A 72,089-nucleotide genomic window follows, 5' to 3' on the forward strand; every position below is an offset into this window, starting at 1 on the left:
AGCGAGTTGTAATTCCAAGTCATCCTTTTTATGCACCAGGGATCTGGCACTGGTGAGATACAGGCTCGGTAGAGGTGGCTTGTGTGGTTGTTTCTTTAGCCTTAGCATAACACCGGATCTGTGGCCCCGCTTCTGCTTCCTTTCCCTCCTCCGTCTGCGCCATTCCCTAGACCTGACAACAATCCACGGAGAGCCCACTGGTCTCGTTATGTTGTCTGGGATGTTGTGTGTGTGATGAAAAACACTCGAAACAGATGTCTGGCACTGGACACCAATGTCTATAAGGTTCTGACGGGTGTAGCGGATGTTCGCAGAACCGATAGTGCACAACCAAGCAAGAAAAAAGTACAAAAACAACAAAAAAGAGCACTGAAAAGGAGAGCCATGAGCCGCTGCGACCATGCACGACGCCATTCTACCTTCACACATCATGAGGATGGAAATACTTCCGGGCTGGGCTGACTAGATATTTGAATTCCCCATCTGACCTGGAAGTGCTAACAAGTCATGTGGATGGAAGAACAGATGCATTTTCGGGTCAGGCACTGTAAAAAGGACGGCTGGGAACACAGTCAAGGAGCCAGAGTCGGGAGGAGGTGGACAACACTTGCTGGGAGGTGCGGAGGAGAAAGAGAAAGAGAAGAATATTGTGTATTGGTGATTATTTGCCTGTTGATCTGTGGCTGTGGTGCTTGGAGGGCACTGCACAAGAAGAAAAAGAAATAGAAATACTTCTTGGTACTTTTACCTTGTGTCCTGCGGCTCTGTCTGTTGGGTTTAAGGGGCCACAGTGACCCCTAGCGTCCACAACATGTATTGTGCACAGGCTGCATGGTAGTGCAGAGTGTGAAAGTGCCACCTCATTGATATTGAATACCATTTCAGCTCTTTGCTAGGGTACCATCTGTTTGCATGTTCCCCTTGGGTTTCTGTCTGAAGACATACTGCTAGATTGATTGGGGGTTCTAAGCTGATTGGATATGTGGATGTGATTCCAGGGATGAACTAAGTTTTCACATTTTGATCTTGCATCCTCCTTTAACCCTAAGCAGCCAAAAATGAGTTTGCAAAATTGATAGAAATGTATTGTCTTATAATTGCACAAACATTGTGCAAGTCTATGAATCTTGTATGTCTTGTAATGGACCGGCACTAGTCCAGAGTTAGCTCTGGTTTTGTGCCCTTGCATCACAAAAAGACAAAGCTGGAAAATATATTCCAGCATTAAATCCTGAGGCCCTTCTAAAAATGTAATTTGCCACCCACCCTTTCTTCCCTTCATTTCATTGCTTCAGACAGCAGGTGCCTATCTCAACAGCACTGGGATAAAGCAGAATCCAACCCTGGAAAGAATGCTAGTCCATCACACCCCCAGCCACTCATCCATGTTTAGAGCCTTATACAGCAGTTCAGTCCAAATAATGACTTGAAATGGCGCTTTATTCTGTAAGCTAAATTCTTAAGCCTTTGAAAGTAACTTGGAAGTTAAGACAATGTGTCTTTGGTAAAGCATTTTCATTCAGTTATTCATGCAGGGTGTGAAGAAAGGAATGAGAAGCTGAAGATGGTGTGACCTGAATTTAGAAGACATGCTAAAATATCCTTGGGATAAAGAAGAAGCCTTTGAGCAGTTTCTAGAAGCGTTCAGAATACAACAACACTGTACTGAGTAGTTTTAAAGTTTAGGAGATAATTTATAGAAAATAAAATTGAGAGATTGCTGGTCAGTTAACTCTTGTGTTTTACAAATCTTGCAGCTTCTGCATCAGAAATGGAGATTCAGTTCATCATTTTCCAACTTTGCTCTCTTCTGAAATCTGAAGCAGTATGGTATAGACTTGCTCAGAGAAAAAAATTATTTGTAAAGCTTAATTAAAGTTGTATGCCAAAAAACAAACATGACCTCCTATCCAGTAAGTGTCTCTTAATGCTCAGCTGTTGGGGACTCAAATCCTTAGCAACGGCAAATATAAAAGGCACTGCTGCTAAGCATCTGAAGATTAAAGGATGCAAATGTTTACATTTCAGTGTGAATTTATTTTTTTTAGCCTCCCCCAAACACGACCCCTGGCTAAGTGCAAACAGAAGAGAAATTCTGGACCAGGTAGACAATGTGTTTTAGTACAGGGTTATCTGGGTTAGCACACAAAAAGCAAAATCAGGAAAGGTCACAACATTCCATGGCCAGAGGAGTGAGAGAAGGGCTGATGTAAAAATGGTTAACACGCACATTTCTAAACTCAGACACACTCCTGTTTGATGAAGTAGGATACTCCGGGTTATAGCGTCCTGTAGTTCTTGTTTCAACTTAGCTGTATATATAAAAGAACACTTTTTATTAAATCACAAGCATGACTTGCTGTGACAAATTCTAACATGTAAAAAGGTAAACCACCTGGAACAAAGCAAAGGAGAGTGAGCAAGAGAAGACAGCATTACCTGAGCTCCACGACTTTTCTGCAGAGTTTTTATTTTTTTTTATAAGAGTGGAAACTGTCAAGAAGGTGGCAGCTACAAAGACACTGAAGTCACTCCGTGTCTATCAGAAGGCTTTGTGGTTAAATTATTTGAATTAAGCATAGCCCAAATAATAATAATACACTTTTTAAATGTACTATTATTATATGACCTGTGCTTACATCACACTGTAAAAAAAGAAAATGTGGAAACCACCTATGTTTTTCACACTACAATGATATTTCCTTAGAAGTCTTGACTTTCAATCTTAAATGAATGCATAACCCGGTGTTGTGCTTGTGGTCTTCCAGCATCAGTTCCCTTAAGTGCCTAATTTGTGTGTGTATGGTCTTTGAGGTGGGAATCAAAATCCTTGTGAATGTCTACCGCTGCACTATTAAAAGTTTCCTGACCGGATGCATCACTTTGTGGTCTGGTAATCTGACTTACCAAGACTGCCAGCTCCTCCACAAGACTGTCCATACTGCTTCTAAAATCATTGGAGCTGACCTTTTACAGTTTCATACCATCTACTCCACCCAATATCTAAAATAATATATATATATATAAAAATATTTTTTAGAAACCACTCTTATATTAAGTTAAAAAGTGTACTAAAAAGTAAAAAATAAGTCTCTCATAGATCACTCGTAAAATAAAAGCGTGGATGCCTTTCATCAATCAATAAAATCTTAGCAAAAGTATTTTTATATATATATTATTTTTTAGTCTTGGGTTTGTTTTAGTATAATTTTGTAATCAATATTTTAATACTTCCTTTAATATTTCTGTCTGTTACTAGCTCCATCTATTGGTGAAATCTTGAGCTATTCTTCATATGAAATTTTCATTTCTTAATTAACATGGATTAATTGATCAATTAGTGAAACTGATTATTGATTCATGTATTGTCATCAGAAGTGAGTAAGTGTGCAAAATGTCAATTCATTTGGACAAAAGGAAGTGGGTTAAATATTGATTACAAGATTTGCACCAGACAACAAACAGGTGAAGTTAAAAGAAGCGTGGTAATAAAAAAAAGGATTGAATGTATACATCTCAGATGCCAGCCTTCCAGCCCTCACCCCCTGTTTTCACTTCTGCCTGCTAGTAAATGCCACCAGAGCCTCCCTCCGTTTTAGGGACAGTTTTTTCCCTCAGGCCATAAGGTCATTGAACATTCAGATACCTGATCTTACCTGCCATGAACTGTAACTACCTGCTGTTTAACATCAAGTTACTGCTCTCGCCCCGTCTTATATATCGGAATGTCTGACACCTTATATTCCAAATCGCAACCTCAGATCCTCAACTGAGTGTCTCCTTAGAATTCCAAGAGCAAAACTTAAAAGAAGTGGTGAGGCGGCCTTCTGCTGTTATGCACCTAAAATCTGGAATAGCCTGCCAGTAGGAATTCGCCAGGCTAATACAGTGGAGCACTTAAAAAACTACTGAAAACACATTACTTTAACATGGCCTTCTCATAACTTCACTGTAATTTAATCCTGACACTCTGTATATCCAATTCATTATAATAACTATTCATTCAAAATTTGTACTAACCCCTACTCTCTCTTCTGTTTCCTTTTCCGGTGTCCTATTGGTGGTGGCTTGTGCCACCACCATCTACCCAAAGCACCATGATGTTCCAACAATGATGGATGGATTAAAAGCCAGAAGTCTGTATAACCATCAGCATCAAGTGACTCCGTGAGAACCCTAACTACAAAGAGGACTATTTCATTTATGTTAGGTAGAATGCCCAAAGGGGACTGGGCGGTCTCGTGGCCTGGAACCCCTACAGATTTTATTTTTTTCTCCAGCTTTCTGGAGTTTTTTTTTTGTTTTTTCTGTCCACCCTGGCCATCGGACCTTACTCCTTATTATGTTAACTAAGGTTGTCTTATTTTAATTTCTTTTTTGTCTTTTATTCTTTTTTTCTTCATTATGTAAAGCACTTTGAGCTACTTTTTGTATGAAAATGTGCTATATAAATAAATGTTGTTGTTGTTGTTGCTACCTGCACTTTTTTTTTTCTACTTTTTTAAATGTTGTGCGATCTATATGTCTGTACAGTTCTGTTTTGCACTATGGACATAAGGCCATTTTTTTGTATTTATTTATTCAAACATCTTCTTTCTGCATGCAGATATCTCCCTGCACTCTCTCACCCCCACCCCAACAACCTTTGGAGAAGAATTTCACTCTGCTCTCACAGTGTGTGTGACAATAAAGGTCCGATCTAATCTAATCTTTGCACATTCTTCCTGAGTATCTGTGGGTTTTCTTTACACATCAGCAAATGAACTGGTGACTTTAAGTTAGCCCAATATGAGTGGGTTAGTGCATGTGGGTGGATGTGGTGCAGTCGACTGGCACCCTGGTCAGGATTGCTTCTTGTCTTGAACTCAGTGCTGCTTGAACATGTTTTGGCACAGCTAACCCTCAATGGGTTTCATTGGTTTGATAACAGATCATTATACAGTATATACAGGAATGATCCACTTCAACAAAGTCAAGTTTATTTTACATAACACCATCTTATTTTGTTCAGCTTTTCCTTTTAAAGTACAATAAAATCTATCTATCTATCTATCTATCTATCTATCTATCTATCTATCTATCTATCTATCTATCTATCTATCTATCTATCTATCTATCTATCTATCTATCTATCTATCTATCAGTTCTTTTCATCAGTCCACACTGTGTGCTTTGTCAGTTTAAATGAGTTACATAGCTTTGCGATGTGAGTCATTAGCAGGGACTGAATCAGCAATCCATTGCTTTACACATTTTACTATTTTGAGTTATGCTCTTGATCTATAAAACAATAAATCCTTTTTTATTGTTCTTATTTGCTTAAAATGCATCTGATTATTTACCAATAGCTGTGTGGTCCAGTGGCTGACATGTGGGACTGTGAACAACACAGCTGCCCATTTAATCCCCGCTACTGACTCAGTGTTTCTTATCCTGCCAGTGCTGACATTGTAGAAATAGTGACACAATTGTAGTGAATGGTGCCCAGTGACAGGGTGCGGTGTTCACAAAACTCAAAAAGCACAGGAAACTTTGAACAGGCACAGGCCTAGTTAAGAGTAGGAATCTGGAAGGTGGAACTGTAAGCATGGCTGGATCTACCATTAGGGTGACTTGGGTGTGCACCCTGGGGTCCTGCTCACAAAAGCATATGTGAGAAAAAAATGCTCAGTAAAGGAAAGGTTTATGTTTTTACTGACGGGCACTCACAATAACCTGTGTTCTGGCACACAGATCTACATTCTTAAAAATAAAGATTGCCAGAGTGACTCTTCAGAGAGATATCATAGGGCAGGGGTGGGCAAAGTCATTCCTGGAGGGCCGCAATGGCTGCAGGTTTTTGTTCCAACCCAATTGCTTAATAAGAAGCACTTATTGCTCAAGAAACACTTCTGCTTCATTTTAGTTATCTCCCTCATTAAGATTTTGAACCCTTATTGCTTATTTAAGTCTTAAACAGCTGCATTCTCTGTTTTTAATTGCTCCTTATTAGCAATAAGATGCAAATGACAAAAGAAACCAGTAGTTATCGATTTTGCTTGTTACCCTTTACACCTGTGTGTATTTATGGTGCACTATTTGGTTTAATTAAATACTTGGAAGGAAAGAGAAGAGATAAAAGTGAAGGATTGAGAATTACCCATCTGTTTTACACTTCAAAGTATTTGGATGATATCCTTAGAATGGAAAAAAAAATCTAGGATATGAGAATGACTTGACATAGCAGAGTTAAAGCACTAACAAGCCATGAAATGTAATTATCGGCAAGGATTGTTTTCTAATTAAGCAACTGGGTTGGAACAAAAACCTGCGGCCACTGTGGCCCTCCAGGAATGACTTTGCCCACCCCTGTCATAGGGGAACCATTTTTGTTTCCAAAAAGAACCATCACGTGAAGATTCCAGAAAGAACTTTCAAGTATTTAAATTGGTAACAGGTTCCATAAATAACCATAAACAGATGATAATAGATTTGTAAAATGCCACTGTGCTCATGATCTTAAAAGAACTCTTGCCCTATACCATAACACAAGCTAAATTCAGATTGATCTGGGACTACTTAGCACTTAGCTAAACAAACTGGCACGATGGACTGAATTGTCTCTTCTCATTTGACAAATTTCTTATGTTCTTATGATTTGTTGCATCCTGCTAGATAGCCTACCATACATTAAAGATTTCTGTGTTGTCAACTAATTAGGAGCTTTTACAAAGCCTAAAGAACCAAATTCATAACCAAAGAACCCTTTGTCATATAACTGTTCAGCAAAGAACAACAGAACCCAGTAAAGTGCCAGTATTTTGAAGAGTGTTCCTCACTCCACACTTATAAACCCATCCAATCAAACCTAAATAAAAATGTGAGTGGATGGGGCACAATAAGAGCAAGCGTCTAATAGGTCATTTTTATGAGATCATATATTGATGTGTTGCTGTGCAGAAAAAGACAAAATGGATGGTTATTCAAAAGAGAGCCTGGTATGCTGTGAAATTAAAAATTCAACAGATAGAAACAAAGCACACTATTTTCTTGTAAAGTATACCTGACGTTTACAGCTTATATCTAGCAGTCCTAAAACACTAACTGAGATATGAACAATACTGTGGAAGTCAACGAGACCACTGCAGGAGATTAGATGCTCTAAACAATGCTAAACTCAATCAAAGGAATCCATAAATGGTCTTTTATTTTATTTTGTGCAAATATGCAAAGCCAAACTGTTCAGTTCCATATCATTTTTTTGTCACAAGGTAGCATAGAGCTTGTGAAAATGTTTAATTAATATTCTCTAACTATCAGGAGAAAGTTAATTTCTAACAAATATAATGTTGACCCATCAATTTGTTTCATTTGTTGTAATGCACTAATGAACAGCAAAGGAAAGTGAAGTCGACCTGATATAAAGTTTTGGAGGTTTTTCTTCTACTTCAGGGCCTGTACATGATTTATTGGCATACGTGATTTTCATATTTTGTGAGTATATGCGTCTGCCTGCTGGGGATAGTGAAGTATGGGAGACCCTGGAGCCTATGGTGGTCTTAATCTGGCCTTGATTGTAGGGCATCAAAATATATTTAGGAAAAAAAGGTTAAACTTTATTTTCAGGCTGAAAAAGGAAAGAAGGTTAAACACATACTATTTTGGCTATACAGCCTGCATCAGCAACTGAAAAGAAAACAACATGTAACATAAATAGGTGGTGAAGGTGGAAAGAAAGCCAGGGAAGATGAAAGGAAAAAAGGTAAGATTAAGTGAAAGAAGCAGCCATTAGACAAGATGAAGGGAGAAATTAAAAAAGTTAGTCATTAAGACTTGGAGAGATATGTAATCCCAGGCTGAGAATGAGTTTAGCGTCTTCTGTCTTTCTTTGAAAAGTATGTCTGAAACCCTGTAAAACAACAGAAATGGAGAGATCAGTGTGGCTATAATCAAATGATGTGAAGTGATCTACAATAGGCTTGGCAAGGTCTTTAATCTTAATGTGCTCCCTGAAACAGCCTGTAGCTGTCTCCATGTCTCACCTATGTAGATAGCTGGGGACGTTCTACACGAAATGCAGCAAATAAGATTTTTAGGCTGGCAAAAGGCCTGTTGTTTAATATTAAATTTACCAAAGGGACCAGATACAAGGGTATCGATGGTGACAAATTTGCAGGTAACACAGCAGCTCCTGTTACAGCTCAAAGTGCCCAGTGAGGATGTGACTCTCCTCTATGAAGTGAGCTGCAGACGAGAATTTGGTGTAGGTAAGGCAGTCGATGGAAAGAGATCAAGGATGGACGAGGACTAGGGAAAATGGGTTCCTCTGAAATGATCAATTTGCAAAATTGGGAAATTGTGTTTGATGACCTGTGGGAGACACAGAGTGTTAGGGTGGAATGGGAGGACCACCGGGATGCAGGTTTCATTATTAGAGTTCCTCTTAGAGCGGATGTTACAAGGTCTATTCCTGGCTTGATTGAGGGCCCTGTCCACAATATGAGAAGGGTATCCTTATCCGGAGAGCTTCATTATAGAAGTTAACTTCATCAGAAGAGCTGTGAAAGTGGTGGAGAGTTATTATTATGCCAGGAATGGCAGGAGCTGTAGAAAAGGTAACTGTGTGAGCCAGTTGCCTTGTAATAGACAAGAGGCTTTAAATCTTGGAAAGATGATGGAAAGACTGATATCTCAAAATAGATGTGTTGTGGTGGAAATGCTGACTGTAAACTGGACAGATACTAGAAACTAGTAAAATTTTCAATGAATTATTGTAGCTAGCTACTGGAGCAAGAACAGTACCGACACAATTGTCGATATATCTTTTGTACAGGTCCGGTACAAAATGTAAAAATCAAAATATAAGAAGCAAATAAATATCCATCCATTGTCCAACCCGCAGAATCCGAATACAGGGTCACGGGGGTCTGCTGGAGCCAATCTCAGCCAACACAGGGCACAAGGCAGGGAACCAATCCTAGGCAGGGTGCCAACCCACCACAGGACACACACAAACACACCAAGCACACACTAGGCCAATTTAGAATCACCAATCCACCTAACCTGCATGTCTTTGGACTGTGGGAGGAAACCGGAGCGCCCGGAGGAAACCCACGCAGACACGGGGAGAACATGCAAACTCCACGCAGGGAGGACCCGGGAAGCGAACCCGGGTCTCCTAACTGCGAGGCAGCAGCGCTACCACTGCGCCACCGTGCCGCCCGCAAATAAATATGCTGTAGTAATATGCTAAGTCAACACCTAAGTTTCATTAGCTGACTTCAAACTTTACAACATATTATGAGCTGCATCTTACATGTTTTCAGGTATTCTTGAAAAGTTAACCAAGCAAGATGCCTTCAGTTTTTGTGCACATTGTTTGAATGCTGCAGAGATTAAAGCCATACCCCACATAATAGCATCAAAACAACTATATGGATGTGTTAATTTCTCAAAATAGTATTCTAAAACCTTGTTCCAGATAGCAGTTTCTCAGAAAGGTTTGTTGTAATGTAATGTATGCAACTAACTAAAAGCACCACAGTTTAATCTTCCTAAATAAAAGTAATTCTTGTATTTTGTTTTACATTTAAATATAATTAACTCTGCAATAGGTATAACTTTATACCACTATACTAGTCTGCAGTTCTGGAGAGCAGTTTCTCAAATAGGTGGATTGTAAAGTAATGTATCCAACTAACTAAAAGCATAGGTTGATTTCCCCAAATATAAGTAATTCTTGTATTTTATTCTGTCATTAAATTCAATTAACAATGTATAAGTAGAACTTCATACTACTATACTATTTCGTACATGTTATGTGTTTCTTTTTTTGATCCAAGACATGGCGTGCGGAAAGTGAGAATAGCTTAGAGGCATCCTGCGCAGCTTTAAAGATGACAGATCTTTCAAGGGTGAAAGGTTTACACTTTAGGCGGATTCTCGGTTGTTCCTGCCTACATTTGTCCTCACTCCTCCAAAAGGCATCGCGTGAGTCATTTCCTAATTCCCTGTCCCGCGGATGCGAGTCGTCGCTGAGCTCCCGTGGCGCTGCGCTCGAGTATACAGTCGCGCCGCACTTCACTCCGTCCCTCCTCCTCTCTCGCAGACAGAACAATTGGCTCCTATCACATTTTGCTGTCGATTGAGCAAACCAACCTGTTACTCGTTTGCACAAAGGGTGTTGGCATTTGACTGAACAAACAGGCTATCCCGCGGACAAAGAAGGTCGTTTCCTGGTTGCACGTAAGCGCTCTTTTATTTTTTTAACTGACTTTGTAGTAGTAAAAGTTGTTTCTGGTATATTTTAGTTTTCTTTTTCCTATAAATGCTGATATTAGCATTGTATGTTTGTATGGTACACACAGATTACTCCTGGAGGTTACGTTTGGAGCGTTACTACTACCCATGGAGATAACGTGCGATGTACCGTAGACACCCATCTTATTTTTTTTTGGCCGTTCCAGGCCTGCTTATGAGACCTCGTGTGTGATTTGCGAGAAACACCCCATGTCGTTTTTAATTCAAACGTTTACATTATCTGACATTGAAAGTCCCTCCAAATGTCACTTACTACATCTGTTGTGCCCTTCTAAAGTGGGACTAGTTAGCTTTCTGACTGGGCGTCTACCCCGATTTTGACTTGAGCTAACTGTGCTTTTCATTGGCGCCGTGCGAATCTACAGCCACATCCCCACTGGGGAATTGGGACCGTCTGCGAGTGGCTTCACTGGGGATTAGTCTCCTGTGTGTTTACATCCTTTCAGGATAGTTTGCCAGGCGAGTATGAAATATCAAGATCACCCGGCGTGTCTTCTAAAACCGAACTTTTAGTGATAATATAGAGGAGATGAGCGTGCTTGTTACCGGCTGGCAACCCCACCTCTCTGCTTTAAGGTTCTTCGTCTGTCTGAGGAGGTAGTGCCTTTACGCAACCTTAAGAGAGTTGGATGGCTGTTTAATAATAACTAATTTCATTCCTTCTCTCTTAAATTCCTTAAAAGTCGGAACAACCTTGATATAGCCAAATTGTGCAATTACTTTTGAATGGCTCTTTAATTGTTAGAACCAATTTTCTTGTAATCTAAAAAATACCGATTCTTTATTAATAGTTCCTGATTGTGATTATTAGATCATTTCGTTGATCTCTTGTGTTATAAATAATGGTTTCATAAAGAGGCGTCTAAATGACGAAAATGGTAACATTTTTAACTTCTTGAAGACTCTGCGCACTTTATGTAAAGCGCCGTACTTAGCCTGCCTCAAGTTCGCCTGCTAATGTACCTTTCAAGCAGCCACAGCAAACAGTTGCTAGGCACGTATTTGCACAGCTTTGCTAACCTGTTCAAGTAAACATCCACGGAAAGGCAGGTAGATGATAAATCCGTATTTGATAATGAAATAAAAAATAAAATTAAGCGTGTCACCCAGTGACTCACGATTATGACTTTATACTATATACTACGTAAAGTGGGTCCGCATCAAATGCAATGTAGGGCATTTAAGAATATTGCTTGCAACAAATTTTAACTTTTAAAAAAAGTACCTTTTTGTGTTTCGAGTACGGATTTAGCTTTAGGTATATGTAACGTTTCATATTCAGTGTGGCAGACTGGCAACGGCTTCCCGAATGTAGCGCTCGCTCTTTCGGTGGGCATCTCAACCCGCGTCCCTCCTCCTGGATCGGGCGAGCACTCGCTGCGCTAGCTTGTGGGTGACGCGCCTTTTAGGTGCGCTGATTTGTTTACATAAGTGCGTACTGCTAAAATGCGGTTCTGAGTCTATTTAGTTTACCGGCTCGCTTTCTTGTCAAAACCTTTATTTTCATTATTTAAACAATAAAAGTATTTTTTTTCTTTGTGGCTGTGCGACAGTAAGTAGTATGGTGATCAAAGAGAGTTTGATGTGAAAAGGTAATCGCTTGGTCCGCGCTGAAGACTATGCTTGAAGAAATAGTCCGCTGAGAATTGTGACTGATTTAACGCAGAGATGGGGATTAACCAGATATCTCATAATAGATAGAGGGTGCTTCAATAGTTCTTTCTTAATACCCCCAAGAGGAAATTCACACGTCGACCTGGCGGGCCATGCTGGCTGAAAATAGTTGATTGCTTAATCATAAATTCATCACCGCCAGTACCATCTTATTAAAATTTATGGCTTGCTAGAATTGTCATTCTTGTAGTTTTTTTTTCCTTTCAAAAGAAATAATTCAAATAATTTGCAGCCTGAAGCAGATTAGTTATTCTCAGTCCTTCACCTTTCTCTCTTTGGTTTCTTTACAATTATTCTATTGAGCAAGATTGTACATAATGAATACACAAACGTGTTAATGGAAACAAATCAAATAACTACTGGTTCCTGTTGTTTGCATCTTCTCGCAAATATGGTGCAATTAAAAGCAGTGGATGCAGCTGTTTATGATTAGAATAAAAAGGGTGGGGAGTCTTAACAAGAGAGACCACTAAAATGAGGCATACATTTGCAGTAAGCGATTCATCAGCAATATATGGCTTCTCATCAAGAACTTGGGTTGGAACAAATCTCTGCAATGACTGTGGCCCACCAGGACCAATTTGTCTGTGCTTCAGCTATAACATACAGTGCAAAGTCAATAAAAGCAAATTGCAAGAGATAAACCTTTACAAGTAATATACTAGTTAGTCCATTAATATTTATCATATTAATGGAGATGCTAGCCAGAGAAGCACGTGCTTTTTGTCACACGTGTTTTGGTTTAGGTTTAGTTTTAGCCCAAGTATCCTGATGTTGGTTTTAGTCATGTAGTACTGTATATATATTTTGTCAGAGTTTTATACATCCATTCATTCATTAATTCATTAATTTTCCAAACCTGGAATATTCTGAGTGGGATTACAGTGAAACTGGAGCAAGCATTGGGCACAAGGAGGAAACAATTCATGGACAGGATGCCAGTACTTCGCAAGATGAATGCACAGACACACACACTGAGGCAATAATTTAGTGTTGCCAGGTCACCTAAATGGAAACACCCAGAGGAAACCCACAAGGATAAGAAGAGAACCTTCAAACACCATGCAGAATGGACACAAGACGTGAACCCTAGCCTCCTTATTGCAATACAGTGCCACTGCACAACCTTTGTCGGAAAGTACTACACATTTCTTTTAGTCACAGACAAAGAAGAAAACTTTTTTTCTTGTTACTTAACCTGATTAGTTTAATTTTTTTTACAGATCACACAATATTGGGAACTCCAATTTTGTGTCAATTTGTATAAATGTGCAAATTCAAATCATGTACTGTTTTTTTGTCTTTTTGGGGCTTCCATGTTCTTCCTGTGTTTATGCCAGGTCTTTCCAGGTATTTGTATGTGTAGCCCAGAGCCTCTACACTGGAGCTCCAAATAAGTTTAGAGGACTCCAGTGGGTGCCAGAAGGCTGGCTGCAGAGCTCCACCCGGTTACATGATAGTTAAGATTAGGACTGTGGGAGGATTATCAGACTCAATAATGACGACTGTCCATTAAGTCAACTCCATGTACTTGGAGCTCCAGAGTGGAGGCTCTGAACTGCAGATATACCAGACTTGTTTTTTTCTCTAGATACTTTTTAAATTCTACACCCCAAAGATGAATGTTAAATTAACTGAGAATTCTGAATTGTGTGTGTGGTTTCTCTGTTGGAATGACATCTTGTCCAGAGCAGGATTCAGCCTCCCTTCACCTTGTATTGGATTTGGAGGGTTTTGTGGATGGCTTTTTGCTTATATGACCAAAGATGTGATGTTAATTTGATGGCTTTAAATTGGCTTGATAAGACTGTCTTTGTATGAACGGATGCTTAACAGTGGACTGGGATTCTGCTTGGTCATCCATTGAAGTGAGGGTGGACAATGGTTTCTTGTGGCCTGGTAAGGAGTAAGTGACAGTCGTTATCTGTGCAACTCTCTGGTTTGTTTCAGATTCCCAAAACCCTTTGTGTGTCAGAGGGCTTATGTTTTGAATATATTTTTCTACTGTTATATATATTTTGTGATTGGCCAGTGTGAGGCAGGCTCTGACCAAAAAGTTCAGTCACATAGTGTTTGCCTGGTGTAAGGTAAATTTTAGTAATCTTTAAAACTGCCTTGTTGTACTTAGATGGGAGTAGAGAGGCATCTGTGCTAATCAAATGCCAACAAGATCAAGAAACCTTCAGGCTTCAGTTCCTTTAGCCAATTTAATTTCACAAAATGCAAAATACAGTATCGCCATAGCTCCTAGACTGATGGCAGGAAAATCACCCCCATCATTAACACAACTGGGGGAGTTTTCATCCCCCCAACCCCCCAACCCAAGTTTTCTACAAGCAGTAACAGTAAATCTGCAGTAAGCTGCAAAGGCAGTCATTCTTGGTAGACATTATTTTCGTATGCACACAACCAATTGTCTTTTGTCTATGGCTTTATGTTGTACATTGTTCTTTTATTTATCCAAATTTTTATTTTTTTTTGGTTTTCTTCAATATATTGCAGCTCCTCCTCAGCATATTCTAGCTCATACAGATAAGGTTCAGCAATTAAACTATTTTATTATCCTAACTTGACATACAAGTGGCAATAAAATATATATATGATCTGATACAGAATGAGAACTTCTCTATTCTTAGTAGAAGAAAAATATCATTGGAATAAAGTATAGTCTGAGCACTTGCATCTCTGTAAAGTATGATTGCCGCTGTATGATTCACAAAAGGGTGAACAAGAAACAGAGTTTCTGGTATGAAAGGTTACCACATATGAAGTGAATGGGACAAGCAGACTTCTTTTAAAAACAGCAGAGTTTCACAAAAGCAAATTATTTTGCAAGAAGATATGACAGACACCTCTTCATTTGCACATATACTGGAGAATCTCAAGATGTGAGCATTTCACATACTGTATGAGTCAAAAGCATGTATGGTCGAGTCAGTCTGAAAGTTTTGAAACACTGATTTGTAAGTTTTCTTTGCAGTTGAACACACAGAACAGCTCATTTCATTATTGTCGCAGAGTCTTGTGTTGAAAATGCCATCATTTTTCTTTTCCACAAACTGTACGTGGCATTGCCCAAAGTCTGGATGAATTTTCCACGTACATTCCAAAGGTGTACAGGTTAGGTTAACTGACATCTCTCGAATGGGTACTGTAAGAGTATTCATGGGTGTGTGCTTGAGCATTCTCTAATTTCCTGCTTCATGTCTGATGCTCCTTAGTTAGACACTGGCTCCATGAAACCTTGGACTGGTTAAACTGGTGGGAAAATGGATGGATGGAGGACAGCTTCATAGAAAACAATGTTTCGTATTGATGCCAGCCCAAAACACACTACAAAGCTGTCAGGACAAAATACCCCATCGTTTACAAAATCAGCCTTATAAATGACACAATTTTCTATAAGCCCATTTTTCCTTCTTTAGCCAGAATGTTCCAGCAAGTTATTTGTTGTGTAAAAGACTAGCTGTTCCACCTGGCGTCGTCCATAAGAATGATAAAATGTGTGTTATGTGTAAAATAAATAAAAGAATCGGATCTGACACTTAAAAGATTAGTGAAATAGTAGATTTGCAACAAAGAATAATTCATAGAACAATAATAATAATTCTCTTAATAGTTCCGTAATACTGTAATAATATTGAAATGTTAAGAGTGCATAGAATGCACCACAGTCATAATGTATAACTCAAACACTGAGAGACACATGAGGGTCGAGCGGCACACACTTTTTTTCTCCTCCCTGAGCAGCAGTCCTGGCGAATGCCCATGAAGTGTGTGTACAACTCTCTACCTCATCCCAACTATTCCCACCATTTAAAAAGGCTTCTGTTACTGCGACTCAAGCACAGATCTCATCACAAAAAGATCATTTGCTCACTTATTTGCCCTAAAGAAAAAATGAATTATGACCAACAAAAAAGGTCCTAAATGAGCATTCAGAAAAGAGGGAGTGGATTTTTGATATGATTGTCTGTTAAAGAGTTAAGCTTCAAATGTAAAAATCTGTTCAATTTTGAACATGCTTAAATATTTAAAAACTACTAACGGCGCACTGCACAATTGTTTTCATCCTCTTTCTCTGTCTCTGTTTGGCATTTGTTTGCTCAGAGATTGATGCGCTTGCTGCTTCCTGAGCAGCTCTTCTTTTCTCAACCCTAGCGGCCCGCTGCTTCTCTTCTTTTGTCGGCATCTTTTCACGATAAAACTAAGTCAGTGTTTGTGTTGCAATTACGTTTTCTTTAATTTTTCACTTAAGTTTCCTCAAGATTGATTTCAGATATAAAGAGGTAGGGGAAGTGACTGCGAAGGTGGTAGGGATGAGAATGGCGCCTGTATGTATGCGCCGCCCTGCTGGCCACTACAGAGAGTTGATTCTACAATAAAATAAAATAAGAGGAATAACCTTGGAGGTCAATCATCACCCTGATAGTGGATAGTAAACTTCAATTAGTATATGTGTACCAAATTTCAGGTCAATAGGTCAAACGGTTTGCAAGCTACAGGTGATTTTAAAATCCTGGACAGAGAAACAGACAGCCAAGGTAGCTTATTATATATAAAGATCATCAATAATTATTGTGATTAGGACAAAAAACTGAAATGGACTTTGCTTTGTTATGTAATCATTTCTAAATATTTTGAAGTAAATTATCACACCAATATCATGTGATGCCCTGGAGATATTGAGGTGAAAAGATGCAGTGACAATGGTGGCTTTTAGTGAGGTTGCCACCGTTTTTTATTTTTTTCCTAGATATTTATTAGCCTGTATTCTAAGCTACAGTATATCTGAAATAATTGAAAAGTTTTGTAGAAATAGGTGCAGTGGTTTTCACTTTTTGTTCGGACATGCAGACAGAAATTCGTTTATTTATATAAATATATATATGAATATATATAGAATCAGAATGAATATATTATAATAGAGAGAGAGAATCTTGAGTAAGGTCCTCATTTTTTGCTGTCAGGTTGGAGTTTTAATTAGTGTTTTAAATACAAATATTAATATCCCGGCTGCATTGGAAGGTCGAGTCAAAAGCTTCTTCATGCAATATGTACTAAGAAATGAAGTCTTTTGCTATGCAATGTCAGTTTTCCACGGTTATGATATTCCAGGCCTTTCAGGTCAATAAGCAATTCTGCAGCTGTTTTTTAGACATGATCTGTCTTTCCCATTTGCTGGGAGGCAGTGTGGTTTTGTGTCCCAGAAAATGGACCTTGAAGCACAAGGTTACAGGTTCCATTCGTGCCCTTGTCTCTTTGTGTAACCTTGAGTAAGCAGTTTAATCCATGTATACTTTATACAAAAAAAGGTATGTAAATAATGACGCTGTATCCTTTGTAAGTTACCATGCATAAACACATTGTTTGAATTTATATTTACATTTTACTTGAGAACTTGTCACAGCACACTGTGCCTCCACTTAATGAAGAGCACTATACAAAATACACGGAATTGAATGAAAAATAATAATGCTGGGCCTACTAGCAAGTCTTGCAAGGATTCAAAGTCAGAACCTATTCAAATTCTTTTACTTGTTTGGGCAACTTTGAAACATGGTGTTCATGCACTATGTGTGTTGCTGCAGCATTAGAAATTTCCTGAGGCCACCATGATCTGCTCAAGTCCAGCTCTCCCCTTTTAATGGTAAATCCAAAGTACAAGCCACAACCGGCAGGTGCGTGTGATATGGAAATACGAACATATAATCGTATCTGGCCACACTGACCTCCCATGTTGGTTTTCATGCAGAACAGACCACCGCTTCTGGGTGCCATTGTCATTTTTTCATATACAATAAATATTTGTGCACCATCACTGCTAGAATTAAATGTAAATGGAAGTTCTCCAAAATATCCAAAATCTGATCCATCCACGCCTCAATTTTCAAACTTGCTTTTCTAGTTTAAGTAAAATGTATTGTGATGTGTTTAATGATGTCGCAATATCAGTGAAAACTTCTGATACTTGATACCACGACAAAAACAAATCTGATTTGATTACTTTTTATTAAAGTACTTCCATTTATTGAACAATGTTGTGCCTTTTCTGTAGTGCAATATAAAATATACACAGTAAATACTAGGGATGCACCGATATGGGAATTTTGGGCCGATGCCGATATCCGATAATGTCTATGTACTTATCTGCCGATGCCGATACTGATGCCGATATACATATTTATAAGATACAGAGAAAAATTAGACTTGATCTGTCTGGACAAGAATTACAGACAAAGTGAACATTTATTTGTATAACAATTTTGCACACCACATTCAATCATTAAAAACAAATGATATCTGCCACATTTAGCTGGCTACCTGTTGGTTATATGGGTAACAGTTCTACAGGTTTTTGCTTTAAATAACTTTTCTCTTTCTTTTTGATGGAACAAATACAACAAATTCAACAATAATCGAAAAAATGAAAACTGAAAAAAAATGGTAAAATGTACAATTACAATGAAATAAGCAATACAACTTAAGAATAACAACTTTTGCAGATTATTTACAATCATTAAAATGGCTTCTGCTCAATTACATTTGACTGGCAATCTGATCCTTTGTTTTACAGTCTGCAGTATTAAATAGTTTACCACGTAACATTTTTTCTTTCTTTTTTGATGGAATAAATCTAACCAATCTATAATTTTAAAAATCAGAAAAGCGTACAACAGTAAAGAAATAAGTAACTTTTTTTTTCTGGAGGCTTATCATTCTTTTCTATTTTTTAAGCATGATGGGGAGGTTTTTCTTAACGAACAAGAGCATCTCTGCCTTGCCACAGGAAATTCTGTTTCTCTTTTCGTTGATCACATTAGAAGCCAAACTGAATAATCTCTCGCTATCCACGCTAGTACATGGGGCTGACAGGAACTTGCGTGCTACTTTGGCAATGGTAGGAAACCGACTCCAGTTGTTGTTCCAATATTTCAGTGGATTTTCATTCCTCGGGATTGGTGCTTCAGAAAGAAATCCCTGCACCTGCCAAGTAGCATGCATACATATACAATATTATATTCTGTGTCATCTTTCATATCTAAAAGATAGATCTGCATTTTGGCTTTTACCAGGGCTGTCAGATTAAGATTAGAATCCTTACAATAAAAAAAAGTATATGGCATTTGAATTGAATGCATGTCTGTATTGTATTTGCTGTTTTTTGAAACATTTTATTATTAATATTTTTGCTTTTCACTGTAGATCAGGGGTGTCCACACTTTTTCGGCTTGCGAGCTACTTTTAAAATGACCAGATCGAAATGATCTACCTACATTAAAAATTATATATATATATATATATATATATATATATATATACTGAGTATACATTATACATAAAATATATGTTGTCGTACCTTGCATAACTGAATAACCCTTATGGCACAATAACAATTCAATACATTTATGGTCACTACAGTACTTGGATTTAATAATCTTCACATGGGAAAAGGCTGACTCGCATAAATAAGTAGAGCCGAATAATGCAGTCAAGGAGGCAGCACATTTCCTCATTTTTGGGAACTTTTTCTCTGTGAGTAAGTTCCAAAACTGTCCATGAGCCTCAGACTTCAGCTGAATGTGAAAAATGACGGCTGTCCGATTAACGGCGATTTTAGTTCCCTCTCCTTTCTCTTTCTCGGATCGCTTTTCGGAAGGAAGTCAGTTTCGTAGTTTTTATGAACAGTCCGAAAGTGCCTTTCCACATTTTCCTTGTTTGGAATAGCAATGATAGATTGACATATCAGACAAACGCACTTCGATTGTGACATTGTGAGTAAAAAATCCTCTTCCAATTCCACATCCAGCCCATACCCTGCCCAAACAAATTTTTTTTTTAAAAAATCCCTTCTTTAGTCGATATAAATTGGAAGGCTAACTAGATCAACAGCCGGAGTTTTGCAGTAGCTCGCGCGTTTGATCGTGAGTGCGGGATGACTAGTGTGTTAGAAGAAAAGAGATCTCAGACTGGCCGCCCTGTATGTCAATCAAGTGGCAGATGCCATAGGGAGGATATATGATAGACTAACGTTTAAAAAAAATTTTTTTTTGAATGCAACACGATCGACGCATTGGGCATGATCATGATCTGCTTACAAGTTGCTCATTATTGCTTAAGAGACTCAGTTGAAAACAGTGTCTTCCATGAATGTGATTGGCTGTCCCACAAAAAGCAACGCAAAGAGAAGTAAGACACAAACCGCACTGGCACTTTCTAAAGACAACGTTCAAAAGAAAAACAAACAAAATTGTCAATGATTGCTCAAACAAAGTAAATGCAGTCATTTTTTTTCTTTTTTTCCTAGAGGCCAGAGGACCTTATATCCCTTTGTCTATTTTTTACAGTAAATAAACTGAAGCATTGTGACCCTTTAAGTGTTTTACAAATGAAACAAGTGTATTAAATGTTACACAAAATACTTAAAAGACCTCAATAAAGTATTATAATCAATTATTAGTAGACAGCATTTTTCAAAGTAACAAAAAAATGTAAAACGAGTTTGTTTATTTATGAAACTATTTAGTTAACACACACCGAACAACAATATGAAGCAAAGAAGCATAGGCTATAGTTGGCTCAGTCGCTTGATGAAAACTAGCAATCTTTAAAATGGTTGTGTTTAACACAGAAGATGCCGACCGTTTAACTAATGACTAATAACAATATGGGTTAACAATTTAGAAATACGCATAGACTGATCCTAAAAACTTACGTGCAAAAACAGATCTGTAAAATCCCACAAAAGTGTCCAGCACGTCTTAAGTAACATGAAGCCAAAGTTAGTGCGAGGTAAAACCAACAACCGCTCTTTTTACATTCGATTGCCGTTTTTCTTTCTTGCCTTCCAAGATTTTGTATACATTCGAATTATGTTAGAATAGTGATATTATATCCGACAGCCCATGTTATTTACTTAAAACAATGTTGTAAAGATCTCCACAGAGCCTTTTTTTTTAACTCACCTCTGTTGTCATCTGGCTGTTTTCCCGAGGCATCAATGTGTTCTCTTCAAGAATTTCGTTGTACATTTCGAAGAGCGTGCAAGCCACTTCGTCATTTCTCTTGGCCCTTTTCTTTTGTGGACCATCTATCTGTGATTCAGTCGTCTGCATTTCGTTCGATGCAAGTTCCACCTGAGCTTGCAACATTTTGAATGCCAGTGATTTTACATCTGCATCGAAATAGCGGTCTTTGTATCTCGGGTCTACAATAGTGGCAACACAGTACAGGGATTCTTTGTAAATCTCAATGAAACGATTGTTTACAGCCTCCAAGAGAGCGCTTTTACTGGTTTTGACTCCGAAGTCAGTATGAGCACTTTTAGTAAACAGTCGTTTTAAGGCATTAATTGAGGGAATAACGTTAGAAGCCAAGGCTTCAGACTGGCAAATTTCTTTTGTCAGTTGTTCAAATGGAGCAAGGAGTGTGATTATGTTCTCGATCAAACCCCACTGATTAGGCGTTAGAGTTGCAGGTAACTCAAAATCGGAGGCATAAGCCCCAAGGACTCTTTTCAGCTCCAGCAAGCTTTGCAGCATATAGAATGTGCTGCTCCATCTAGTCGAAACATCTTGCTGAAGCATTTTCGGCTGCATACCAAGTTCAGTTTGTATAGTTTTGAGACGCGAGTTGGCTAATTGTGAATGCTTAAAGTGACCGACTATTGTTCTGCCGATCGCTATTGTATCAGAGACACTGCGCTGGGATAGTACGCCATCGTTCACGGCAAGCTGTAAAGTATGAGCCATACATGGCAGACTTGGGATCCCGCATTCCTCCATAGCCTTTACAATGTTGCGTGCATTGTCTCGTAATACTACATGAACATTCTCTTTGGGTATTTTCCATGTTTCAAACATTTTTAAAAGCTACAGAGAGTGCAGCACCCGTGTGTGATCCGGAGCATTCTTGGGCGTGCAAGATTGCTTTCTGCAATTCAAACTTGCGGTCGATCCACTGAGCAGTTAAACTAAGCATACTAATAGCACTCATATCAGATGTCCATATATCAGTGGTAAAGCTTATGGCTGTGACATCTTCAGCAAGGAGTGTGTGCACATGACTTTCCACAATTTTATGCAACTCTGGAAGCGCTATGTCCGAAAAATAACGGCGACTGGGTATCTGGTAACGGGGCTCGAGATACTCAAGCAGCCTTCGAAATCCTGTATCTTCGACAACAGAAAATGGCTGATCGTCCAGAGCAATAAATTCCATCACCTTTGCAGTAATTGTTTTAGCTTTAGGGTTGTCTTTATCAAATTTCTTTGATTTTTCAAGTAACTGATCAACACGTTGATTAACGGCAGTTTTTGATTTTGTGCGCGGTGGCGCAGGATTCTCCTCTTGCTCTGAGGAATTCTGTATATTTGTCGGGATGGCGTGTCTTCAAGTGTGTAATTAAGTTGGTGGTATTGAAATTTCGCACTTTGGTCCCTCCACGCAAAACATTAGTCAAACAAGTGTTGCAAATGGCATATTTTATGTCACTCTCACTCACTTTGAAAAACTTCAACACCGCAGACATTTTCGCACAGTAGCCCAGCGTCTCCTAAACGTCCGGCACATCCGGAACACAGTGAATGCGTCATCAATATCGATTCGAATTATCGGTCCAATTTAGTCATCGGTCCGATGCCGATAAAATTATTTTAACCCATTATCTGCCGATACAAATATAAATCCGATATTATCGTGCATCCCTAGTAAATACTAACGGTAACAGCAGCTTTAAAGTACTGGTATATCCCCAAGTAGCTACCCAACAGTCCCTTAAGTAAACTAGCATTGACATTCATAACTAATAAAATGGAATGTAAGGCTTGAATTTTAATGTGTGGAATAGGTAAGGATCCCCTCCAGTATAATAACAAATAGGGTTTATAATCTTGGAGGGGGCTTCAGGATAGGGTTTACAGTGTAAAGAATGACATGTCATGAACTGCCAGATTTATCTTCACATGTGTACATTCTAAATTTATTCTCTGACCATTTCTGTCCAGTAACTGAAAACTTCTGCTTAAAATCATACTAAATATTAAAATTGAAGCAATATTATATATGTACTTTTGCGGTAGTTAATTCCAGATACTGTATTTCCATTCAAACCAAGTCTTTAAAGCTGTTTTTGTAATAATATGTTTTTAAGATTTGGAACCAATATGTCAGGTCTGTAATATTTGCTGTTGTAAGATTTACATTTTAAATTATTAGCTGGTTGAAAAAAAAAAGACAAAATTGTAATATTTAACAGATAAGACAAATTATTTCAATGTCAGAAACTCGTGGTGTTTTAACTTTCCAAATCTGTCTCTCCTTTTTCTACATTTGCCGCAACTTTAACGCTTTCTGTGTGAAATCAGATGTGTCAGTTTTACATGAATCCTTTACTCCTGTTAACAGCCTTTGTTTTGCTGTTTTCAAGGTTTATGACGTGAGTGATCTGACTTTATTTCTTATTCCTGTGTACAAAATCCAGAACATGAAAAATCCTTGGGATGTCGTTACCTGCTCTCAATAAATTTACATTCTTCAACATATCATTCAAATATGATGTGTGCTTTTGCTTGCAGATTATGTTAATGAACAGTAGTTTACCTTCGAAAGTCAAACAAATTACATAAATTTAGTGTTTGCAGGTTTGTATTTATCAATGAAGTATTCTGTTTTGCTTACTCAACTGTGTGTTTCAGCGATTAAGCGTCTGTTAACACACAGTACATGTCATATTAATAAGGAGATGAGCCTTGTCCTTCGAAGCATTGAAACACTAAATACATTTTAATTTGGTATCAGTGCATGGAGTAGTCCATGTCATCACTGGTGTTGACAAACCAGATCACCACTTCCTTAATGAACATTTTAGTATAACATCAACTGCAATTAAAGTTGGGCAAATCAGTTTACCAGACAGTAAAAACTGCCACTGATCCTAATGGTGCCCATAGGCAATGTAGGGATCATACTTTTAGTGTGGCAGATAACATTGTACCTATGTGCTGCTAGGTGACCGAATAAAAGCACAAATTACGTTCGGACTTCTCCAATTCATATTTCATTGCTACAAAACAGCAAGTGATTTGACCCAAGCTGCAATTTCTTTTTTGTGCCTGTGTGAGAGTGGACTCTTGGCTTTCTAGCATCCATCATCATGTGGCACAGGTCCATTTTAGTGTAATTAGATCCGTGACATGCATCAATATTTATTTAAAAGCAGGGTTTTGAAAGATATTGCTTAAATGGATTTTAAAATGTGTCATGTTTTGTGATGGAGATAGATGACTGCAACAAAAATAGCTAGAAATTTAAAAAAAAAATGTATCTGGTCACTGAAAGAAGGTTTTATTTTGAACAAAAATGGAATCCCATCCAAAAATGTGTGTTATACATGTTAGAGAAGCTTTATGTTTTATCTAGTTAGAACCCGTTTATAGAGACCTCTGTGCATGTCGGCTCACCTGGCAGGATATGTTGGTACTTGAAATTTTCACATCTGGGTTTTGACCAGAGGATGCCAGACTAACCTTTGCTCAGATCCCCTGCAGAAGCTCCATTCTGCATTGTCTGTGCTGGTATTAAGTGGCACTGATATGCTGCTTATCTCTTATTTTGGTCTCATGGGATTTCTTGAAGGTGTTCATAGCTTGTTATACTTGAAATTCGTGACTGTAGATGGGCAGACTAGAATATCTCAGGAATGTGCACCTGGAAGACACTCGGGCAAATGAAAGTTTTTAATGTGCTGTGTTTAGAATTTCATTTATGACTTATTTACTAAACTTTGGAATGTGTCATGTAAGTCATATGGATATTGGGAGAATCTACAAACTCCAGGGCTTAATGTTGGCAGTAACCTGGCAAAGCATGAGTGAGTGTTGGTGGGTTTGTGCATAAGTGGTCACTGAAAAGAATGGGTTACCCATCAAGGCTTAAGAGTGTTGGGAGAGGCTTTAGCTTTATATCACTGTGTACTGGGGGAAAAAAGATGAATAGATTATTAATTTTTGTTTCTGTAAATATGTATTTAATGATAATGTAATGCCCCATCCCAGACTGATTCTTGGGCTGCCATGATTAGAATTGGCTTATTTATGAACTGGATTAAATGGGCTCTCTAAAGCAGTGGTCCCCAACCTTTTTGACAGCAGGGACCACTTTACTAGATGCAAATTTTTCCACGGACCGGTCGGGGGGGGGGGGGGGGGGGGGTTGTGCAGTTTTATACACAATTTACATAACATTTCTATTATTAAGTTATTAAGCAGTTTGCATACGTTTGCAACCCGAACATTAACAGTGCTATCTTTTTTTCATGTCTGCCGTTTCTATAGGAGGGTGACAATGACTTAAATTCCAATGGATGTTTTTCAAATGTTGACAAGCAATAAGCAAAAGGTATCACTGAAAATCACAGAAAACAAAAACAGCAAAAAAAAAAAAAAAAGCAGTACGAGGAAAGTTCGAAGAAAGAATTTTTTTTACATTGTTTCTGTTTGGGGATCGTTGTGCAAATGTGCAAATCTGAGCTGTGACCACAGATCTAACTGCTCTGTGGATGATTCATTCAAGCATTTCAAGGTCACTTCGTTGTAATGAAAGCATCTGCTGAATGTACTTCGTAGTAACGCGATTTCTATAGACTCATGTCATATGGGGAAACTTTGTTGTAATACTCTCTCACCTCGGTCTCTCTCCTCTCTCTGCGCCACTGCAAAGCCCAGCCCGCCAAGCGTTCTGAAAAGTCTGAGTGAGTCGCCGTTGCCGGCAGTTCTTTCCCGGCCCCGGCTGTCAGACGGCTATGGCCCGGTAGTGGTCCGCGGACCGGGGGTTGGGGACCCCTGCTCTAAAGCATGGATGTAAAAGTAACCACTTTTATCACAACTATAGCTGTTAGTGGACTTCTGGCGCATCAAGCAGCTTCTGAGACCAGGAACCATTCATGGCAAGAACATGGAAGTGCGCAGAGCTACAAGTATCTGAGGGTTAACATGAACAAACTGGACTGGTCTGACAGCACAGTGGCACTGGACAAGAAGAGACAGAGCAAACTGCACTTGCTAAGGAGACTCGGGCCTTTTGATGTGTGCGGCAAGCTAAGTAGGTTGTTCAACACTCTAGTTTCCTAGAGAAGCAACCTGAGGTCAAAACAAGCCCAGTGCCTGAAGAAACTTATCAGGGAAGCCTGCTCCATCACTGGGCACACTGGAAGCTGTTGTGGAAAAAAGGATGGTGGCAAAATTGGATGCCATCATAACAAATCCCCCCAGGAGGTGCTCTTTGAGCACTTTTAGCCACAGGCAAATTTCACCATGGTGTGCTAAGAAGCACCTTTGGGAGTGTTTTCTGCCCGCTGCCTTCAGGCAATTCAGTTCTTCCACCCAATGTACTCAAGTTTATTTTTATTCATTTATTTGATTGATTGATTGACTGGCTGTATTATTTGTACCGTGAGTCTATATCCTTGTTTATGTTTCTGCATCTGAAATTTCCCCATGGGATTAATAAACTTTAGGTTAAATAACATGGGATGATGCATTTACAACCTAAAGAAGGTTATGCTTAATTTATATAACACATTAGTGAGACCCTGTCTGGCGTACTGTGTTCAGTTTTGGTCACTCGGCTACAATAACGACCTAGCAGTGCTAGAGCAAGTGCACAGAAGAGCGACTCCGCAGATTTTGGGAATGGGACTATGAACCATGAGGAGAGGCTGAAGCAGTTACCCCTTTTCAGATTAAGGGGTAACATGATGGAATAGTTTGAAAATGTGAAAGGAATTAATACAGTGGAATTCAGCTGTTTCTTCAAATTCTGCTGTAAGGACATGATAGGAAACTTGTTAAAGAAGATTTTATACTAAATGTTAAAAAGCTTTTCTTCACACAAGGAACCGTTGACACATGGAATAAATTACCAAGTGGTGTAGTGGAGAGAACAATGTGAGAGACCTTCAAATCTCAACTTGATGTTATTTTGGATCACCAAGGTAAATAGAATGGACAAACTTGTTAGATTGAATGGCCGGTGTTCATCACAGTTTTCTAATGTTTGAGTGAGGGTAGGAACTGAGCCAACATCCCTGTGGTTTACAGTTGAGTATTTCATAAACTGTCCATGAATTCATCCTACTTGATCCAATTGTGGGGTTGCAGTCTGTCCTCTTAGCATTGGATACAAGAATGGAAGCCTGCCTACTCCTGACGCTCCCATACACCATTGCATTAAAGGCTAATTTAGAAAATTCTCATTCCAAACCTTTATGATGGAAATGGGAGCACTAGGTGATCTTCTAAACTGGTTATGTGGGTTCGGTAATTGGATGAATGCAGTTACCCGTATTCATTAAATGTCTCTCTCTCTCTCTCCCCCCCCCCCTCACTTTTTTTCTTACACACACACTCACTCACTGTATTGTTCAGTTATTTTTATTCACATGAAGTTGTGCCGGTGCAGACGAGTCCAGAGATGACTAGTAGAGCCTAAAAAACAGCGCTGCTTACTTTCCCATGTGTAATATCATGGGAGTCTTTACCTAAAAACTCTAAAGCACAAAGTAAAATAGTAATTAAACTCTTCTTGGTCATTAAGCCTAATCTTTCATTATATGAATAAAAAAAGTAAAACTAACCCAAACTACTACTTTTCTTCTGAAAGTAGGCAGTTCCCCCCAGCCCCCCCAGAAGTGTCTGCTATATAAAGTAATTACTATGCTGTAGGCAACTGAATCTTCAGGCTTTTGGCACAGCATTCGATGGGAAGAGCAGAGCATTTTTTTTCCAGTTTAAGTTTGCTCACAGGAAAAAAATGAAACCCAGGCAGTCAAAGTCAGGCTTGTAAAGTTAAATGACTAAAAGGCATCTGTGTGTGTATGCATATTAAAGAGTTTATAGATTTTTAACCCTCTCTTCCTCCGCAGTTTATAATATTGACATTTAGAAGTATATACACCACTTGTAATAAAGGCAGTTCAGATTTTCATCCACCACTACATGTGCGTTTTTTTACGTTTTAAAGTGAATAGTGTATACAAAGATCTATTCAAAAGCAACGCTTGTGTTAATTTATTAAATATTTCAAAGACATGAGATATTTCAGCCTGTATCGATAGACTTCCTTTTTCCTATTCTATGGATGTTCATTTAGCCACACAAATGAGTACTTGTACCTAGAAAGAAATTCTGAATTTGTTTGATTAGGTGTTACCCTTACTAGCCATCACCTCCACAAGATGAATCAAATTGCACGCAATCAGATTATATGTTCTTCCAGTTCAGTAATTTAACAACTACATCTGTGCTTTCTGACTTTGCTTTCTCACTTGGCCTTTTGAAACATTTCTTGTAACGTATTGTCCTAAATCCCACTTAATCTATTTCAGTTTACAGGAGAGCATGCCGGGTGCAAGATAACAACCAACCTTGGATGGGTGCTAGGCCATCGTCAGCCCATTCTTATACACTGTACACCCACACTCCCTCACATGCGGTCAGTTTACAATCACTCATTATATTTAACATGCAGGTTTTTGGTATCTATAAGTAAAAAAAGGAATACCCAAAGGGAGAATGTGCAAACTAAACACAAATAGCCAATGGGCATGAGTTTCATACTTGTGATTCTAGATCATTGCTGCCTCTGAATGCTTGTGTAAAGGGAAATTAGCCTTCAGTTGTCAAGGGAGGAAGGGGGAAGCAGGCCCTGCTGGAGGCTACAGCAATCAGAGCTTGTTATAGAGGAGATTAAACATGATTTGGAGGTGACCATTACTGTTGGGTTATTCTGTATTGAGGAGCGGCAGATTCTCTTCTTGTAATTTATGACAGTTATATGGAAGTTGAAATAGCAGACTATCACATTACAAAAGAAACGCCGGCAGCATACAATGCATGTGCACAAGGATACAGGCCAGGAAATTATTGCAGATTATTTTGCAAATTTTATCAATTTATTGCCCGTTGTAGAACCCTTTTAAGTAAATTTTTGTGTTGCTGATACCAAAGTTTAACCCAGCAGCATTTTGCCAAGCATGCAAATAATGTGATATCTCTATAAGATCATTTAATAAAAAAAAAAAACCTCACACACACACAAACTGATAACACTAGCACCATCAAACAAAAGGTCTTAACCACCCTCGCAGAAGACACTGAGCAACTGTGCATTAACGTGTCATGTAATTAAAGGAAACGGACAGGGTAGTAGCAGATTTGCAGCTGCCAGGAGCCAGCTTGTTAAGCCTAGGGTGACCAGATATTTCGTAGTTCCAAACTGATACACAATTTATTAATCAACTGATCAAATATGGTTTACACTTGGAACAGGTGGCGGTTGGTTCACCGTGGAGTTTCATGTGCATTGATAAAGCATGGTGGAGATAAGTTTGTGGCACATTTCACACTTTTTAAATGGCTGGCCTGATAAAAATGGGACATTTTGCTATAATTTTTATATGGGATATGTTGGCTGAAAGCGGGACTGTCCTGGAACAAACGGGATGTCTGTTCACCCAAGTTAAGTCTTAAGTTTATTCTTTTTGCGGCCAACACTAGGACTGACCATTTGTATTTGTTGTTTCTAAACTGTTAAAAGGTGGGCCCAGCGCTTCTTTCTATAGTGTATTAGGAGTTTGTTTTGATAGTTTGTTCTTCAAGGCATTCATCTGAAGTAACTTGGCAGGGGAAGAAATTTCACACTGTATCTGTAAAGTTTTTGTATCTGTATTTACATAGCTTAGCAGTGGAACTGTATGTTTTCTCCCTCTGGCATATTTTTTTAATTTAATACTCTGAATCAGTTGTATGCATATGCTTGAGGTGTTTTACATTATTAGTATACAGTAGGTGATGCCCCAGTATATTTCTTAGGACTGTGGAGTCGGTATATTAAAACCTTTGACTCCAAAATTTATTGCATTTGTAATTAGACTTCTATTTGCGATGTTGGTTGAAAGCACATAATATAAAAAGTACAAAGCATTGAACTAAGACAAAATTTTGAAAAGTTAAAAAAGAGGCTAGCTATTACGAAAAGCTATAAGAAATGAGTATATATGAAATTGGAAATTTTAACTCACTATATTAAGATTTACATTTACTGGCACATTTTTACTGTCTCTGACTCCACAGCCCAGCTATTCTTCACTATTAATAATGCCATCTTATGATGTTACAAATACCAACACCCTCTGCTTAAACATCTTTCTGTTACTTTGTCCTCAGTGCTACTGTATTCTATTTTTGTTGTCCAGCCATTATTGTGTAGGTGCCATTTTAGCACTGTGTGCATGCAATTATACTTAAAATCCTTTTTAAAAACTAGGGGGCTTCGCCCCCTGCTCACTTTGCTCGCCAACCCCCGTGTTTGGTTTTCCAGATACACACTTTTAACATATTTTTTTTTCTTTGAATTGTTGCTATTTCATTAGTTTCACTTTTATGTCTGAACTTCTGTAAAAACAATATTTGGAATCTTTCGAGTCCCAATGTGCTGAATCTTTTAAATGAGGTCAGTGAGACGTGTGTTTAATGATTTTTGTACCATAATTCAGGATAGGTTTCTCTGTTTGGAATTTCAGCACACACAAAATGATCTACATTATCAGAAGTTAATAATTTTTTTTGCAAAGTAACCAATAAATGCATGTGAAGTAAAACATGTTTTTGAAATTCTCTGACTTAAACTTCAAAGCCTTACAATATTTACATACTTCTGACATATTGCCTTTGTCCATATATTCGATCTCTATTTGCCTTTTAGTTATTTCTCCAAGTAATTTCTCATTTTTTGTGCTAATGCAATGTTTACTTTCTTTTTTTGACACTGTCGTTTTTTTCTGCTTTCATATTCTGTATCTTGCTCTGCATGTGTTTCGCTCCAACATTTTTTTTTGAGTCTTTTGAATTCCAGTTTTCATTATCTCTAACCTGCTCTGCATGTGTTTGGCTTCTTTGTTTTGTAACCTCTTTATGATGTTTTACTTTGTTTTAAACTCTTTCTTTTATTTCTGACCTCTCTTTGTCCTGCTTTTTTTTTTCCAATGACACCTGGTCCGTGGTGATTATTTTCCCTTTTTCAAGTAATAATTTCCATTTGTTTGCACTACTGCAATCTTTACTTTCTTTTTTTTTATACTTTCTAATTTTCCTACTTTCATATTCTTTAACTTTCTCCACATTTGTATCGCGCATACGTTTTTGTTTTTTTTTTAGCCTTTCGAATTCCACTGCTTTCATAATCTGCTCTGCATGTGTATAGTGCCAACGTTTGTGAACGTGTTTATGAAGTTCTACTTTGTATTTTACTTTGTCTTTTAATTCTGAGCCCGATTGAACGTGCTTTGTTTCAATTCCACTTGTTACGGGCTGATAATTACTTTCCTTATTTTCTGAATTTGCACCTAGATTATTTTTTCTTTTTTGCTCTTTTTTTTTCTCTGCAACGCTTTTGAGTCTCTTTTCTCCGCGTTTCTTTCTTCTTCTCTTATTCGTCGACATTTCATTTATAACGTATTGTCCTTATACGCTTTATATGCGCGGAGACCCTGGATCTGTGTGTGCTCAAATCCTTCACAAGACTGAATGTTTTGCTGTCCCGTTGTCTTATTTGATATTGATTAAGTACGGTGTGTCTTGCAAGAATCTCATGTTCTATGTCATCGTGAGACAGTCCTGGGTCAATCTCTTGGCACAGTGTCTCATGTTTAAGGTCCTCGCGGGTCTTTTAACTGTCTTCCGTGATGTTAACGTGAAGATCACGTCTCGACGCCCTACTGTTTCTCTCCAGGATTTTTTTTTATAATAGAGAGAAATATTTGTTCAGAAACCACATGTTAAATAGATATTGATTTCAATAATTATCTGACTTGTAAAGTACTTTAGAAAAATAAATAAATAAATGGACCTGAGTTTGTTTTAAAGTGTGATTGGTCACAGTTGATCTCAACTGGTCTATTTTTAGTTTTTAAAAAAAAAAATGGGAGCCAAGTGCATGCACTGTACTGGAATGTTATTTTGACTTAAGATAGCAAATAAAGAAAATGTCTGGCTTGTTAAGGAAACCCATGAACTATCCATCCATCCTCAGGTACTTGATCATGTTCTCTAATTTGCTTAACATGAGGCCTGCCCAGAAAGTTTTGCGACAGTTTTATTTTTAGCATTTTATGACTTGTTAGAACACATCTATGTAGCCTATGATTATGTTCAATTTGATACACTCCTCAGTTTTCTGGATATTCTCTGTCAACTTTTCTCCAGCAAGGAACAAGAGCATGTATGCCGTCTTGTGACACTCTAAATCCAACACTTATAACCACTTCTTCACATTTCCAAATTCCTCCTCATAAATCCCAAACATTTCCTAATGATGCCGTCTTTAATGGCTAAGAGAGATGGGTGATCCAGGACGGAGAAAAGAACACGTTTGTGGTTATTACTGTGTGTTAAAAATTGCCACATTTTTGAGAGGTTCGTGAAACTTTTAGTAGTTTGAATGTATGTATCTGAGGTAATAGTTTGACCTGTATGAAATCACCCTTTTCACATTCAGGAAAAACTGGATATGACTTTCCTGTCCAGTAGCCCTTAGATGATGCCATTGTGTTGACTGTCTCCTGTTCAGAATGTTAGATGCATGTTTCATCCTCTATGACAATCCATGGCAAAAAAAAAAGCTTACCTTGTTGGCCTCCTAAATATGTGTTCAGCTTTGTGGATCTTATCATGTGAATGCTTCTGAATATCCTAAGGCAGGGGTGTCAAACTCCAGGCTTTGTGGGCCCCAGTGGCTGCAGGGTTTCATTCTAACCCTTTTCCTAATCAGTGAGCAGTTTTCACTACTAATTAACTCCTTTTTCCTTCATTTTAATAGCAGTTTTTAAGGATTCAGTCATCTGAATTGATTCTTTTAATGATTCTTCATTAAATGGCAGCCAAACAGAAATGAGATGTGAAATGAGCCAACAGATGACATGCTAAACTGGGATTTCAACTCCATCAATCTCTTAATTGAACGATGATTCTTGCTGTTAATTAAACCCGTTATTTAATTCCATGGCTTGTTGCTGCTCTTATTCTGCCACAGCAGACATTTCCAAAACTGTTGATTTTTATGTTTTTCTAAGAATATCATGTAGAGAAAAGCCAAGCAAAATGACACCTTTTATTGGCTAACTAAAAAGATTACAATATGCAAGCTTTCGAGGCAACTCAGGCCCCTTCTTCAGGCAAGATGTAATCTTCCTGAAGAAGGGGCCTGAGTTGCCTCGATCTTTTTAGTTAGCCAATAAAAGGTGTCATTTTGCTTGGCTTTTCTCTACATTCATAATGGCTAACACGGTACAACACCCTAGTACTAAGAATATCATCAAATTGTTTTGGTGACCGGAGAGACCAACCTTACCAAGACCATCACCTTTTTGTATGGGCACTGGTGAGCTGGTCATGTGGCGGTTTGTTTTGTGTCTCATTATTGTTTGGCTGCTAATTAAGGAAAAAGAGACCACAAAGAGGCCTAAGTCACGTGAATTAAAACTAAAGCAAAAGAAGTTAATTAGCAGCAAAAACTGGTCAGTAATGAAGAAGATGGTTAGAATGAAAATTTGTAGCCACTGCAGCCCTAAAGGACTGGAGTTCGACACCCGTGTCCTAAGGCATCGATAATGTTATTAACACTTTTTGGATACAGAGAGCTAAGGTGTTCTTTTTGAAGAATTCATCTGCAAGTTAAAGCAATGTCAGACTGAATGCAGTTTTTGGCCAATCAGATGGAGGCCTGTTAAACTGCTTTGCTTATGCATTTTTATTTAATTGCCTATGGATGGTCATTATTGATGTCGTCTTTGCCACAAGAAATTGCATAACAGCTTTGCACTGCACAGTTACATGGATTAGGAAAATGACTGTTGCTTGATGCTTCATTAGCAAATGAGACTAACAGAATAACTTGGAATGAAGTATATAAAGTGTTGTTCAAGGGTTACTAAAAACTCTATAATACATGACATCACTAACATTTTAGTCGGATATAACCAAATTTTGAAATGTCAGAATCCATTACATAAGATAATGAAAACAAGAATTTTGGATTTTTGTTTATGACATGGTTTGACTGTATTGAGTGAGGTACAATAGACAGTGGAGTGCTGCTGTGCAATTTGTTAGCTATGAGTTTAAATCGATTCAAGTCTGATTTGGATTCAAATGGTCAAAGTGAAGAATCATCTGTGCATATCAATCCATCAGTTATCAAGCCTGAATGAAGTTAATCAGATCCTATTAGGGCTGGAGGCCATACTAGCAGCATAGAGTTCAAACAAGAAAAGAAGCAAGTATGGATAGACGTGCTGTCAAACAGGCCATAATCTCACACATTTACTCATATGTGACAAATTAAGAGCTGCTGGTTAACCCAAAATACATATATTTGGGATATGGAAGGAAAATCAAATCATTCAGGGATTTCACAGAACACATGGAGAGCATGCATACCACAGACAAGCAGTGCCTGAGCCAGGATTAATAGCTGGGACTCTGCAATTCTGAGGCAGCATCTCAAAACACACTAAAACCAAAGGCAGTGTCTACTTTTTTGGTATCACTTCACATTTTGACACACTGACTTTACAGTTTGTGACTATATCCTGAATCCATCTTGTAGAAATTTCTCGGGGGGGAACTCACTTTGGGAGGGATTGATTTTACTGCTCGTGTCAACATTTGACAAGTCATAGTGGATTGGCTCCACTTTCGGCAGCTATTTATAATCCTTCATCAGCTGGCTAGAGACAAGTAGCTGAAAGTCTATATAGTTGATTAAGAGTCAAGTAAAATATGGGGATGACGTGCATGGGTTGTGGAGTCTGAGTTGGTAAAAATATACCGGTACTGACTGACTAAATGTAAATTACAATATAATGTGTTAAAATTTCCAATTTCACATATACCAATTCAGTTAATGTTTTTCCTTCTAGCCTTTTGATAAAAATAGTGTTTCTCATATAATATACAGTGCTGTGCAAAAGTTTTAGGCAGGTGTGAAAAAATGCTGTAAACAAAGAATGCTTTCAAAAATGGAAGTGTTAATCATTTATTTTTATCAATCAACAAAATGCAGTGAATGAACAAAAGAGAAATCTAAATCAAATCAATATTTGGTGTGATCACCCTTTGCCTTCAAAACAGCATCAACTCTTCTAGGTACACTTGCACACAGTTTTTGAAGGAACTCGGCTGGTAGGTTGTTCCAAACATCTTGGAGAACTAACCACAGATCTTCTGTGGATGTAGGCTTCCTCACATCCTTCTGTCTCTTCATGTAATCCCAGACACACTCGATGATGCTGAGATCAGGGCTCTGTGGGGGCCATACCATCACTTCCAGGACTTCTTGTTCTTCTTTATGCTGAAGATAGTTCTTAATGACTTTGGCTGTATGTTTAGGTAGGTAGTAACACCAAATATTTAGTTTGATTTAGATTTTTCTTTTGTTCACTCACTTTGCATTTTGTAAATTGATAACAATAAACAATCATTATTTATATTTCTGAAAGCATTCTTTGTTTACAGCATTTTTTCACACCTGCCTAAAACTTTTGCACAGTACTGTATATATAGATATATAATCAGCGTCTAAGTCTGTCCACTTTTTACAAGTGATCTACTTAATAGATTGTGTTTTTTCTTCCTATAATTTGCTTGAACATTCCGGTTGATTTTGCAACCTCTGTCATTGCGCAAAGTATCATAGTTCGCTTGTGGTATCAATTTATTTGCGGGAGTCCGAGAAACACACAGCAGACTGAGGGTAGGGGGGATGGGGCCCTCCTCACTCATGCAACAGCCTCGGGGCGCATCTTACATCCGCGTAGCTAGTATACAAGAGAACTAAACAGATTTAGATCTTCTTTTTTTTTTTTCTGGAATTTGCTTGAACATTCCAGCTGATTTTGCGACTTCTCTGGTCGCACTAAAAATCATAGTTTGCTTGCAGGAGCGATATATTCGCGCTAATCTGAGACTGAGGCTGAGGGGAGAGGGAAGCATGACGTCAAGAGTGGGGAGCCGGGAGGGGCCCTCCGGTTGAATAGCTCTATCTCTCGCCACATTTTTTAGCAGACCTTGCCTCCGCTTAGCTAGTGATACCCGTTTCTTTATTGATTTTTAAAGTTTGTTCTGTATTACTACTACACGGGTGAAGCCCTGGGGGACGGCTAGTAAATAATATAATAAAAGCCACAACAACATGGCTACAACCATTTAATGCTGAACTTTAACAGATTTTGTGTACCTGAGAAATACACGTGGGCTTCTTCTACTGTATGCTGATTATGTAAAACAAATGGTGTGTACAACAGTTACTGCTGTTGCCTCATCAATCGAGTGTCTTGGGTTTGAATCGTACATCCATTAGCCCTGTGTGTAGAGATGGCATGTTCTTCCTGTGTCTGCATGAGTTTTTCTTGAGGCCATCTTGTTAACTTCACTGTTAATTCTAAAAAAGCTGTGGGTGAGGATGTACGAGTGGGCTGTGCAATGAACTGGTATCCAAACCTGCCAAGATAGATGCCTACCTCCAACAAACCCGAGGTTAAGTGGGTTACTTTAAACTACTTTTACTGTGTTGTTTCTATCGTATTAATTTTTTAATTACATTTTTTTATAAATTGTGTCTAGTCCACTCTGTCCACTAATACTTGTTTTCAACTGTGCTGCTCATAAGTAATCTTTGAGTATACAAGATTGCACACCAATCTCCAGAGGACGTAATAGACAGAGTCCACCCAGCATGATTAAAGAGAGTATGGAAGTAAAGTTGTTTGCCCTGCTAAATGTACATTGTGTTGGCTGTTTGCAGTTTATCGGGCTGCTGAAAGGTGAACCTTTATTTACAATTATACATTTTCAGAAATGAAAGACACATTACAAGTGCACAGTGATTGCTTCTGAATTTTTACAATTGAAAGACATGGCTGGTTAAGTAGTTGACAACGTGACTCAATCATTCATACAGAGCCTCCCACAGAGCCACACGTCCTTCATGTAATGACGTGTGAGAATTAGCAGTGGAATGATGTATTGTGTTTAACATTCTTCAGCACAGAACATTTCAACAAGTCTCTATGCAATTGGGGGGGGGGGGGGGGGGGGCTGTGTTACTTTTTTCATATTGCGGAAAGTTAGAGGAATGGAAGAATGGAAGGCTTTAATTACAGTAGAAGAATAGGCCGATAAAATGTCAATTTAGAAGTTTTATAGCTTTCATGTGCTCCCCAGGCCAGTTTAGGCTTGTGCTGTAGATAGAGAGGATTAGCTCTCTTCTGTTTCTGTTGATTGACTGGATTTTTCCACCCTGCGTTTATTTTCCGATTAAAAAAGTTACACGTTTTGTGTGACGGGGCCATGTACCTCTAGTACTGCATAAGGTAAGGAAAATTACCAGAAGAGAGCAGAAGCAGTGGTCTTGGTGTGTCTTTTCTTTCCATAGGCAGTGTTTTCGGGAGTATACAGTATATTATCTTGTGTGTTGTTTTGTGGAGTATGAAATGGCTGATTTGTGGCTTAGTTGACAGTTCTTCTGAGGAGTGCATATTTTGGGGTTTCACTGGACTCTAGTACATTTTAGCCTCTTTGATCCAGTTGGCTACCCAATTCTAGATCTGTAAGCACAATATTAGTTACTGTAATTATAATTAGATACACTGATATTCCTCCAGTATTTCATTCCCTTGAAGACATGGCTATGGTTCAGTAATCCTAAATATAAATAAAACCCGTAAATGTTTAATGGCTTCATAGGATGGCTTGAATAATTTGGCATTTTTCATTTATGGCATTAGATTAAGCCAGTTTGAGAACTGTAAGTCATTTGTTGAATGTTAGATTCATCAGCGGAGTCTCATGTCATTGCAGTTCCTGTTCTCTTTATATAGCAGTAACATGATATCTCCTCTTTTTTCATCATTCTGTGTATTGCTTAAGCGCACAGGTAAAAGGTGTCTTGAGTCAAGTAACAAAAATTGACAACATTCCAAGAACATTCATTTCTAGGATTGTTTGTTAGAACATTTCAGTGGAAGATTAAAAAAAACAAATTTCCACTGACACCAGAGCCCATTGTCTGCAGTACACTTTTTTGGTTGTACGTGTGTGTCCCTTGCCTGAATATACATATCTAAGGTTTACTATTATCTTTGGAATATTCTTTAGTGCTTCCATCTTCTGGGTCATTTACACAGCTTAGGCATGCTGCTTCTTAATGTTTTTAAGAATGTTCCTAAAGCTTGCTTGGCTTGTCCGCTCTGGCAGTATAACTTAGAACAGCTTAGCTGCTTTTTTTGGGGGTGGGAGGGTTAGGGTAGTAGACTTCCTTGGAAATATTTAAAGACATGTTTAAGAGGAACCTTGAATTCAAATTCTGCTCTGACCCACCGGAAGTTCTCAAATGTCCATCTAACTGCTTCTGTCTAGAAAGGTATTTCCAACCTGGGATACACTGCCAAGAGTGAAGTGCCAGGGTTTTGCACAGTGCTTTAATTTTCCTTTTTTCTTGCCTCAAATAAGTAAAATTTATATACTGTATTAGGTTTGCAAAATGCTTTTTTAAATATACAAATCTCTCGAGTTGTTTCATTAAGTTGAATTGAACTGAATGTTACTGCATGGAAACACAGTTGCTAGGAATTTGTGTTGGTGGTACAGCCTTAGAAGTCTATTAAACACAGTACAATGAAAGTCATACTTCTGCACATATCGTCAGACATTTGACAATAGTAATGTAAATAAAGTATGCTTAGAATGTAGTGTGCTTGTGTGTATGTATACAGTATGTGTGTGTATGTGTATATATATATATATATATATTATATATATATATACACACACACACACTTACTAGCTGAAATCTAAATAATCCACGTAGACCTCCGTGTTAACATTTGCAGTGCTCCATATATTGTAATGCATGTAGTAATAAAATGCCTTGCTTTTTTCGTACAATGAATTACTACAAATGCTTCTAATGCGCTCTATTGGAATGATGGAGATAGCAACCAGATGAAGACACAGATACTTATCATTTTATCAAGGTGGATGGATAGATACATATTTTGTTTATGTATGTGAATAAATACAATTATTCATATTATTCATGATATGTAAGTTTTATATCTTGCACGCTGTTTATGTTTGTATATTGTATCTCCAACAGTATTATTAAATCTGTGGGCTCTTGGGTTACGAACAAGTTCTGTTCTTGCCAAATCTTGTAACCATGCAATTTGCATGCAAGTCAGAACTTACACTGAAAACGTCAGTTAATGGAAATATCAACAAAAATATATAATGCTTTATTATATCTTTAGGCAGTACGTTTGAAACTAGTTAATAAAAAAGTGAAAAAATATCACTCCATTTTTAAGCATAAGGTCAATATACTGTACATACCTGTGCTAGATTGTAGTGTAAAATAATTGTGTTTAGAGATTTAAGCATCTTACAGTTTTTGAAAAGTTGGAAAAAGCATAATGACATGAAAAGCCACCACTAGCTGACGACTGATCCCTCAGCAGAGACGTGCTGCCTTTGCAGAAGTATCCCTAAGAGTGTCAGTTCTCCATCCCATCTGCTACACTTCATAAGACGGATCAACTGGGATGCTAGAACTACAAAGTGCAGTTTCCACTAATTAGCTGAACAGCTGGCTGCAGACCAAGCTGCTTACCTATGACTAAGCTTACTGTGCATGATGCCAGTTCCATTCATTGAGAACATGCATATGAAAGTACGAAATTAGTAAAAATGTTTGCCAAGTCTGAACAACCTTTATGTGACATCATAACACATTATATACAATGGTAGTAAATGGTAATACAGTGCACATTATACAGTACAATAAATGCTTAAAGCAGTATGACAATATGTAGAATTACACTTGTGCCTTTTACTGTACATGTCTGTAAGCATAAATTATGTTGAGTGGAGGAGGCGAGGAGGTATGATCAAATGTTAATGAAAATGTGATTGAACAGAGTGACTTGCCAGTGTGTACTCGATTTTAGTGATCAGTAACAATTTCTGATAGTTATAACCGAAAGAGAGTTGCCTGCCTGAGTCTGATCTTTTAATCTTTGGTAGTCGTGCCTGCTTATTTCTTGACACAAGTTGTGCGTATAGTGTCCAAATAGAGTCGTGTTCTGGGCATTGGATTCTTTCTTGATGTCTGAATAATGTTTTAAGTACATTTTAAATGACATAAGTATAAATATGGAATAGCATTGATGGGTGCAGATTCCTCTTTTGAGGAGATAAACAATATGTTTTCATCCCGTTTCAGACTGCTAGTAATTGCGGTGCCCAGGAATCTAAATGAATCAACCCTATTGATAGTGTCAACATTTATAGCTAGCTATATGCACAACCATTTCCGCAATTTTACAGCACTTAGGACTGATTGTTAATAGTGCACCTCCATATGGTGTGGTGCTTGATCTCCAACTGTGATCAGGCCAAACATAGCAGTGTCATTTGCAAACTTCATTATAAGGAAAGCATACTCTCAAGTTCATACTGTTTACTTTATTTACTTTTCTAAATTGAGCAGATCATTTTATATATATATATATATATATATATATATATATATATATAATTTTTTTTTTTTTTGTTGTTGTTTTGTTAAAAACAAAAACCTTTCTCTTTTGTTTCTCAAGGTTATCGTCATGGCTATGGATAAAAATGTAGCTGTGCTTCTTCTGATTGGTATGTAACTTCTAAAGCATTGTTGTCTTTTTTAATTGTCTGTAACTTCATAAAAGTGCAGTCCTGGCTGGTTAGAGCCGACTTACTGTGACACTTAAAAAATGTCTTTCAACCTTTTCTCCTCACAACTTTAAAACTGGTTTTCGCCCACGGTAAGTGATCTGTTATTGCAAAAGGGATGTTCATAATTCCAGCTACTTGGCAGGTGATGTTTCTTTAGAGAGAGTGCACTTACTATAAAGTGAGAAGTCAAGCAAAATGACACCATTTATTGGCTAACTAAAAAGATTACAATATTCAAGCTTTCGAGGCAACCCAGGCCCCTTCTTCAGGCAAGATGTAATCATGTAAAGACAGAAAAAATTGTGTGTGCTAAATACTATATTTGCTTATACCCTTGAATTCCAGTCTAAACATCTGTAAATGCTTACTATAGAATCCATGTTTCTGGTACCCATACTAAAAAGAAAAAAAAGAACAATTGTTACCCTTCAAGTTTGATTTGTAGTGTAACTTTACATCTGATAGGAAGTCCGATCTCACCATGACACAGGGCATTCAATCTTAAGTTGATGAGACCCCCTGTTTTTAATTGTGGTATGGTGTGTGATGAGGCTGTGGCAAAATGGCAAGGTGTATTTTAAATAACAGTGCAGCTTAGATTTGTGAGTGTAGGGAGAGAAAAGACATGCAGCCACGGAGACCTTAATGGAGGAATGAGCTGATAAACAATTCACATGCATGAGAGAGATCAGCGCAGCCAACCCTCATTAATGACTCTGGATCATTTAGCATAGCACATGCACCCGGTATAGCGTATAAAGAAGACTGAGTTCCGAGGAAAGAGAAAAAACGAAGGAAAAGAAAGAGAGACACAGGAATCAGAGTTTAAACCAAAGGGTGAGAGAGCAAGATAATGGACTGCCTTTGCTGCTTCTAAGTGGAAATTTTGGTAAGTTCTAAGGCTTTTTCCATCAATTTTGGACTTGTGCACCCTTCAGTCCTATTGTAAGCTACAAGAACAGACAACATATTTTTTAAATTTAATAAAAATTTCTTCACTTTAAAGCACAATTTTATGCCGCAAATTAATATATACTAGGGGTGGATAAGTTTGATCCTGGAGGTCCACAGTGGCTACAGGTTTTCATTCTATGTTCTTAATTAGTGACTACTTTTTGCTACTAATTAACTTCATTTAATGTATTTGCTATTTAAGACTCGGACCCTTTAAATCAGGGCCTGGTCCTGGATGGCCTCAGTGGCTTCAGGTTTTTGTTCCAACCCAGTTTCTTTATGAGAAATCGTTCATTGCTGATTAAGCACTTACTGCTCAAGTGGCATTTTTCTGCTTCATTTTAGTTGACTCACTTGTTAAGATTTTGAACCCTTAATTACTCTTAAACAACTTTATTCATTGTTTCCTTATTAGCAATAAGAGGCAAAGGAACCAGCAGTTATAAATCTAGGCTGTCTCCATTTCCACCCATGTATATTAATCATATTTGGTTTAATTAAGAACTCGGAAGGAAACTGAAGAGAAAGCGAACAACTGAAAATTACTCATCCGTCTTAGACTTCAAATCACGTGGATGATACATGTATCATTAGAAAGGAAAAAAAATGTATGATTTAAGAGTGAACTAACATGGTAGAGTTAAAACACTAACAAGCTGTGAAATTAAATAAGATCTGTTATTGGTGAGGATTGGCTTCTAATTAAGCAATGGGGTTGGAACAAAAACCTGCCGCCACTGTGATTCTCCAGGATCGGTGATGGCCACCCCGATATATACCACGATTGTTAAGAAATCATTGACTTGAAAAGTTTCTTTAATTCTCATCGACTGATCAGGGTGCATATCTTTGTTTTATGGTTTTACAAGCATGGCAGTTAAACATTTTTGGACACAGACAGAGGACACACTTGGCCAAGTTGTGGCAAGCTAACCATCCCCTGTTAGGTAGTCATTATAAGAAATATCATGACTGGATTTTCAAATAAGAAAAAAAACATATCATCTACTCCATTTTCAGAGGTCAGGTAGAATAAGTGAAACAGTCCTTTGATTACAAAAATAAATAAATAAAAATGTATGATTAAGCAGAAATGATAACAACAGGCACTTGTGCACGTTTACCAGGTATCATCAACAGTAAAGTTCAGTATATGCAGCAGCACTCCCTAATCATTTCCTGTTTATTAACTGAAGGTGACACAGCAAAATAATGCATATTTTGAGAGATCCATCTCATTCTGTTGTGTGTTTTTTTCCATAGCATGCTTTTGTCTCATGAATCCAGATGTAAAGTACAATATGATACAAGTCTTTAGATTGGAAGTATTTCCAACACCTGTTTTGCTTCAAAACTCAAATTAATGTGTAGAAATAGATTAATCTATTGTAAACTCATTAGACCTCATACAGTGAAATGGTCGTGCATTATCTATCATTCTTGATTTAATGAATCTTAATGCCATGATGGCTTTTTAAAAAGGTTAGCAGTCAGAAGCGATGGGGCTGTGATGGGGGAGCTGGCTTCTAAAGATGAAGCTTAATATTCCCTTTATTGCTTTAGGTTTTATTTTTAGGCAAGTCCCATGACTGCCCATTGATTCATCTGGGGTTATTTTTAAGTTGCAGAATGTGGTTTTTTTTTTTTTTTTTTTCTGGCAGAACGAGAGACTAAAGTATGATATAATGCAAGCCAGTAGTGACAAGCGATGTACAACATGAAATATTAAAACATTGATGGGAAAACCTCGTTACTCTTGTTGCTTAATCCACATGTTGGTTATCCATTCATAAGCTTAAAATGTGTAAGATACATTTGGTTTTCCTAAAAGATTGTTCAATAGTTATTTCTGCAAAAGTCAGTACACATCATAAACAGTAAACAAGTACTATACTAAAACTCATGAGATTTCCTTTTTGAATTGAAGACCCACCTCTACCCCTCATTCATTGGTCAAGAGTCCTGTGTTTGGTGTGTGCAGGTGCTCTGTCATAGTGCAGTGGTGTGTGCAGGTGCATTGTTATGATGCAAAATGCAGTTTGTGCGCACCTCTGCTCTGGATGTTTTTTCCCCTGATGCTTTTCCCACCGAAGATACTGCAGTTCTGTGTAATGTTGTTGATAAACAGCCTCTTCACCGGGAACAAATTTGTCATTAACAAGTGTGTCAATGTTGAAATGCGGTCATTGTTGTCCTGAGGTTAGATATGACCTGACGTGCTGTTTTCGTCTTGGAGAAACAAAAATTTGCTCAAGTCACATGAACGATTATAAAATAAATGTCAGAAATATGCATTTGATCAGCACAGCACAATGTTACCTGGTGGACTGATTAACAAGATTGTCGGCATAGGATAATTAGCAACATAGTTGACTCCCATGCTGTTTGACTGATTTCTGGGAATTTTTGGATTCCCACTTGTATACTAAACTCTTTGTGGAATGACTTCAGAATATTTATTTAAAAGAAGTCCATGACATACACTGATTGATAATTTTATAATTTGCTTGTATTAAGTAATTTCTGTCAAGATTGGGTTTTGTTTATTTATTTATTTACTTTTTTATCATTTTAAGTTTTGAAATGGTGAAAATTCACTGTGGAGGGGTTGTTCTGTTTTCAGTACCAGCAGTGAACCTGGTCAGTTTGTGGAGCTTTCTGCTCCCTGCTGGACACACAAACTTGCAATCTGTACATTTAATCACCAAAAGAGCTAAATAATCGACAGAAAGTCAAAATGGTTAGCCAATAGAAGGGGACTGTGGCCTACTGCTCATATGCTTTGCTTCATTTCTAAAGTCTTAGCACATACTGCATTTTCAAAGGTTTTAGTAGTGTAGTTTCTTATTTTATTTTTTTGTTTGTTTTAACATGTTAACAGTTTAAAAGCTTATTGAACACGTTTCTTACAATATGTAGCTATTTTTTGCCGGTAAAGTTGTCACTAGAGATTTGGTTAAAAAATTAAATTTAATTTCAATCTTATAATGATAAAGTATTTCTTAATTTTGTTTTGTTTTTGGAAGAATAAAACTGCATATTTTATGATTCTGAGTTAATAGTAGTTACTGGAGGAAAAATGTCTTCCAGTCATTAGTTTGTTTTTTTTTTTCTCTTGTTTATGCACAATAAATTATTAAAGACTATTGGGGGAGGACGGATACTGCATGTACAGCAGACACCATAACATAGTAAAATTAGTTTCTGTATGGGTTTGCAAAATCTTCACTGGTACTCGCTTTCTTTGAGTCGGTTTTATTGATCAAATTATGGATGGTTGCCAAGAAAAAAACTATTATAAAGCCATCAAGGCAAGTTGTTAATTTTGCTTGTGTCATTTCCCAGGTAACAGCAATACATTCATCTCCTGATGGAGTGAGTTTGAAGGTTTAAAATTACACTTTCATGATGGAAGGTTATACATTCTAATGGCAGTATAAAAGCCTCAGTAGGACACTTTAGTTTGCTCCAGCATCTAAATGTGCTCAAGGCTAACCCACCATGAAGAATATGGGCAGCATTGTTCATTGCCTTCTAAATTTTGCCATCCTCAGTAATGGTATGGTACTTGTAAAAAGGGCAAATAAAGATTTAAATGTGGACGATATTCTTCCCCTGCCCAACTCACTGATGCCACCAGGGCTAATCTGTTTGAAAAAGATGATGAATATTATGGTCGCTAATGTCCCACCCTTCTCCAAATCAGTCCTACTTTTACTGCTAATTTGCATGACACAGGAAAGCCAAGAAGCATATTGAGTTACAACGTTGTAAACCTAAGAACTACTGCATGAATTGCATGAACATGTGCTCTGCCTAGAATTTACATTTGGTGACATTTTATATAACATTTTTTTTAATCTTATTTTAATAAGAGCATTCATAACATTTTGTGAATGCTTCTCCAAGATAAAGAAACTAAAAAGTAAACTTTGTGAATTACTATAAGTCATGTTGTAAATAAGCACTGCACTCTGTCTGAGGATGGGAAGCACATTAGAGTACTAGACTTTAAACCACAGTGTTCAGTCCCTGACTCGGTGTGACCCTGATCTAGCCATTTTGGTTTTATTAACTGTTATCAGCTGTAAATGGGAATTTTTAATAATTTAAAATAATGCAAAATGAAAATAATAGATAGCATGGACACACAATATATGTAATGACCATACAATATATTTTGCAGAGCAAAAATACTAAGCATACACAGTGTTGTGAAAAAACAAATTGTCATTTCCTGATTTTTGTGTTTGAAAATTTTTGACACAGAATTTTTTTTATGTCTACAACCCAAATGTAATGATAGTTATTTGACAACTTTCTGTAAATGAAGAGAGACTTGTTTTCATCTAACTGTTGTGAATGCCATAACGAAGGGACTGGCATCCTGACAGAGATGGATGGTAATTCTTTGCCTGGATGGGATTCCAGAATGGAAGGATGTAGATGGTCATGTTGGTAGAATAGAAGGTCAGAGGGAGACTGCTTCCCAGGGCCCCATATTCCCCCTATACACAGGGTTGGCAGCATTCCTCTGGTTCACATTTGTACACCCGCAGGGCATATTGGGAGCTGTAGTCCTGATAGGCAGCCCTCTTGTGGGGTACTTGAGTGCCACCATTGGGAAGTTCAGGGGAACATTACCCCAAATTTGGGGGGCTTTCAACTGGCCCCGAAGTGCTTCGGACATGCAGTGCTGTGGCACAAGTACTCCCGGGTCTAGCATAAAAGAAGCTGCCTCCTCTGTATCGGGAGTCGTAGTCGGGAGGCAGTGAACAACACTTGCAGAGAAGGGCAGAAGGAGAGAGCAGTGCTATTTTGAGTATTTTATGGTGCTGGTCTGTCGAACTTTAAGGTGTTATTTTAAATTTTTTTTTTTTTTTAAACCATGAATCTGTGTTCGGCTGATTTGTGTCTGGTGTTTGGGGCTTGGGGGTGCCCCTGAGTGGCCACACTGTACTACAGCTGTAACTGTCAACACTAACAGGTTTAGGTCAGTGTTCTGAGAAGAATGCAATCATTACAAAAGCTAACTGTTAAAAAAATAATAATAAATAAAAAATGTAAACCTAATATATTACTGGGATTGATCGAAGTTAATAATTTATTGTAAATAACCACTACGTACTGAAGGCCTCTACTCCCTCTGTCTCCTTCAGTCACTGTGAAATTTTGTCAGGCCATCTTTTGTAACTTTCATTTTTCAGACAAGCTTTGACTTGAGCCTACTCAGTGTGTGTTTGTGTTTTATTTGCCTTACAGCTCTGGCGTCTGCTTTCTCAAGTGCATCCGACTCAGGTAACACCTCAGTGCATGACAGTTTTTTTTTTTTGTTTTTTTTAACCTATTATTACAGACTTTTCATAATTAATTACTTGCTGCATTTGTTGAAAGTACTGTTTTCAAAACTTGATTGTGTGCTGATGTTAAAGAATAATGTGTGTTCCCTTATTTTCACAGAAGGGAAAGAGGATCCTTTTACATATGGTAAGCATATTACTGCTTGTCAGGCGACGGTAGGCACACCTTGAATTTCATAACTGATTAATGCACCTTTCTCCCACATCTCATGTGCTGTATGTTGCATTTATTAATATGTTACTTAACCCCCAAAGCTGTCTTTTCTCTTCACCTTCCTTGATTTTATTTTCTCTACCACCTGTACATTATTTCTTTATTCATGTACATGTGCATTTGCTTGCCCTCCCTGGCCTTTGTCTTTTATTTACACACAACACTTGTGGAGGATGATATATATAATGCGATATCGAGATGTCTACTTACAATTGCCTCTTTAATAGACTTGGTCTTTATTAAAAATAATAAAAAGAAACATTTTCTGTTTGAAAGGTTCAAATTAAGTTGGGGATTCTGCATTATGAATGGGCTGCCAAGCCTTGACATTTTTCTGTTTTAACAAACCCTGACTGTCTCACTTCATGTAGATGAAAGACAAATAAAAGAAAACAATTTATTTCGCATAGCTGAGTCACTACTATTCTTTAGTGATGAGGTCAGAAAAGCTGGTATCGAGTAGAAAACACTTGTGCACTAATGCAGTGGGCTCCCTTGGTGCTCGTCTTGGATCTGTGCGCATCTTTTTGCTTTCAGCAAGCTGTTTGACAAAGCCTATCCAGATGGCACTTCTTTTCAAATTAAATCAAATTTTATTTGTCACATTCAATTTGCATTGTGTGTATAATTGTAGTGAAATGCTTAGTTACAGATGCTCAAGAAAACCAAACACACATTAGAACTTCTGGCTTGGATAATAAGAGAGCTTCTGCTGTCAATATTAGGCTTATTTTATAGGTTACAGTATGATGGTGAGACCTACCCAGTTGTGCCATAGATTTAAGGTGTTAACATTTGACCAGCTTGTTGCGTCCCCAAATGGAACATGCTAATACATGTTTGTTCGTTCTGATGTTTCCATCGTTCTCAAAATGTTTGATTTGATACCTGAAAGGCCAAATAGAAATTACAGGAGACTACATAAAGAAATTAGACACTAGAGTCGTAATAAATGCTTTCCATATTCACCTGTAACAATAAATCCATGTTGTTAATAATGTGCAGTGTTTCACTTATGCCACACATGCCGTTTACTCTGATGGCAAATTAAGTTCACTTTTGGTGAGCTATGTTGAGTGCTTTTTTTTTATTTTATTATTATTTTTATTTATAAAGTGGCTTTCTCTTCGCCACTCTCCCATATAACACTTGACTGGTGAAGCACCTGGGCAAAAGTTATTGCTTGTAGTCTCTCCATGTGACGATGCGGGTTCCGCTCCATGCTCCCATCTTGCTTCTAGGAGCTCTGGAACCCGACACCGTTGGAAACAAGGGGATGGTGCAAAAAGTGCAAAGTACTTTTATTTCAAAATGAACAAAAACAAAACAGTTTTCAAATAAATAGTGCAATTCATCAAAACCTTCAAATAAATAATCCATTAAAACAGAGGTGAATCCGTGGAGGTTAAAATCCATTAGAAAAAAAATGTTTAAAAAACCACGAGGTTAAAACAACTACTGGAAGCTGTCCCTTTAAACAAATCAGCCCAGTGCCTTTCTTCTACTGGTGACTCCCCTGCTTCTCCCATCCAGGGGAGCCACCCTATTTGCAGCTGACCTTCATTCTACCTTCTTCTGCTGGTTCGTCCGCCTCACTGATCCCTGGCTCTGATGGGCTTCAGTAAACCGCTCCCCAGCGACCAGGGCACTCACGCTGGGGCTTTCACATCTCAAGTCCTGACTCCCGCTGCCTTCTTTGCCTTACGTGGCGAGCCATCCTTCTTCCGGTCACTCTCGCTCTTCATAAAATGTTCAGCGGGAGCGACCACAATCAACTGCTCCTCGTGTGTTGGCCGAACACCCAGGTTTACTGCTCAGCTGCCCGCGAGCCTGTGCTCGCTCGTTTGCACCGGCTTTCCTCTCCCTACTTCCTGCCACCACCTTCTCCTGCAACCTCCGTTTCTTTCTTTTCTTCCTTTTCTCCTTTTTCATTTTCCCCTCCTAGCCGCCTCGCACTTCTGTTTATCACAAGGACGTGGCTCAGGTGTGGCAATCAGCTGCTCCCAGCAACAATTACGGATACGGATGACTCCTCACCTGTGCACTTAAGTGAGGACCACCTGCATCACAAACTTCCCTGGGAACCGCTTCCGGCCACACTACCACACCCTCTCTATAAGCCGCGAAGACGACGATTATTTATTTAAAAAGTGGCCTTTTTGACGTGAGCTGTGGACCCACTACACCACACTCCAGTCTTAGCCACTGTAGCCAGGGACTCCTTCAGAGTTATCGTATGACTCTTGGTGGCCTCTCTCACTTGTCTTCTTCTTGCCTGATCACTCAGTTCTAGGCAGATGTACAGCTCCCCAGTACTTTATTTCTTAATGATTGATTTGACTTTATTTCAGCAGTTATTCAGTGGCATAGAATTGTTCTTGTCTCCAACCCCAGACTTTCACATTTCAGTCATCATTTCATTGAGTTGCTTGGAGTGTTCTTTTGTGTAGGTTAGGCCACGACACTGACCCATCACAAGCTGGGCTTCCACATACAGGAGCATTTATAGTACAGTCAGTTGAAACCCCTTGAATACAGAGAGGTAATCCCCATTAAGATGATTATGTGACACCTACAACTAATTGGTTGAACTAGGTGCATCCTAGTAATGGGGGTGAACACTTCTGCAATCAGTTATTTTGTGTTTTTTATATTTGTATTTTAGACCATTTTGCAGAGATCTGCTTTTACTTTTTACATTAAAGTCTTTTTCTGTTCATCATTGTCAAAAAAGCCAAATTAAATAGACTGATTTAATGTTCATGTTCATTCTATTTCAAAGTGTGTAAGCTTCCAAGGAAGGGTGAATATTTTCTATATTCACTGTATGCTTATTTTGTTGTAAGCCATATTTTTCCATTTGTATTTTATATTTGCTAATCCATGATACAAACATTTTAGATAGTAATAAATTGAATTCATTTATTCAAGAACCGGGCACCACAGTAGCAGACTTGAAAGCAATTGGACAAGCTGCCAAGTTCTTACTTCACAATTAAGCCCTCTGTTTTCCTCTAGACTTTGGCGTAGCACACTCTTCACTTTTCCCCCCTGATGGGCTGTTTTTTCTCTTCTTGCAGATTACCACCGGCTGCGTGTTGGAGGGCTCATATTTGCTGGGGTTCTTTGTGCGGTTGGCATAATCATTCTTCTCAGTAAGTTATCTTGCTGCCATGTTTTACTCTTTCATCTCTAGTTTCTTATAAAACATCTGCAATGTTTTTACCTTGGTCTGTTCTTTTTATCTTTTTGTATACCAAAAGGACACTTCAGTATGATAATACGGGTTTCTGCATAGACTACATTATTTTTATCATCATGGCTTTAAATATTGGACTCTCCGAAAAGTAGTTTTAGTGTGTTTCTGTTTTAAATTGCTTTTTCTCTCTCCATTGACTCTCTTCTGGATATCCACATATGCCAGTCTTCATATATCAATTAACTGCATAGTTCTTGTCTTGCCTTTGAATCCTCTTTTTCATATTGACCCTGAGCACATCTCTGATTAGGCTTTCTACTTTTAGAATGTACAGTGACACTTTCTGTTAGAATAAAATATTCAAAAGGTTTATCTTGAGCTTCTATTTGCAAATTATATTTACTTTTTTACGGCCTTGCCACTTGATCCCCTTGATAGTCTCCTACATTTGCTTTCCTGTGGTTCATGTGTATACATTTAAGCATAAACTGCACCCTTTCCAGTCACATTATCCAATGTCTGAAATAAGCAATCCAAATAACACAACTGCTCCTGAACCCTGAGCCTTCACAGACTAAATCGTTTGCTGTTTCCTTTTTTTCTTCTTGCTTTGAAGACCAATTTGGATAAGTAATTTGATTTAGCTCTTCCTTTTAAAGCAGACCTGGAGAAGGATGGTTTTAAATGTTCTACCCAATATCAGATACATAGTAATCTGTGTAATCTTTTTATGTCTGTTTAAATTTTCATAATTTTCCCCTTACAAAAAACTAATCGTTTAATTTTTGAAACACAATATACAGTTAAAGACTCAAATGTTCTATTGAAATTCATCTATATATATAAAATCCCTATGTGCGTCCAGGTGTCCATGTGTGGGTGTCTTCTGATGAAGTGCGCATACGCGGGGCACGGTGCGACTCGCGATACTACTGTCAGAGAAAGTTAGAGGCATTTTATGGAAATACAAACCAGTATTACTGCGAGAGGAAATGAAAGGTACACAATACAGTGACGCATATTACAGCCACGTACAAGCCAGTATTACTGTCAGAGGAGATTAAAGGCATATTACCGACACGCACGCCTGTATTACCGCCAGAGAAAATTAAAGGTATATTACGTACAAGACGGTATCCTTCAATACGGGCGCGCACAAAAAGGCGAGCCTCAAAAAGGGCGACCTCAATTGGGTGCAGCGAATAAAGGCGCGCGTAAATAAAGATCTTCACCTTTGTTGCTCTTCACATATTCCAGAGCCATTTGAACTAAATTATCTACGAACGCCTTTATTCGCCGCGCTCAATTGAGGTCGCCCTTATTGAATAGAGCCGTACAAGACAGTATTACTGTCACAGAAAATTAGACACACAATACACGGCGGCAGCCCACAAAGAACAGTCAGCTCAGCAAGTAAACATCAACAAAAGAAAGGCTGAAAGAAAGAAAAATACGACCAATTAAAAGAATGAGGTCAAAGTCCCTTGCCATTTAATATAGACTGTTCCTACTAATGTCTATGCACTACTGTTCTAGCGCCCGTTATTGTAACGGGCTAAATGACTAGTTTCTAATAAAGATCAACAGTTTTAAATATAGTTCCTATACAAAGCATTCATACCAGGGTTGTACGGTATACTGGTATTGGAAATGTACTGAAAAACGCACATTTTAAAATGGCATAGTACCAATATTTCGTGATTTTTGGTATCGGAAGTAAAAGTCAGCTTCCCTGTCAAAATCCCAGCCTAGCATCCCATAACACTTGAGGTTTCCATTGCAGTGAAGTGTGTAGTTATATTTTGTGAAATCTACAAGGGGGAACCTAAACCCACCATTATTTGCTTCGACACGATGGAGACCAGCCCTCCCACCCTGCCTTTGCTTTGGCTCAATCAGGATCTAATGACTATCAAGAGAGTAGCGGTCCTTAGTACATGGCTTGGCACACCAGGGATGCTGGAGTAAGACGGTGGGGTTTTGGAGTTATCCGTTATTTGCTTCGGAATTATTTTGGTACTGGTACTGAGGTCCAAAAGTTGGCATCAATACCATAGCCAAAATATTAGTAATGAACTAACATTAATTCGTTCATTAGTTCACGTTGTATGGTATTATCAACATAGAATTTTAATGTATTGGGAAATTGCTATTAATCAACATGATGAATTCAGGAATGTTAAAATGAAATGAAAATTAGAAAGTAGTATTAAAACACAAAATTATCAGTGTCCTAAATATTAACTCACTTTGTAATAACAGAACTATAAATTGTCTTAAGGATTCAGAGTGTTAGTCAGGTATTACCCATTTGTGTTTTGAATGTGTGGCAAAGGCACTATATAGGCATCAACCCGACACAGACTGACAGCAGAGGCACATATAAATATTAACAAAAAGGTTTTTATTTTTTCTTCAGCCATGGGGCAAGTCTTCCCCGTGTCCCACAGGCCTTACACAGTCCCAAAAGAACGTCACCACAACACACTCTTCTTCTTCTTCTTCCTCCAGTACTCCTCCCAGTCAGTTTCGTCATCCTCCTCCCGACTCTGGCACCCTGAGTAGTGGCTGCAGGCTCCTTTTATAGCCCTCCCAGAAGTGCTTCAGGTGGTAATTGGCCTAATTAGGCTGCACTTCCGGGGGTGGCTGCATTCCAGCCCACATGGGCTCATTAAGCCGTGCAGCTCCTCCGGGTGGTGGCCACGGAGCCCAACAGGTCTGAGTCCCACACATGTGGCCCCAATGTAACCCAGGAGGGCTGCCACCACGCGTTCCGGGGGACGTAGTGTGCATCCCATGGCTGCTCCCTCGGGCCCAGTGTCAAAGGGGCGCCCCGGCCGTCCGCCACAAATGGAAGACAGGACTTTTGTTCAGTGTATGGGGAGAGAAGCAAGTTTTCATTTCAAAGGTTCAGCCCTGTGTAAAAGGCTTCTGGGTTCTGGGCTACTTTCGTAATAATATTTTATTGAAAAATTAATGTGTTTTGTTTCGAGTATTTGACTGAATTGAATGTACGTGGATTATGAGACATGAGGAACATGAGATTTTTTTTTTTCCCCCCTCATGGACATTTTGTTTGCGGTTTCCAGCATTGGGCACTGTGCACTTAATAATAATTCTTTGCATTTATATAGCGCTTTTCTCACTACTCAAAGCGCTCAGCAATTGCAGGTTAAGGACCTTACTGAAGGGCCCAACAGAGCAGAGTCCCTATTGGCATTTACGGGATTCGAACCGGCAACCTTCCGATTGCCAGTGCAGATCCCTAGCCTCAGAGCCACCACTCCGCCTTTACTTACATTAAACCATAAACCTTATTAAGTAACATTAATCATTTTTGGGTGGAATATTCCTTTAAAGGCCTCATTCTGTGTTTTTGAAACATTTAACTATCTTGAGTGAATATTTTAAGATTTCTGCCATGTCACCACAATTGCCGTCTCCCTCTTTCTCACTCTCTGGTGTTCCCAGTGGATTTTGTTTCCAGTATACCAGCTTACCCAGCCTTTAGGGAGCTCTCCTGTGTGACCGTCACCTGCCTTTACTACATAGCTGTTCTCTGTGCGAAACTAAAAAAGTTACTTTACAATAAAATGCTGCTCTTATCACGGTATACTTTTTCAAATGTGAGGTATACTTCAATATCCATCCATCCATTTTCCAACCCGCTGAATCCGAACACAGGGTCACGGGGGTCTGCTGGAGCCAATCCCAGCCAACACTGGGCACAAGGCAGGGAACCAATCCTGGGCAGGGTGCCAACCCACTGCAGGACACACACACCCACACACCAAGCAGACACTAGGGCCAATTTAGAATCGCCAATCCACCTAACCTGCATGTCTTTGGACTGTGGGAGGAAACCGGAGCGCCCAGAGGAAACCCACGCAGACACGGGGAGAACATGCAAACTCCACGCAGGGAGGACCCAGGAAGCGAACCCAGGTCCCCAGATCTCTCAACTGCGAGGCAGCAGCGCTACCCACTGTGCCACTGTGCCGCCCATACTTCAATATATGAAGATGAATTTTAATTTATTAATTGACTTCAAAGTCTTTCAAAATTTATTATGAATTAACTATACAAAGAGTTTCTCAAAGATTAATTCTTATTTCATCAAAGTGCACAGCCTCTCATCACAGTTGCTTGCTACTTTCCACTATTATGTGTTTTTTTTTTTTTTTTAAATTAAGCAGTCATTGCCAGAGAGTTTTGGAACCTGGTACTAAAAGCTTTTAAGCAGAATGTTTGATGTTTGCTTCACTATTGTCACACGGACAGAGTACACCACAATTCATGCTTGAATGTCTGACCAACAAGCAACAGATCTTCACTCTACAACTACATGTTCAGGATTAAAAGATTACAAAATGACTGACAGTGTCTGCTTTGAACCTTCCTTGTTGGAGTTTGGTTTCTTACCTTTATTTGAGTAGTTTGCTTCAATTTGTCACTTTCTGCATTTGTGCCCTGTGTTGGCCTGGTGCCCTCTCCAGGGCTATTTCCTGCTGTGTGCCCAGTGCTCCTGGTATAGGCTGTGGCCCATGACCCTGCCTTGGATTAAACGGATTTGAAAATTAGAGACAGACTTTCTGTATATCTTCAGTGATTTAAATTTTATTGCATGGTTGCTTTTTTAATGTTTATGGAATATAACATTTTTTAATGACCTGCCTTCTGCTGAGTGCTTGTTCATCTGGTGTCAGTAACACATTCAAGTGTTTCTTTATGACGGTATGCTCGCTTGTTTATTACAAGTTGTCTGCTAATTAACCTCTGAGTTAAGGGAGCACTTACTTCATTTTGAAAATAATGTGCTAAATATATTGTAGTACAACTGCTGTATGTCATCATAAAATGTTGTGGTAACTAAGTCATGCCGTTTTGTTTTTCTGAGCACACAGACTAAATGTACACAGTAGTAAAACAGCTATTTATTTTCTACATAAAGTGAGACTTGGATTATTTATCAGGCTTCATGACTCGATAGTATAATGGGTTAAACCGTATTTTGTCCTTATAATGGAACTACTTAAATCAAGATGTGATGTGTTAGTTTGCAGTGGTCTGCCTTTGGAACCAAATCTATTGTTTAAAATGCAAAAAATGTAATGGAATTTTCCTGAAAAGGTGCTTATGGAGCCTATGAGAAGCCTGCTGCTGTGGGCCCCTGCTGGCTTCATTGTATGTTTAACTGGAGATTTTTTTTTCTATTCTTCAACTAACAAGAAGAATTAATTTTTTTCCCCCCCACTGTCTTGATTTTCAAATAGGTGGACACTGCAGATGCAAGTTCAAACAGAACAAAAGGTATGTAAGCTGCTCTTCAAAATAAAACACTAATTATATAAAAAAACATATATAAACAAGATTTTCTCTTGTCCATTTCATTTGTAAATTATTCATATTGGTTTATTTTACTTGTTTTATTGCAGGCAGAGAAACCGTAATTCTCCACCAGGCCAGCAGCTGCTGTCTTCTCCTGGTATGTGATTTAGTTTTGCAGTTTTCACTAGATATTTAAAAGAATAATATTACAATAAAGATGCAATATTTTTATTTATTTAACCAGTGGTTTTCCCCTCGGTATCATTGAAATTTCAAAAGTCTGCCCCAGTGTCAGGGAATGGTTTATCAGTCAATTGCAAGACACACTAATGCACGTGTCATCCATCATTTACACGTATCACATTGGTATTCAGTTTTATTGGATCTTTAGATAGATGGATACTTGATTAATCCCAAGGGGAAATTCACATACTCTAGCAGCAGCATACTGATACAAAACAAATTAAAGAGTGATAACAATGCAGGTATAACAGACAATAACTTTATATAATGTTAATGTTTACCCTCCCGGATGGAATTGAAGAGTTGCATAGTGTGGGGGAGGAACGATCTCCTCAGTCTGTCAGTGGATCAGGACAGTGACAGCAGTCTGTCTCTGAAGCTGCTCCTCTGTCTGGAGATGATACTGTTCATTGGATACAGTGGATTCTCCATGATTGACAGGAGTCTGCTCAGCGCCCGTCGCTCTGCCATGGATGTCAAACTTTCCAGCTCCATGCCTACAATAGAGCCTGCCTCCCTCACCAGTTTGTCCAGGTGTGAGGTGTCCTCCTTCTTTATGCTGCCTCCCCAGCACACCACTGCATAGAAGAGGGTACTCGCCACAACCGTCTGATAGAACATCTGCAGCATCTTATTCCAGATGTTGAAGGATGCCAGTCTTCTAAGGAAGTATAGCCAGCTCTGTCCTCTCCTGCACAGAGAATCAGTATTGGCAGTCCAGTCCAATTTATCATCCAGCTGCACTCCCAGGTATTTATAGGTCTGCACCCTCTGCACACAGTCACCTCTGACGATCACGGGGTCCATGAGGAGTCTGGGCCTCCTAAAATCCACCACCAGCTCCTTGGTTTTGCTGGTGTTCAGTTGTAGGTGGTTTGAGTCACACCATTTAACAAAATCCTTGATTAGGTTCCTATACTCCTCCTCCTGCCCACTCCTGATGCAGCCCACAATAGCAGTGTCGTCAGCGAACTTTTGCACGTCGCAGGACTCAGAGTTGTATTGGAAGTCCGATGTATATAGGCTGAACAGGACCGGAGAAAGTACAGTTCCCTGCGGCGCTCCTGTGTTGCTGACCACAATGTCAGACCTGCAGTTCCCGAGATGTACATACTGAGGTCTGTCTGTAAGATATTCCACGATCCATGCCAATAGATATGAATCTACTCCCATCTCTGTCAGCTTGTCCCTAAGGAGCAGAAGTTGGATGGTGTTGAAGGCGTTTAGACTGTGAGAGGAGATGCATGTGAACAGGAGAGTGTGCAAACTGTGCATAGAAGCAATCCGACTGAGGTACAAATGTTAGAAAATTGTAAAGCTGCCTTCTGAATTGCTTTGCCATGCCATTTTTGCCCCAGCTGGTCGCAGCATTGTTTTGTATCTTTTTAGAATTACTAGGGTGTTGTTTTGTGTTACCCATTTGGAATGCAGTGAGAAGTCAAGCAAAATTACACCTTTTATTGGCTAACTAAACAGATTACAATATGCAAGCTTTTGAGGCAACTCAGGCCCCTTCTTCAGGCAAGATGTAAAGAATGAAACCTTTTTTTAATATGAGCTTGGGGGCAAGTTCAGGATACACTGTGTCTGAGCCGTAAAAGGAGCAGAACAGTAACTGCTTGTAAATAGTAAATCTGTTCAAGCCAACTCAAGCTAGAAGATCTTGCGGCACATCACAATATATGAAACCGTGTTTCCTCCTGACGCTGTACTGGAGTATATGGGCACTGGAGTTTGAGGATAGTAAAATTGTCACTTGATTAGAAGCACATCTGCTCAGAGTCCAGTAACGACAGCCTACTTTTCTATACCCTGAATACCCTGCTGCTGATATGTTATTGTCACTTTAATGAGAGCCCATTGTAAGCAAGAGTCCCATAGTGCTTTAGGACAGGGGTTGCCAACTCGGGTCTTGGAGGACCACAGTGGCTACAGGTTTTCATTCTAACCCTTTTCTTAGTGAGTGACCTGTTTTTGCTGCTAATTAACTTATTTTGAATTCATTTTATTTGACTTGCTCTTGAAGACTCAGACCCCTCAATTGTTTCTTTTTCCTTAATTAGCAGCCAAACAATAATTAGATACAAAATGAGCCAAAACAACTGGTGTCCATCATGCAATATCTGAAAATAAAGAAAGGTGAAGGTCTCAGGAATGTTGATCTGCTCAGGTCCCCAAAACATTTTAACAGAGCTCTTAGAAAAGAGAAAATCAACAATTTCAGAAATGTATGTTACTGAACAATGAGAGCAGCACGGGTTTTAATTAACAACAAGAATCGGAGCTTAATTAAGCAACTGGTTGGAGTGAAATTGGTTGGAGTTTGAGGCCCTGACATAATTGGACTGAAACTGATTATTGATTCATGTATTGTCATCGGAAGTGAGTAAGTGTGCAAAATCTCAGGTCATTTGGACAATAGGAAGTGGGTTAAATATAGATTACAAGATTTGTACCAGACAACAAACAGGTGAAGCTGAATAAGCGTGGTAATAAAATAATAATAATAAAAAAAAAAGGGTTAGAATATGAACCTGCAACCATGCTGGTCCTCCAGGACCGGACTTGGCAACCTCTGCTTTAGGAGTAACCTTGAAGGGTGCCAGGTGTCTGTTGCCTTTCCAGGTACCAAAACACAATAGAATAGGAAAAGATAGAATGTCTCACAGTGAGCAGAGATTTTTTTTTCCATTCTAATGACAGTGTAAATTTATTTGGATTATGACGATATGTTCATGAATTAAAATTAAAAGAGAGTAATTTTTAAGAGTACTTTTAAATGTGCAACCTGATCTATTGTTTTGGTTGCCTACACCTCATTTGTTTGCAGCACTTCTGTCTGTTAATGAAGTCCTGATCTTTGGAGAGTACAGAGTAGCTGTATTCTCAAATTGCAGCAATGTTTTTAATTTATTTACACTTACTTGTCTTTGCAGCTCATGCAAGTGAATGTTGAGTATAAGCAGAGGAACAGCAGAAAAGGACACCATCAGCATTTACTGTTACAGAAGGGGGGCTCCATACAGACGGCGTCTGGAGTTTTTTTTTTCTCTTTTGTGGTATTTGTAGTAGAATTCAACATATTCTAAATAATTTAATTGTAAAACTGACTTTTTAATTACTGTATGTACTACTTTTGTTATAATAAAATGGTTTAGATCAGTTTTATATTCAAGCAACTCTCATAGTGGTTGAAAAGCAAGTATTTCTTTGCCAATAACATTGTCACTATTCTGTTCAGAATTTCTATATTAATTAGTCAGGCATACATAGTCAATGTAAAACTTTTAATGTTGTAGTTACATTTAATGCATTTAAAGTGTAGTGAAGTGAGGCACTTGCCAATGCTATAAATTGTACTCATATTTCATTTTTTTTCTTTTTATATCTGTACTTTAATGTTTGATAGCATTGACATCCCCACTTCATGTAATTGGCTGCACGTTGTTTATAGCAGCCAACTTGCCACTTCAAGCAGCATGGAAGCTTCTAATGCATTAAACCCCTCATAACTCATTCCTTAAATTGTACAGAACTTTATTACAGAACTTAAACAAAATAACAACCTGTGTAATCTAACTGTTTTCTATGTACATTATAATTTACACTAACCTGGCAAACTTAACAAAGTTGTGAGAGCTGCTGTTCCACATCGAGTAACAAGTCAGGCCAAACTCCACTTTATAGAGTCGAAGTTCGTGGCAGGACAGACTAATGGAGCACCTAACTATTGCATTTAAAGAAATGACAAGTCAATCAAAATACATACTTTTTTTATTTAATTAATCATCTATCTCTCCTAATAAATGTATATCTTTTAAAATATAGCAATTACATATTCAATAAATCTTTAAGAAAGTGGCACCTACATTGTCATTAATAGCCGTTCACAATGTGTCTTACACCTGCCTTACGTGGTCATCCCTTAGAATTTTTTCTTGTCATTTTTCTCTTTTTTTTACATTTATTCAGTCTTCTGTTAGCCCACTTTACATGGAGACAGATCCGATTACCCACACTTTTCCACGGACCATTTTACAATTGTCTGCGGTGGGCTGGCACCCTGCCCGGGGTTTGTTTCCTGCCTTGCGCCCTGTGTTGGCTGGGATTGGCTCCAGTAGACCCCTGTGACCCTGTAGTTCGGATATAGCGGGTTGGATAATGGATGGATTTTACAGTTGTCACTCTTCCTAATGGGCTTTGGTAAACGCGTGTCACATTAGACAACTTTCCCAGTGATTTTCTTCTTCAGTCGTAGCCTTCATTTACAAAATCTTAGCGAGTCCAAGAGAATCGGTGGCAGCGTTCTCCTGTGAAGCCAGCTGCATAGGCTGGCATACCTAGTGACCCACTGGAAATAGTCTGCAACTCGCAGAAGATTAAGCAGGTTTGGTTTTGTCTTTAGTTGCATGGGTAGGCTCCATGTGCATGAGAGCTGACAATCAATGAATGCACATCCAGAGGTACAAGGCATATACAAAGACCAGGAATAAGCAGCCATAATTGTGTTGGACCTCACAAACAGAAGAGTAACTTGTCTGTCTTGTGTTTTATGTACCATGACAGAATGATAAAAGAAAAAGGGCAGAGATTTTGGATGAACTCTCCATTCCTGTTAACCGTTCACAATGCACCAGCTTTGTCAGGCAGCACAAAAAAGGGCAAACACAACTGCACAAGAAGGTCGGCACGTAGTAGATAAATTTGACATGTCCAGCAACCTTCAGTCATGTAATCTGACATGGTCTAACAAGGAGATCAACAACTGTCGTCTGCAACTCTGACCTCCCTAAGTGCAAATCCCATAATGTGAGATTGGCGTAAGAAGTCAGAGTACCCAGAATGAAGCTATGCAGTCATGGGGAGAACATGCAAAATCCACATTGACAGTAGAACACAGGAATACGGAGCCCTGACACACAACTGCTGCCCATAACTGAATGTGTACTGTACAGTATTATTACAGATCTTTAAGGCGTCAATTTATTTTCTTGTACAAAAAAATACTTTGATCTGGCTCTATTTTTACAGCATGAAGCTTCCAAACGTCACGTGAACACACGTCTTGGGAAACTGCAGTGGAAAATTCCTGGAAAACAAGCCAAAAAAGGCAGGGGCCAGACCTTTCTAAAATAAACAAATAAATAGTGTGAGATTGCAAAGAATGTAAAAGGGGGGTGAGGAGTGTGTGTGTGTGTGGGGGGGGGGGGGCCAATTCAGAAAGCAATGAGACTTTTAGCAAAGACAAGAATTTATATTTCTATTAGTCCAGATTAATCAGTCTTCTTCAGCACATATAAAAACATAAAGCTAGAGTGTGAAAATATGGGAGCCTAAAAGCTTTTTAGACAATACCAAGCAAAACTTTTTTTTGCTTTTGCTCTTACAAATTCTCGCCTCTAAAATCTCTAGCTTGCTAGAAGATCTTGTTACTAATCTGTTTTTCAACAGAGTTCTTTTGCTTCCTCTTACTCAAGACTGTAAGCAGCACAAGGTAAGTATAAGTCTTTTATTTGGTTTTGTGGAGTTTTATTTTGATTCTCACAAAGAGGAAATACTTCCTAGGTTGCAAGTTTCTCAGTTGCTTTTCTGAAAGGACTTCATTCCAAGGGGAATGAGCAAACCCCAACCCGACCATACTACATAAAAGTAAATTTGTTTAACATGTTTCATAAAAAGCTGAGCAGACTTTGCGAATGACCAGGCAGTGAGCAGTGTTGGTCCTGGAGGGCCGCAGTGGCTGCAGGTTTTTGTTCCAACTCGGTTTCTTAATGAGAAGTCACTTATTGCTCAATAGACATTTTTCTGTTTCATTTTGGTAATCTCACTTGTTAAGGTTCCCCACCCTTAAATGCTTATTTCAGTCTCAAAAACAGCTGCATTCACAACTTTTAATGGCTCCTTATTCGCAATAAGTCGTAAATGACAAAGGAGCCAGCAGTTCTCCATCTAACTTGTTTCCATTTACACCTGTGTGGATTCATCATACACTATTTGGGGTTTAAAAAAAAAAAAAAAAAACATAAAAGAACAATGTGACGAAGTGAAAGTGATCTTTTTTTTTATTATTTTACTAGTTGATTACATAGTGGCTTCACTCACTGAGTGTAAGGGAAAAAAATAAAATGTAATCTATAAGTTATTTAACAGTAAAACATTAACATTTAAGGAGTAAAGATACATTGAGCAGTACTGGAGTGGTTTCGGGTAAACTACATTTTAAAGGCGGTATAACACAACAGGTAAGTAGTACTAACAGCAACTAAAATATATTTGGATTATCTCTCGGCAGTAGATCCCTTGTGAAAGGCGCTACACGACCGCTGTGGTATAGAAATTACATTTTCTATGTGATCGTCAAAATTTCTGCCTGACAACCTTGCACTACATGCCTGTGATTTACTTCTTAAAATAATTAATCACAAAAGCAACCTTGAATGTTGCGGGGTTTTAGTAACCCAAACTCACCTTAAGGGGACAGTAAGTAGTCGTGCAGGACAAATTACAAACAGAGTCCTGCTTCGATAGTGCCGATTACATTCATTCGCAAAGGTTTCCACTCTCCCAGGAGCCGACGGGGTACTTGAAGTGTCACAAACAGTGCGAGAAGAGAGGACGCTGCCCGAAACTGCGAAGCTCTCGACCCCGCGGAGCAGCCAGACATTCCGCGCCTCCTAGCGTCCACTTTGTTCTCACGACCCATCGCCGCTGAAGGCCGTCTCGTCTTCACATTGTTTACAGTGTTAAAAAGTAGAAAGACGCAAAGCTGTTTTCCTCATCTCTTCTACTATCAAGTACTGCCAACTGAAAAAAAGTTACAATGTGGCAGTTTCCGCGACAGCCACGTGAACGAATAAATAAAACTTCTTTATCAGAACTAGCCTGGTGGCGGACAGCTCAGCGCTGTAGTCCAGAGATGACGGCTGGGAGATGGCGACGCGAGGCGCACTTCTATGGGATATATTGACGTGTTTGTGTTTACTTCTTTTCAATATCAGTAAAGTAACTCTCACACAAATAATAATTCGTAAAGACGAAATAAAAATGGTGTCCACAAACAAAGTGATTAGTTCCTGTATTATAATATGTTCTGTGGTCATTTCCGTTTCATGCGTAATTTCCATATCGCGTGATCATACGTAATTTTCCGTTTCAAACGTGAAAAGAATTTTATATATATAGATTACCACACTAATTTTAAATTTACCTGTTTGTTTTCTGGTACAAATCTTGTAATCGATATTTAACCCACTTCCTGTTGTCCAAATGACTTGACATGTTGTACACTTACTCACTTCTGATGACAATGCATGAATAAATAATCAGTTTCTTAATTAACATGGATTAATTGATCAATTAGTGAAATGAAATTTTCATATGAAGAATAGTTCAAGATTTCACCAGTAGATGGCGCTAGTAACAGAAGTATTAAAGGAAGTGTTACAAAATTGATTACAAAATTATACTAAAACAAACCCAAGACTAAAAAGTTGAAAATAATATATATATATAAAAAATACTTTTTAAAAACCACACTAATATTAAGTTAAGTGTACTAAAAAGTAAAAAATAAGTCTCTCATATATCACTCGTAAATTAAAGGTGGGCACTTAGAACATGTTGATTGATTGAAAAGTGCCCACACTTTTATTTTATGAATGATGTATGAGAGACTTATTTTTTACTTTTTTGTACACTTTTTAAAAACCACGATTATGTTAAGTTGAAAAGTATTTATTTATATATATATATATATATATATAGAACTTAACATTGCAGTCTAACAAGCCATAAAAGTAAATAAGGTCTGAGATTGGAAAGAATTGGTTTCTAATTAATCATTTGTGTTGGAACGAAAACCTGCAGCCACTGTGACCCTCCAGGACTGATGTGGACCACCTGTACTAATGACATTATGGTTAAACAGCCGCCTGCATCAGAAATAGCCTTTGTGCACACTGTGTGAGTGAGACAAAGGACGTAAAAAGTTGTTTGCTCCTCAAGGCCAACAGTTCCATGTGCACTGACTGCTACAAGTACTTGTGATTATTAAAGGGGAAGCACTACATGTGTTAGATGGCAACAGAGGTTCCAAAGTTCTCCATTTTAGCCACGTTGATTTGGTGTGATGGCAACAACGGCACAAACACAAAGACCAAGATCTTCACTAGTGCCACAGCAGTCAGATTGGGTGCCTGGTGTCAGAGTCGCCAATGTCTCTTTTGTCCTTACAGATTTGGAGTGTTGTGCTTCTTGCCCAGGATTTTGATGGTGTGTCTTATTTCCTTCTACTTAACATATTTATGAATCAATATCTCCATCCACTTAAAAGATGGTCTAAATAATTTTTATGACTTTAGTGGCAACACTTTTAATATATTCAAATTATTTGAAGAGAAGTAATAGACCAAATGTGTGAAATCAAAGTATTAAATATGTAAAGGTGGTTAAAATGGAGGGGATGATCTAACCCAAAAGAAGGACTCCTTGTGCACCCGAGCAAGCAACGTCAGATTGGCTCATTTTGGTGGAAGAGCGATGCTTAATCTAAAACGTGCCTGCAGGTTAAGTCGACAGAAAGTCCGCCTTGAATAAAATACGCTGGCCCTGCCCACCATGGTGCAAAGATCAAACCAAAGGAGTTGATTTATTCCTTTTGCATTCAGTCAGTCATTAGCCAACCTGCTATATCCTAACACAGGGGTCTGCTGGAGCCAATCCCAGCATGCAAGGCAGGAACAATCCCTGGGCAGGGTGCCAGCCCACCGCAGGGCACACCCATACACCAAGCACACACTAGGGACAATTTAGGATCGCCAATGCACCTAACCTGCATGGGTTTGGACTGTGGGATTGAAACCAGAGCACCCGGAGGAAACCCACGCAGACACGGGGAGAACATGTAAGCTCCATACAGGGAGGACCCGGGAAGCGAACCCGGGTCTCCTAACTGCACCACCGCGCTGCCCCCTTTTGGATTCAACATCTTGTAATATGCGTCAGTTCCTTTTTACCTTCAGTGTATTATTTGTTTTAATTTTGTTCCACAATAAATGTGTTTTGCCATCTGATCCACTGCTGAGGCTTTGTGCGTAATGTATTTAAGAAATTGAAATCGGCTGATTCAGAGCCTCACAAAGAACCTGGTTTAGGATTTCCACAAACTGAAAAGATAATTAATCTCCCACAGACAGGCACTGATCATTTTACACATTTAACAGGGGCGGCATTGTGCCACACCCACCCTCAAGATAATAGCTTTGAAAACCAAAACCAGCAACGTAATGGGAACGAGCAGCAAGTCTTGTCCTGATACTCTTCTGTAGAGCTGAGATATACAGTGCCCATATAATATTTGGGACAAAGGTCCTTTTTGCCTTGATTGACCCCTCTGCTCCACAGGTCAGATTTACAAATCAAACAATTCAGATGTGATTAAAGTACACATTGCACAATTTCATTGAAGGGTATTTGCATACATTTCGGTCAAACCTGTGGAAAAGACAACACTTTTTATGTGCAGTCCCCCCATTTCAGGGCAATTGGCATCACAGGTGTTTGAGATTCCACAGGTACTTCATAAGATACTTAGGTTTGCTCCCACCCATTGGAGTTTGGAGTTGTTATTTTTCAACATGAGGACATGAGCTGTGTCAATGAAAGTAAAAGAAGACATCATGAAGCTGATAAACATGAATAAAACCGTTAGAGACATCAGTAAAACCTTAGGATTACCTAAATCAACTGTCGGGAATCTCACTAAGAAGAACAACAGCTGATGGAACGGTCCTTACGGATGACACTGCAGTTGTGACCCACTGGGCTGGTTACTTTGAGCAGTTGTTCAAAGCTGATCCTCCGGCTAGGACGTTGGATATCTCTGGGTCCAGGGTTCTTGAGGCTGATCCTCCAATTAGTTGTGAACCACCCAGTCTCACTGAGATTGCACAGGTGGTGAACCAGCTGAGGGGAGGAAAAGCTGCAGGGATCTGTGGTATCTGGGGTGAACTTCTCCAGGCTGGTGGTAAGGCTGTCCTCCTGGCATTGCAAGCAATCTTTGCTTCCATTTGGGAGACTGGCATCATCCCAACTGACTGGAAAACGGGACTTGTCATCCCTATCTGGAAAGGGAAGGGTGATCACCTGGATTGCGGCAGCCACAGGGGGATAACACTGCTCTCAATGCTGGGTAAGGTCCTTGCTAGGGTCATCCTCAAAAGGATCTGTGATCACTTGCTCACCTACCAGTGGCCAGAACAGTCTGGTTTTACGCCTAAGAAGTCTACCATCGACCGCATCTAAGGGTTCTCACGGAGTGCAAACGCGAATATCGGCAGAGTTTCTTTGCAGCCTTTGTCGATTTTCGTAAAGCTTTCGACTCAGTTGATCAAGCTGCCCTGTGGGACATCCTGAGGGTTCGCGGGATTCCCTCGAGGTTGCTGGATATCATGGCCAGCCTGTACACTGGTACTGTGAGTGCTGTGCAGAGTGGAGGCAGGACCTTTGCATTTTTCCTAGTTGATTCTGTGGTTTGTCAGGAGTGCGTTCTTGCTCCTACTCTACTCAATGCTTGTATGGACTGGGTGTTGGGCAAGGTTGTGGAGTCCAGCGGCTGTGGGGTATCTGTTGGTGAAGAAAGATTCACAGATCTTGCCTTTGCTGACGATGCTGTGATCTTCGCGGAGTCAATGGAGGCTCTGATCGGGGCGCTCAAGAGATTGGGCGAGGAGTCTGAGTGTCTGGGCTTGCGAGTGTCCTGGATAAAAACCAAGATCCAGGCCTTTAATGACCTTTTGGGCAGAGCCAACAGCAGTGTGTCTGTCTGCAGAGAGAGTGTTGACCGTGTCGAGAGGTTTACTTACCTTGGCAGTGACATTCATGTCTTCTGGTGACACTTCCTATGAAGTCAGTAGATGGATTAGAAGAGCATGGGGGTCATGAGGTCACTGGAACGGGGTGTGTGGCGCTCCCGATATCTATGCAAAAGGATGAAGGTCCAATTCTTTAGGGTCCTGGTGCTTCCTGTCTTGCTATATGGTTGAAAGACATGGATGCTATCCAGTGACCTGAGACGAAGACTGGACTCCTTTGGTACTGTGTCTCACCGGAAAATCATTGGGTACCGTTGGTTTGACTTTGTGTCGAATGAGAGGTTGCTCCTGGAGTCCCATATTAGGCACATTACCTGCAATGTGAGGGAGTGTCAGTTATGGCACAACAGGCATGTGGCGCATTTCCCAAAGGGTAATCCAGCTCGTAAGATCCTCATTGTTGGGGACCCGAGTGGCTGAACCAGGCCAAGGGGTCGCCCACGTAACACCTGGCTGTGGCAGATAGAGGGTCCTTTCCGGAGGGTGAGACTGGACCATGTGTCTGCCTGGGGGGTTGCCAACCGGGATCCTGAGCTGTTTCGTCGTGTAGTGGGTGCAGCAACGCACTGTACCAGTGCATGCTACCCAACTTGACTTGACTTGAGCAGGCCTTCCATATGCTGAAGAGAAATCTTAATGGGACAGGACTCCTGAAACAATCAAGGAGCTGAAGATGGCTGCATTAGAGGCTTGGCAAAGCATCACCAGAGAAGGTCCATGAATCGCAGACATCAAGCAGCCACTTCATGCAAGGGATATGTGCCAAGTCCTAAATATGACTGGGTTAATAGACCTGCCATTGCTGTTTCCCAATCATGAAAGGGTGATAAAGTATCTATCTATCTATCTATCTATCTATCTATCTATCTATCTATCTAAAAAGTGCTGTCATTTCTATATGGTGTGACTGAAATGTATGCAAATCCCCTTAAATGAAAGTCTGCAATGCACACTTTAATCACGTCTGAAGTGTTTGATTAGTAATTTTAAACTGTGGAGCAGAGGGGGAAAATCAAAGAAAAGTGTGTCTTTGTCCCAAACATTATGGAGGGGCACTACATGTACAGTATATAAAGTTTATACATGCTTTTTCTAACACCCAACAACAAACTTAAAATGATAAAAGAATTTTTTGATAGTAAAGTGTTTTGGGGACATGCTGGAAACAAATTCTTTTACTCTCAATTTGGACACTGATGAAAGTGCACTGTCATTAGACTTGGACTGCTGCAACCACTAATAAATCAAATCATTCAGCATTGACAAAGCAGATTTCTTTTAACTGGTTCTTGTCTCCCAAATGCTGCTCGCAGGCATAAGTGTAGCAACAAGACAGGCAAGGCAGGCAACTGCCTGGGACCCCTGAAACTAAGAAGAGCCCCCTGAGGGAAGCTGTTTAAATAAATAGTCATTGCCATGGCAAACTCAAAAGTCACCCAACCGGGAGCCTCAGGCTCTGTTGCTAGAGTGCTTGTGATGAAAGTTATTTATTTAGAAAAGTTAAATGCAAGCTGTGCCATTTTTAAAAATCACGAAGAGGATTTACATGTCTGGAAGGAAAACGTATAAGAAGAAGAACAGGAGATGTTAGCATGGACATACTTAACTAGAGATTGGAAATGAACTGCAGGAATGCAGGAACGTCTCACAACACTCTGAGCAAGCGAACAGGCAGTTTTATGCAAGCAGGAGCAAAAAAAAAATGAATTTATCTTTCAAACAAAACTTAAAGTTTGAATCGAAGAAAACATCTGCCTAGAAGAAGAAACCAAGAGCCCAAAGTTGACCGTAAGTCAATTTGCACCCTAGCTCTAATATCAAGAGAGCACAGTGTTTGAAGATCTATGGACCTGCATGCTCTGTAGCCAAAACCTGCAACCTGTGATTTTGAATGTTTCCGTAATCACTTTTTACAAGCTTCTTTTTTGTTTTAATTTCTCTTGCATACTTCTTAATTATTTGGTACTTTTTTTTATCGTGACACAAATCGAATTATTGTGATGCAAATCGGTGGGGCCGCTGCCCCTACTGTCTTCCACTGCGAGTCACGCATGCGCAGCACACCATATTGACAGTTAATTCCTTGCCACTAATCTTTTCACGTTATCTCTTTGATAGTGCAGTGTACCCCGAACAATGAAAACTTGGGAACTAGCAAGCAGCGAGGAGACATCCATGTCCTTTCTTCAGGACACAGGTATTCTTCCTATAGAAAGGCAGTGAAACCCCCGAAACCACCCTTTGAAATTTTATTTCTCTGACCAGAGACAGCAGCTACTCGCTCAGACAATGCTGCCTTACACCTTTCCCCAAAGAACAGAGGAAAGGTACTATAATATCGCACATTATGTTCTACTCTCAGTTGCAGAGAATTTGTGAATTTCCCCTTGGGATTAATAAAGTATCTATCTATCTATCTATCTATCTATCTATCTATCTATCTATCTATCTATCTATCTATCTATCAGAGCACAGCCAAATGCTATACTGTCAATATCATCAGGAGGCGGGTCTCTGTGCATCAGGAGGAAGAGGTTGCTCTACCAGCCAATGAAGTCTGCAGCATCATGTCTGCATATGTATGAGGCTGATTAGCATGCTCCATATATGGATTGTTCAGGACGGTGTTTGAGGTAGGCTCGCATACTCATATTTACAAGATGATTGTGATTTATACAAGGTAAATTGTGCAGAAATGCAGATACGGCAGGTTTTGTAAATCTGATTTTTATTTTTTAATGTGCACATATTTTCATGCTCAAATCCATGCAAAGATACATAAAGGAGGCCTCAGGAGTACAGTGTATTCTGGGAACGCTGAATGGCACTGCAGGATTTAGATCAGGGGTATTCAGTTATGGTCCTGGAGCTCCACAGTGGCTGCAGGTTTTCACTTAATTAGAACCCGCTTATTTACTAATAAACAAATATTTTCTGACAATGAGGTGCAGACGGCAAAGGAACTGCAAGCTCTCCAGCTAATGGGCTTCCATTTAAACTGGTATATATGCATCATGAAGTGTATATGTTAATCAATTGTTCTAAAACAAATGAGAGAGAAGGGATGGGGAACAAGACATGGATAAAGTTCTCAGAAAACCAAAAATATACAATTTTAATCTTAGAGAAATGAAAGCACTAACAAGCCATATAGTTAAACATCAAGTTTCATTATCTGTTACGACTGGCTTCTGATTACAAAACTGGTTGGAACAAAAACCTGCAGCCAACTGAGGATTTTTCTTAGTAAGAACAGCTGCTGATTGCCAAGTGTAAATAACCTTTACTATGAGATAATTACTCAGAAACATTCAGTGTGTTTTGGAAAACTGTAAGCTCTGCTAATGGAGTTGAAAACAATTAAGCCAACTGCTCATTTTGATATACTGTATATACATTGTAAAAGATTCCCCGGACACAGACAGACACCGAAACAACCAGATGTCCACAACACACACGTTTATTCCTCTGTTCTGCAACACAGCACTCACAGTGCACAAACCAGCACAATAATGGCTCAGTGCTTATCTCTGTCTTTCCTTTTGCCGCCTCTACTCCTTCCATCACAGGCTCTGTCCTCTTCCACCCGACTCCAGCTGCCCAAATGGAGTGAGGGGGCCTCTTTTATAATTCACCCGGGTGTGCTCCAGGTGCTTCCTGATGATCTTCCAGCAGCACTTCCTGGTGTGGCCGGAAGTGATGCCTTCTAAGGCTCCATAATAATCTGGGCACCCCCTGGCGGTGACCACGGGCCCCAACACGGATGAGCTTCCAAGCTCGGTTCCTGTGGCCCCCATTCAGACCAGGGTGGCTGCCCTCTTGTGGTCCCGGGGAGGTATTGTCCCTCTCCGGGTCCTTTCAGGTGTCCCGGCTGGGCTGAATACCCAGCTGTCTGCCTCAATATATATTGTAACAGATAGGGGGCACTGTCGTCCCCTTGAACCCTCAGACCACTCATCAGACACCAGGTAAAAGTCCAGAATTATTATTTATTATAATAACAACGTGCACAAAGCACCACTACTCCACAATACTCCAATAAACAATCAATAAATCACTATAATTAATCAATCCTCCACTCCCAGCAGCTCAGTCACCCTTCCTCCCAACTCAGCTCAATCTGCTGGGGTTTCCCACAGTCCTTTTATAGTCCCTGACCCAGAAGTGCTTCTTTCTCTCAGTCCACTTGATTTCGTAACACTTCCGGGTCGGGGGAAAACTCCTTCTTTTCTTCATCCCGGAAGTACTTTGTCAATTCCATTCCCGTGATTAGAAAGTACTTCCAGGTTATAATAAAAATCCTTGTGCCTTCCTGCAGCATCCCCTGGAGGCCCCATGGTATCCAGCAGGGCTGTGATGTAAAACTCCACTGTCCATGATGCCCTGCTGGAACTCGGGGCACCTCCATGTTGCAAGAAGGGCTCCACCTGGCGGCGTGAGGGTATTGGCCGGGATGAACTGCCGGCCATATATCACAATATATACTAGGCGGCTTTGCCCCCTGCTCGCTTTGCTCGCCAACCCCTGTGTTTGGTTTTCCAGATACACACTTTTAAGGTTTTTTTTTTCTTTGAATTGTTGCTATTTCATTAGTTTAACTTTTATTTCAGAACTTCTGTAAAAACAATATTTGGAATCTTTAGAGTCCCAACATGCTGAATCTTTTAAATGAGGCCAGTGAGACATGTGTTTAATGACTTTGTACCATAATTCAGGATAGGTTTCTCTGTTTGGAATTTCAGCACAGACAAAACGATCTACATCATCAGCAGTTAATAATTTTTTTTACAAAGTAACCAATAAATGCATGTAAGGTAAACCCCATTTTTTAAATTCTCTGACTTAAACTTCAAAGCCTTACAATATTTACGTACTCAGACATATCACCTATGTCCATATATTTGATCTCTATTCGCCTTTTTGTTATTTCTCCGAGTAATAATTTCTCTTTGTTTGTGCTAATGTGATGTTTACTTTCTTTATTTTGACACTGTCGTTTGTTTCTGCTTTCATATTCTGTATCTTGCTCTGCATGTGTTTCATGCCCACGATTTTTTGGAGTCTTTTGAATTCCACTGTTTTCATTGTCTCTAACCTGCTCTGTATGTGTTTGGCCTCCTTGTT

The 72,089-nt window shown here is 39.0% G+C and overlaps 1 protein-coding gene across 1 annotated transcript; it reads left to right on the plus strand.

Annotated features, from left to right (window-relative positions):
- The first annotated feature begins 9,966 nt into the window (after positions 1-9,966).
- Positions 9,967-59,269, plus strand: LOC114667379 (FXYD domain-containing ion transport regulator 3-like). The gene is made up of 8 exons (XM_028822656.2): positions 9,967-10,224; positions 40,685-40,733; positions 47,013-47,048; positions 47,211-47,237; positions 50,405-50,479; positions 55,797-55,833; positions 55,959-56,008; positions 59,031-59,269. Exons 2-8 carry the CDS (start codon positions 40,694-40,696, stop codon positions 59,048-59,050), a joined length of 285 nt encoding a protein of 94 aa, XP_028678489.1. The 5' UTR covers positions 9,967-10,224; positions 40,685-40,693; the 3' UTR covers positions 59,051-59,269.
- Positions 59,270-72,089: the final 12,820 nt, after the last annotated feature.

This window comes from Erpetoichthys calabaricus, chromosome 17, assembly GCF_900747795.2.
Source record: "Erpetoichthys calabaricus chromosome 17, fErpCal1.3, whole genome shotgun sequence".
NCBI lineage: Eukaryota > Metazoa > Chordata > Cladistia > Polypteriformes > Polypteridae > Erpetoichthys > Erpetoichthys calabaricus.

Excerpts from the sequence above, each read along its gene's own strand:
- LOC114667379 (XM_028822656.2), top strand. The coding sequence starts at position 40,694 with ATGGCTATGGATAAAAATGTAGCTGTGCTTCTTCTGATTG. Across the intron at positions 40,734-47,012 it reads AGCTGTGCTTCTTCTGATTG|CTCTGGCGTCTGCTTTCTCA; the intron begins GTATGTAACTTC and ends TTTGCCTTACAG. Across the intron at positions 47,238-50,404 it reads AGAGGATCCTTTTACATATG|ATTACCACCGGCTGCGTGTT; the intron begins GTAAGCATATTA and ends CTCTTCTTGCAG.